This window comes from Aquarana catesbeiana, linkage group LG11, assembly GCF_042186555.1.
Source record: "Aquarana catesbeiana isolate 2022-GZ linkage group LG11, ASM4218655v1, whole genome shotgun sequence".
Lineage (NCBI taxonomy): Eukaryota > Metazoa > Chordata > Amphibia > Anura > Ranidae > Aquarana > Aquarana catesbeiana.
In genome coordinates, this window is record NC_133334.1 from 79,827,273 (window position 1) to 79,899,361 (window position 72,089).

The 72,089-nt window shown below is 41.6% G+C and overlaps 1 protein-coding gene across 1 annotated transcript; it reads left to right on the top strand.

Annotated features, from left to right (window-relative positions):
* The first annotated feature begins 2,930 nt into the window (after window positions 1-2,930).
* On the top strand, window positions 2,931-38,948 carry LOC141112114 (4-galactosyl-N-acetylglucosaminide 3-alpha-L-fucosyltransferase FUT6-like). The gene is made up of 2 exons (XM_073604581.1): window positions 2,931-3,071; window positions 30,358-38,948. Exon 2 carries the CDS (start codon window positions 30,365-30,367, stop codon window positions 31,430-31,432), a length of 1,068 nt encoding a protein of 355 aa, XP_073460682.1. The 5' UTR covers window positions 2,931-3,071; window positions 30,358-30,364; the 3' UTR covers window positions 31,433-38,948.
* Window positions 38,949-72,089: the final 33,141 nt, after the last annotated feature.

The following is a 72,089-nucleotide window of genomic DNA, read 5'->3' on the forward strand; positions in this document are numbered from 1 at the left end:
AATATCCAATTTATTATATCCCTTCTGCACAAAACGAGTCGATAGAACTTCCGACTGTGCAAGAAATTCCTGCTCGTGTGTGCAATTCCGCCTAATGCGTACAAACTGTCCCTTAGGAATGTTGCACAACCATCGTAAATGGTGACAACTCCCGAGGGGAATGTACGCATTGCAGTCCGTGGGTTTAAAATGGTTTTTCAACTCTAACCCATTGTCTTTTATATGGATGTCAAGATCAAGGTACGTGACGTGATCAATCCCCACATTCCAGGAGAGGACAATATTTCTATTGTTCTCATCCAATTTTTTCATGAAAGAATCTAGGTTTGATCGGTCACCATCCCAAATCATAATAATATCATCGATATACCGTTGGTAACAGATGAGTTCAGGGGGTGTGTTCTTATAAATCACTTCTTCCTCCCAGTGTGCCATAAATAAGTTGGCGACACTGGGAGCAAATCGAGCCCCCATTGCCACACCCCTTGTTTGCAGAAAAAAACGTCTATTGTACCAAAAGTAGTTTTTGGCCAAACAAAACCTCAAGCAATCTAGGATATAATTTTTTTGTCTTTTGGTCAGTTCTGCTGAGCCAAACGTCCACTGAACTGAAGCTAACGCATCTTCATGGCTAATGATCGTATATAAGGAACTAACGTCCGCTGTGATCAGTATACATGAAGATGTGAGTGGGAGAGACTCTAAAATATGGATAATATGTTTGGTGTCTTTTACAAAAGAACGGGTTTTCATAACCATGGGCTGAAGAAAGTAGTCAATGTATCGACCCAGTCTAGAAGAGACTGAGTCGATCCCATTGACTATGGGGCGACCGGGGGGATGAGTACTATTTTTATGAATTTTGGGTAAAAAATAAATAATGAGGGTGCGACAGAAAAAAGGATCTAAATACGAGGCTTCTTTCAAGCTGAGAACACCAATATGTTTTCCTCTTGCTATAAAGGTAGTGTAACTCCTCTTTGAATTGGAGCATCGGGTCCTTAGTAAGTAGAACATAAGTATTATGATCAGCCAACATGTTCTCCATTTCATTATTGTAATACGTTTTGCTCAGGACAACCAAGCCCCCGCCCTTGTCGGCTGGGCGTATAACCAGATCTTTTCGTTCTATCAAAGACTCAATACCTCTCTTAATATATAAAGGATCATTGACTTTCCGGATTTTTAATGTATCTAAATCCTTACTAACCATATTCCTAAACACTTCCATATGTTTATTATCTCGGTTAGTAGGGTTAAAAACAGATTTGTTGCGGAGAGTTGAGTGCGTAATCGAAGATTTCTGGATACTCGAAGAATTACGTACCACAGTATTGGAAAGGTGGTATTTTTTAATATTAAGGGTCCTGATGAATTTTTGCAAACTGATGTAGGTTTGGAATTTATTTAAGTTGCGGGTGGGGGCATACTTGAGGCCCTTATCTAAAACCTTAATCTCATCCTCACTCAAGGACGAGCCGCTAAGATTATAGATACCCGCTCCTACTGGGGTTTGACTCTTTTTAGTTCGCCTTCCTCCTCTCCTTCCTCTCTGATTTTTCTTTTCCTTAGTCCACTGTCTGAGTTTGCAAGAGGAGGGGCCACACTCAGCCTCCCCCCCAGGAATTAACTAGCAACAGATGATTGAATGAAGGGGTTTTTATATAAATTACTGACTAGACCAAGGGGACCCTAAGACCGCTGAGGAAGTCCTGCTGGACGATACGCGTGCGGATTGGTTTTTATCCCGGTTTAGACGTCGCTGCAGCCGCCTTATCATTGTCATCTGTAATTTACATGCGCCTTAATGCCTAGCACTGGCCATAGTGCTATATTTGTGAGTACCTGTCTTTTTAATAAAAGGAATCGCTTTTTAAGTTATACAGAGAGCACTATGTATTTTCTTTGTATATTCCATGCATATTTGGAGCCGTATTAAGGAAGATAGTTCCAGCTTTCCAGTCAAGACACCTCCCAGACCACTAAGAAGTGGTGAAAGCTTATGAGACCTTCCTGTTAGTTCATGGGTCCCTTTAACAAGGTGAGCGGTTTGACTGGCAAGAGGGGGAGCACGTTTTCTACGAGCACTTTGGATTTGCATGAAGCACCCTGCATCACCGCTGATATTTGTTGTTTTTTCCATTTATGGACATTTCTAATTATTAATTTGGATTTTAGCGCTGCACTATTTATTTTATTGTAATCCTACATTATCTCTGACTTTGTGCAAGTGTGCAAGTGTAAGAATTGATGCTGGTTTTCAAGCCAAAGGGTAGTCGCACCAAATATTGATTTGAATTCGATTTTTCTTCTGCTCGCATTTTGTAAACTGACAGAAATGAAAAATTAAAATATATATTTGAAAGCATTATTACTTTACAGCATTTCTTCACACCTGCCTAAAACTTTTTCACAGCACTGTATGTGGGGGGCGGTTCAAAATTGTTTTTGGGAGGGTATTTTAGGTGCTTGGTTTGAACTTAAATTTTTTACTCTTTGTCTACCATTTTTTTATTAAACTTTTTTTCATCACATAAGGGGCATGTCCCTTATGTGATGCATTTTTTGGTAACAGGTTTAATGAGACATCAGGGAACAAAGCTAACCTAATGCAGGTTGTATTGGCTTCTTCCCCATTGTACGGAACTTCCAGGTCAGTAACAGGAAAGGGAGATCAGCTCATGGAAAGCTGACAGTCGGCTTGTCAGATTTAAAACACCTTTAAAGTGACTGACTTACAGTAGTTTCTAGATTGTTGGCAGTAAATGGGTTAATACTTTCACTGTCCCAATACAAGATTAGTACTCCTAATCTGAATACTTGTTCTGGGACAGAAAATACTGAAACTATTGGATCACCATGCATTTTGCATTTTCAGAAAGAGGTCAGCAGTAGCCTGGGTGGTTTTCGTAGAACAGGTTTATGTTAAAAGTCTCCTATGCAGTGGAGTCAATAGGAGCCGTGTCTTTATCCAGGTACAACTTCACTCCACCCATCTAATACACTTGTCTGTCTATTCCTTACAGCCAGTGCACATTACCTACACACGTCCTCAGGAGCATACACTAGAGGTAAGACTTTAATTATCACCAGTTTCATTTTATTTGTGGAAAGCATTTTAATTTTAAAAACTCCCAGTTTGAGCATGGACATATATTTGTATTCCATTTAAAACAAAAAAATCAAAACAAAGACAGCAAGCTAGTATCAGTAATTTTAGGATAGGTTCATGCCACAAACTGCATGCCGGGAATCTGCATTGTGTTTGTGATGCGTTTTTAAGTGCATTTTTAAGAGATTACAGTTGACTATTAATTAGAAAAAAGTAAATCCTTCTAATCGTGTTCATGTCTAGATCTATTTTATAGTTAAAAAATGCTTGTGAGCAATGCATAACCATTTAAAAAATGATTATAGATTTAATGTAAAAATTTCTACGCTGTGTGTCAACAAGACTAGAAAAAACAATTCCGGCAGCTGACACATAACTAGTATAGCCAACTTATAACACAGATCATAGAAAAAGTATCAAACTTTTCAAAATACAGATAGATAGCAGTCATAATATAGAGGATCATTTAATAATAGAAAATAGTTCATAAAAGATGTTATATTAAGCAGATCATATAACAGTCTGTAGGGGAGGCCACCATCCCAGTGATCAATATGTAACATGTCCAGACAAATGCACTGTCACCAACAGTAAAATTGCACACACACTTACTGACTGCCGTTACAGCAGCTAAAGAGCTTCAAACACACGGAAACATCTCTGAATATATCGCAGTAAATCTGTATTTTGAACAGTTTGATTTTTCTAAGAAAAAAAAAAGATCAAACTCTAATTGCCCAAACCTATAATGGTAATTCTATTTATGTTTTAATATTTTATGTTTTAAAAGAGAGTATAAAGATATAACACAGTACAAAGTGTCTTTATATAAAAGGATTCATACTATCAAATGTGGTTCTCATAAAGTAACCTAATATAAAGAATTACCAATTGCATTTGTAAACATGTTCCCAGGTCATGCCATTACAACTGAAAATAAATGTTAGAGTTTGCCTACTACTAATGTAAGAAGTAATTAGAATAGAGAGTAAATTATAAACGAGCAAATTATACTAATCAATAGGGAAAAATGCAATGCAATTTTAATACAAATGTTACAACATAGTGTTGGTGTCCAATGGAGTCATGCTAGAATAAACAATGCCTTACAATCCACACCCAACCAGGTAAGACCTTATCTTACAGAGTTGGTGGTGAAAAGACACTGTAAAATTAATTTTTACTGTGGATGGGCAGTTTTACTTAGATATCAATCTATTACCTAATGCTAAAACATGAGTTGCAGATCCAAAAAAAAAAGTTGCACCAATGTTTTAAGCTCCTTTTTCACTAGACAAAAAAAAAAAAAAAAAGCTTATACCATTTATATGTTTAAAGTGTAACCATTTGAAGACCAGGTGTCTGACCTTACCTTACCTTCCAAGTAAAAATTTGTATTTTTTGCTAGAAAATTACTTCCAAACCCCCAAACATTTATATATATATATATATATATATATATATATATATATATATATATATATATATATATATATATATGTGTGTGTGTGTGTGTGTGTGCTATCTCTTGCCTTGATTATAGCAACTCCTTTCTCATTGGCCTGCCTCTCCATAGGCTATCCCCTCTTCAGTCTATCATGCTGCCAGACTTATCCACCTTACCAACGACCCAATCACCCAGCGAATTAAATTAAAAATACTAACCACAACATACAAAGCCACTCACAACTCTGCCCCGAGCTACATCACCAATCTTGTCTCCAAATATCACCCAAACCGTCCTCTCCGCTCCTCTCAAGACCTCCTGCTCTCAAGCTCCCTCGTCTCCTCCTCGCAGGCTCGTCTCCAGGATTTCTCCAGAGCCTCTCCCATCCTCTGGAACTCGCTACATCAACCTGTCCGGCTATCCCCTACTCTTGCTCCCTTCAGGTGATCCCTGAAAACTCATCTCTTCAGGGAAGCCTATCACCAACTAATCTTTACCACTTCCAGCAGCTCATTCCCCACAGTTACAACCTTTTGTACCACCTGCCCCACCCTATTATATTGTAAGCTCTTCTAAGCAGGGCCCTCTTAATCCTCTTGTATTTTACCGTATTATAACTGTATTGTCCCCCTTTTATATTGTAAAGCACTGCGTAAACTGTTGGCGCTATATAAATCCTGTATAATAATAATTATGTATCTATCTATCTATCTATCTATCTATCTATCTATCTATCTATCTATCTATCTATATCCCCATCAAGCAATTATTTAAAGCATGAGCCAATTAATCAACTATCACACATCAGTAACCCATTCTAGAGTAAATTTTTTCCTCCTTTGGAGTGAGGAATGAATGTCATTTGATAGCTGTCTTTCTGAAACACCAAAAACAATTGCATTAGGTGTTACTGATGTGTGATAAATGATTAATTGGTTCCTGCTTTAAAGGAGAAGTACAGCCAAAGCTCGTTTGGCTGTACTTTTCCTGTGGATAACAGGAGTACAGTTCGTTCTGCACTCCTGTGACCCATTTTCTGACGCCACAGAACAGGACCAGACTCGGGCAAGATAACGACCATGAAGTCGTAATTCACCCACATGCCTGTACTTGAACTTGGCTCAGCCTCTCAGCGAGCTGCTGAGAGCCTGAGCCAGCTGCTCCCCTCCCCTCCACAGCTCAGTGCTCCAGTGAGCGAGGGGGGCTGAGCAGAGAGTGGTGACTGACAGTCAGCAGCTCTCTGCTCAGGGAGCTGTGAGAACCGAGCGATGTGTTTGCTCGGTTTTCAGTGCTAGAGGTGAACAGATACAGCATCAAACCGTTGCTGCATCCACATGGACAAGTATGATTCTTTAATAAAAAAAAATACATCTCTTTAAATAATTTGCTTGATGGGGAGATATATATCTGACACATGTATGTTATTCAGATTATGCTCCAGCCTCAAGGAGGGAGTTCTGTACTTTGCCCGAAACTGTTATTTGGAACATAACATGTAACCTTCTCTCTCTCTCTCTCTCTGTATATAGATATCTATATATCGATATATAGATATATATAGGTTTAGCAGATGTCCTAGAGAGTAAAATGGTGTTTTTGCAATTTTTTTATGTCGCAATGGTTTTTCAAACGCAAATTTAAAAAAAATACACTTTAATAAATTTTAATGCACACAAAAACAATATAATGCCCAATTTTTTGCTAAAGTATAAAAGATGGTGTTATGCTGAGTAAATAGATACCTAAAATGTCACGCTTTAAAATTGCGCACGCTCGTGGAATGGCAACAAACTCCATAGGCAATGCTTTAAAAGCCTTTACAGGTCACCAGTTTAGCGTTACAGAGGAGGTCTGGCACTAGAATTATTGGTCTTGCTCTGACATTCGCAGCATTACCTCAGATGTGTGGTGAGATTGCCATTTATACGAGGGTTCTTCAAAAAGTTTCCGCACTTTTTTTTTTAAATACGTTTTGCAGCCATCGTCACCTTAGCATGACAACTCTTATACTAAACTGTAAGGTCAGCCAGCATGCCAGTCAGACTAGTCACATGACACTCTCAGACACAAACAATTACTACTGCTCCTCCCTCACTGTTTCTAATGAAAATATAAAAGTGTGGAAACTTTTTGAAGACCTCTCGTATATATATGTGCAAGACCAACATGTGTATTTGCCTTTGCACACGAGCACGGGGGGACGGGCACTTTAAAAAAAAAAAAAAATATATATATATATTTTTTTTACACTGTTTTTTTTTTTTTTGATTGCTTTTATTGTTGTCACAAGGAATGTAAATATCCCTTGTGACAGCAATAGGCAGGTGATCTCTCTTTATGGAGAGATCTGGGGTCTATTAGATCCCAGATATCTCCTCTGCCCTTAAAAGCATCTGAACTCACCAAGATCGGTGTGATCAGATGCTTTCACTCTTTAAAAATGGTGCTGTTTATATCCGGGGAAACCAGAAGTGACAAAAATGCTTGCTGCTTCCGGTTTCCTATACCACAGAGCTCATCTGGGACATTCTGTTCCTTGACAATCTCTATGGTAAGCCTGTGGAACTGCCAGCTTCATTCCAGGCTCGCCAGTGGGACAGGAGAGGTACCGGTGGGAGGGGGCAACCCCTCCCTCCTCCAGTAAAAGCCATTCAGCAGCTAATTAGCCACTATAGTCGATAGCCTCCTAAAAAAACAGTCCCCTGCTACTTGCACCTAAGTTTTCTCCAAATTATCCCCGGGTTCATATACCAACTCTCCTTGCAGATCCTGGCTTAACTGTCCCACCATTGGGTTTTGAGCAGAGGGCTTAAACTGGCAGTGTGGCAGCCAATAGGAAGCCTTTTTGGTCCTGGCAGTCCTCCCTTCCCCATTGCTAGGGGTGGATTTAACAGCAGAAAATCAGATTCCTAGGCTACACTCTTTCTTGTATAGTCAATTGCAGCAGCGCAGAGAGGAAAAAACACGGGCTGTGCAGCAGAGGTGGAGTGTGCTGCTGAGTAGCTTAAAGGGACATCCAGCAAATTTCAGCACACATGTATTGGGGGCCTGATAGGGTGGCCACCCAATAGTGGTCCCTCTCATTCATGCCCTGAATCCTGGGGTCCACATGTTTTTGAGCATGAAAGATAGAATTTGGCACAAATTACTTACAGCAAAGCACACTAAGGACAATACTTTTAGAATACTTTCACCTTCAGAATGTTACACCCATATTTAGGGTCTATCATGTTCCAGTTAGTGCCCTGCTTATCAACCCGATCCCCTTCCCCATGTAACAGCAGGCAAGGGTTCTTCTCCCTGTACCAACTGTCACATTTTAAAAATGGCATGGCTGTGCGGGCCTCCACTCACACAGCCACATACAGTATCTCACAAAAGTGAGTACACCCCTCACATTTTTGTAAATATTTTATTATCTTTTCATGTGACAACACTGAAGAAATTACACTTTGCTACAATGTAAAGTAGTGAGTGTACAGCTTGTATAACAGTGTAAATTTGCTGTCCCCACAAAATAAGTCAACACACAGCCATTAATGTCTAAACCACTGGGAACAAAAGTGAGTACACCCCTAAGTAAAAATGTCCAAACTAGGCCCAAAGTGTCAATATTTTGTGTGGCCACCATTTTTTTTCCCAGCACTGCCTTAACCCTCGTGGGCATGGAGTTCACCAGAGGTTCACAGGTTGCCACTGGAGTCCTCTTCCACTCCTCCATGAGGACATCACAGAGCTGGTGGATGTTAGAGACCTTGCACTCCTCCACCTTCTGTTTGAGGATGCCCCACAGATGCTCAATAGGGTTTAGGTCTGGAGACATGCTTGACCAGTCCATCACTTTTACCCTCAGCTTCTTTAGCAAGGCAATGGTCATCTTGGAGGTGTGTTTGGGGCCGTTATGTTGGAAAACTGCCCTGCGGCCCAGTCTCCGAAGGGAGGAGTCATGCTCTGCTTTAGTATGTCACAGTACATGTTGGTATTCATGGTTCCCTCAATGAACTGTATCTCCCCAGTGCTGGCAGCACTCATACAGCCCCAGACCATGACACTCCCACCACCTTGTTTGACTGTAGGCAAGACACACTTGTCTTTGTACTATTCACCTGGTTCCCACCACACATGCTTGACACCATCTGAAACAAATACATTTATCTTTGTCTCATCAGACCACAGGACATGGTTCCAGTAATCCATGTCCTTAGTCTGCTTGTCTTCAGCAAACTGTTTGTAGGCTTTCTTGTGCATCATCTTTAGAAGAGGTTTCCTTCTGGGATGACAGCCATGCAGACAAATTTGATGCAGCGCGCTGCGTATGGTCTGAGCACTGACAGGCTGAACCCCCCACCCCTTCAACCTCTGTAGTAATGCTGGCAGCACTCATACGTCTATTTCCCAAAGACAACCTCTGGATATGATGCTGAGCACACGCACTCAACTTCTTTGGTCGACCATGGCGAGGCCTATTCTGAGTGGAACCTGTCCTGTTAAACTGCTGTATGGTCTTGGCCACCGTGCTGCAGCTCCGTTTTAAGGTCTTGGCAATCTTCTTATAGCCGAGGCCATCTTTATGTAGAGCACCAAATTCTTTTTTTCAGATCCCCAGAGAGTTCTTTTCCATGAGGTGCCATGTTGAACTTCCAGTGACCAGTATGAGAGAGTGAGAGCATTAACACCAAATTTAACACACCTGCTTCCCATTCACACCTGAGACCTTGTAATACTAACGAGTCACATGACACCGGGGAGGGAAAATGGCTAATTGGGCCCAATTTGGACATTTTCACTTAGGGGTGTACTCACTTTTGTTGCCAGCGGTTTAGACATTAATGGCTGTGTGTTGAGTTATTTTGAGGTCACAGCAAATTTACACTGCTATACAAGCTGTACATCAACGACTTTACATTGTAGCAAAGTGTCATTTCTTCAGTGTTGTCACATGAAAAGATATAATAAAATATTTACAAAAATGTGAGGGGTGTACTCACTTCTGTGAGGTACTGTAATTCATTCACAGGGATCTGTGAATAGGAAAACTACAAGTCCTGTCTGCTACTGTGGTAGAGGGACTTGTAGTTCTCAATGGACTGTGCTGAGAAAGCACCCACATAGTCCAATCACTTATCTGCCAGCTTTGTAACTGAGAGCCTGTATGAAGGTACCGGCACAAAGCTGGAGGGAGTGTACAGGAGCCTGACGTTGCACATGTGATCTGCTGATCATTGGTGCAATGCATTTTAGGATCCCGTAGGAAAAAATAATAAATTTACTTTTTTTCCCCTGGAAAAATATGTGCCTTTTTCAATTTTTTTTCCTAAAAGGTGAACTTAGCTTTTAAATGCTTTTTTTTCCATAAAACATCTTAATAACAAATACACGTTCTTATTTTTTTTTCCTCTACGAAATTCCTAATCTGCGTTTAATTTTGAAAGTTTCCTCCAGTTACCTGTGTGTGTCTCTCAAAACACGGCATGTACAATTGAAGTACAAAGCAGGAATGCATACGTGGAGGGAACTCCTGCAGGACTCCATAGGTACCAGCAGCACAGGGGGAAACACATAGAATTAGCAGTGTGTCAGCATGGACAGAGGAAACTTCCAAAAGTAAATGCCTAGGATTTTTTTTTAGAGATAAAAAGCAAGCAAATGTAAGTTTTATTATCTGTTTTATGGAAAAAAAATAGGTTTCAATGTCACTTTATCAATCTTATCCCACCACGTACAACTCCCCGGGTTTAGGAGGGTGAAATACCTCCCTTAATGTCTGCACCATTTCCTTCTTTTTTCACCACCTCCTCCTCCTTCTGGGATTCCTTCTCTGACCCACAAGGATGGAAGCATTAGGCAAAGGATCCTGCTTGCACTAGTCCTCTTCTTCTGCTGCTCCTCCAGTGCCTGAGCTATGAGGCTATAGAGTGTGTGTTCCAGGAGCAATATGAGAGGATTATTATTATACAGGATTTATATAGCTCCAAAAGTTTGTGCAGCGCTTTACAATATTGGGGCAAACAGTACAATTACAAAACAATTCCATACAGGAGGAATCAAAGGGCCCAGTTTAATATTTAGGAGGGAGGGTATTTGTATCACTAATCCCTGCCTCATTACAACTCACCATTTTGATCATCTTTTTGAAAGTTGCCAAAATGTTGCATGTTTCTTGAAGCTTCCCAGATCTTGTTTTTGTACCATAATCACACAGGTTCTTTGATGGCACACTGCTGCAAGTGCAGCCTCTGCAGTATGTCCAATGTTGAATTCCAGCACCTGGGGGTGTTGCAGATGAGACAGTTGGCAGGAATCTTATGTTGGCACTGCATTTCTGCAGGTCGGTGTTCTGCAATGTTGGGGCCCTTTAATGTAGGCACACGGAAGTGACGATGACTCAAGGGAGTAAGTTCAGTAGCAGTCAGATGTAGAGTTAGACTTAGTAGATGGGTAGGCTCCTTAGCGCAGCAAGGCAAAAATAAGGCAAGTTCAGATGGCAGTTGGCGGTGTAAATACTAAGGTAATATGCAGCACGAAAGGGGTACGTAAAGAGCAAATCAGGGTCAGTGTTCTGTGATACTGACAGTTTTCGGGCTCTGTCTCTGATGTTGATGGCTGTTGCTTAAAAGTGAAAGTGGCCGCAGGTGTGATAGACCTCTTGTGGCAAAGTGTCAATAGTGAATAATGACTCCTTTCCAGGTTTAGCTTGAAGAAAGGGTTAAAAGTTGTAGCTCTTATGCAGGTCAGAGACCCTCTCACCGGATCCCTCTCCAGCAGTCCTGGTGCATAAGCAAGTATTCTGTATAGTGGGGGGCCCCTTAATTAGCGGTGCAGCAACAGCAGCTGAGGCAAGGGTGACTTGACAGCGATTTTGGTTGGTGGTTGCCCATACTCGCAATTAGTTCTGGCATGGCCCCGTCTGATGCAGTTCAGCCTCGCATGGTTCAGCACAGCTTGACACAGCACAGCTCACACACTCCTTCTTGGTTGATGTGTCTCTCCCCCAACTGCCCAGCTTCTTCCTGGGCTTTTACTTATATATCATACCCCTGCTTATGAGCCTTGTAGTTGCAGCCCCCGGATTGGCTGTAGGTAGAATTCTCCTTCAAGACTACTTCTCCCAGGCTGCCCCTGGCAACTGTATTCTGATTACAGTTAGGCAATAACTAGTTGGCACTGCCATCTTGTGACCAAATGAATTCCTGCAACTCAGTATTTTTTTTTTTGTTTACAAACTTTTTTATTTGGTACAAAGAAATAGTACAAAAAGCTTATTGACATATGCCATAAAATGTACAATCAAAGTAATTTCTACAGAAAGGAATAACAAAATATATTAAGTGGTTCTTGAATGGAGTATATATTTATATATAAATATAGCAATTCCTATTATACATTAAACTCTATATTAATATAATACTCTTCAGTGAACTTCAGTATTTGGTATAAGTATTCGGGGTTAAAGAAGAGATTAGCATGGTTAAACCATGGGTCCCTTTTTGTTGTGTAGAATTGGTTATTTTGGTGTTTTGTAGTGTGTGGAATATTTTTTCCATTAAATTAATATTGTTAATTCTGGTTTTCAAATGTGAAAGAGGAACTGTGGGGGATTTCCAATGGTATGCTATCAACCAGTGTACAGCAACACATATTGTGTGGATCAATCTCATATTATGTATGGAAAGACCAATGATAGGGGAAAATAGGAGACAGTTATAGATAGTGAGGTTTATTTTACTATGTGAAATTTTGGAGGCAAATTTTTCAAGTTGTTTCCATATCTGAGTAACTCTATCACAATCCCAGAAGATATGAGAAAAGGATCCTGCTTAATTGCAACCTCTGAAACATGTATGAGGGGTATCAGGGAAAATAGCATGAATTTTAACTGGAGTATAATACCACCTTGTAAAAAGTTTGATTGCAGTTTCTTTGATCGTGATTGATCTTGTGCATTTGTGTAAGTTAATGATACATTTGCCAATTTTCCATTGTAAATGAGAAATCACATTCTTGTTCCCACTTAAGCATATAGGGAAGTTTGGATTGTTCTGCATTATTGACTAGATTAGAGTAGATTTCAGATATCAGACCTGTTCTCCTAGGTGTTTTTAGACAAATGTTTTCAAAAAATGATGGTGGGAGTGAGTTTACTGTTTGGAAATATGTACTAAAAAAAATGTCTAATTTGGAGAAATTTATTAAACTCTGTATTGGGGATCTGATGTCTAGATTTCAATGAAGAGAATGAAGTTGTTGTTTTCTAAAAAATTAAAGAGGGATATTAGGTTATTATTTGTCCACCATGAAAAGTCTCCTATTTCATTTGAGGTAAGGGGGAATTTTGGGTCACCGATAAAAGATGCAAGTGGAGGTGTGTTAGAGGTTAAGTTATATTTTTTGTTATGTAGTTTCCATAATTGATATGAATGTGAGACTAATTATTTAAGGTTGTCTAGGATGTGAGTTGATACTTTATTACCCCATAATATACTTGAGATAGAATATGGTTGGATGGAGTCTTTTTCAAATCTAACCCATGGGACTTTGGGGTTGGGAATGTGCCATTGTGCTATTTGTGACCATCTGGTGGCTAGGTAATAAAGCCAGATGTCTGGGAGACCTAGACCACCATTTTTCTGTGGATTGTGTAATACTGATCTAGATAGACGTGGATGGGAGTCTGACCAGATAAATGTATTGATTTCTGTTTGGAATTTAGTAATAGTTACTTTATTTTATCTGATTGGGAGAGCTCTAAATAGGTATAAAATTTTTGGTAAGATTGTCATCTTAATCGCTGTAATTCGGCCAAGAAAAGATATTTTAAAAGATTTCCATAATTTGAGCATCAATCTCATTTTTTGTATTAATGGGGTGTAGTTTTTTAAGGAAAGGTCATTAATATTTGGTGTAAGTAATATACCAAGATATGGGAGAGAATCCATTGACCATGAGAAATTGAATGAGGAACGTAAGGAGTCTAATTGGGATGATGGGATGTTAATTGGCATACCTATAGATTTGGTGACATTCACTGTTAGGCCAGATAGTGAGGCGAATGTTTTGAGAGTATGTAGTAAATTTGGTAAAGCAATATTGGGTTGTGTGAGGAATAACACCATATCGTCAGCATACATACTCAATTTATAGGTATTATTGTTAGACTTATAACCTTTTATATCTGGGTTGTGCAGTATTGCTGTAGCTAAGGGTTCAAGCTCTAATGCGAATAAAAAGGGAGATAGGGGACAACCCTGTCTTGTTCCTCTGCCTAGTCTGAAAAAGTCTGAATTACAGCCTGGTAATCTAATCCTAGTGGATGGGTTATGATAAAGTGTGTGAAAGGCATGGAGAAATTCACCTAAGAAGCCGTATCTTTTCAGAACTAAGTCAAGGAAATCCCAGGATACACTATCAAATGCTTTATTGATATCGAGACTAAGAAGTAAAACAGATTTGGAGTTGATATTTGCGTCTTGTATTATGTTAGTGACTAATCTAATGTTGTCTGTAATTTGTCTACCAGGTATGAAACCTGATTGGTAGGGGGAGATTAGTGGGGGAATTATTAATACAAGTCTATTGGATAATAGTCTACAGAATATCTTAAGGTCGTTGTTTATTACAGAAATTGGTCTATAGTTTTGTGGCAATGTGTGGTCTTTGTTTGGTTTTGGGATAAGAGACATATTTGCAAGAAGCACTTCTTCTGGGAACTGTTCTCCTTTAAGAATGTTGTTATATAATTTTGCTAAATTTGGTGTTAATAATTGTTAATATTGTTTATAATAGAATGAGGTGAATCCATCTGGGCCCGGGACTGAGTTTTTTTTAAGGGATTTTATTATATGATGTATTTCCTCCTCTGTGCATGGGGCGTTTAAAGCATCTATTTGTGTTTGGGTTAGCTTTGGAAAAGGGATTTTCTCCAACCAGGACATTGCTGTGGGCGGGATCGATGAGTTAGGGGCTGAAAGTAGGTCAGAGTAGAATTTTTTAAAAACAGATAATATTTCTTGTGGATGAGTGACTAGTTGGTTTGAGTTATTTTTAAGTTTATATACATGGGTGGGTTTTATTGATTGGTTAAGCTTGTGCGCAGACATTGACGAATATACATTACTTGACAGGAAAAATTTTGCTTTTGACCATCTAAGGGACTTTTCTGCTTTATATGTGAGTAATGAGTCTAATTCATTGCGTTTTTGGGATATTAATAAATATATGTTTGTGTCGTGCGTGTTGGTATGAATTTTGTATAGGTTGTGAAGATCTTTAGTAAGGGTATTAATTTTTTTCCCATTCTAGTTTATTACATCTTGCTGCTCTTTTGATGAGAAGGCCTCTCAAAACAGCCTTATGTGCTAACCATAATGAAGTTGGAGAGATCTCTGGGGTAGAATTTAGATTGAAATAGTCTTTTATTTCTAAAGCGATCTCCTGGTTGTGTATGGGGTCTGTTAGAATTGATTCGTTAATTCTCCACGAATATGGAGTAGAAGTGAGGCCTATAAATTGAGTATTAAACGTTGTGATTTGATGGTCTAACCAAGCACACGGGTGTATTGAGGCATCGTGGGAATTGGCAAGGATTATTGGAGTGCAAAAAATGTAATCAATACGTGAGTATGAATCGTGCGGGTGTGACTAAAAGGTATACTCACGAGCACCTAAATTCAATGATCTCCACGTATCAATTAGTTGAAAACTATTTTTGTGTGTTTTGGTTGTTTTTGAGAATGTTTTGGAGTTTTGATTTTGTTTGCTGCGGTCTAAGTTAGGTTGGTAGGCCGAGTTAAAATCACCACCTAAAATAATATGTGGTGAGTGGTATTGTTGTAGTATATTAAAGAAATTTGTGAAAAAAGTAGTTTGTGAATCATTTGGTGCATATACATTAGCAATCGTTAGTTCTCTACCGGATAACAATCCTTTTCTGATGATGTACCTACTATCTTGATCCTTGTAAACCTGTTGAACCTCCAATGGAAAAGAGTGGTGGATAAAAATTGCCTCACCTTTGGTTTGGAGGTGGATGTGGTATAAAAGGATTGATTAAAAGCTTTATGGAAATATGTGGGGTGTCCATCTTTCATGAAATGTGTTTCTTGTAACAATAATACTTTGGCATTTCGTTTTTTATATTGTAAGAATGCTTTTTTCCTCTTGTGTGGTGAATTAAATCCTTGGACATTGTGAGATAAGATTGTTATAGCCATGTGGTTAGACACAATTTTGGGGGCTCATCAGGAAGTAAGATTTGATAAAATAAGGGAAATATGGTGTATAATTGACTGACCAATTGTATTAGAGATAGACACGGTAAAACAGGCGTACAAGGATTTAATCCAGTGTATAAACTTTGCAATCAAGAATTTAAACTCAGTCTTTGAGTATATGAGACAAAATTTTTGCTTCTAACAAGAGATAACATTAATAAGAACATAAAAAGATATATGAATAATCTTTTAGGAAAAATAGAAAACATTTCTCTAGTGAGAAAATATGTAGAGACTGAGAGGGGGTCAATCATGTCGGCATAGGCGGGACGCCACCTCCAATGTCATAGGGATGTATATCTGTGCAGCTTATATCTAGTATACTAGAGATTAAAGACGGTGTCAGTGTATCTATTATTTATTACTGTGGAAAAGGAAGCTGAAGAGAAAGAAAAAAAAAAAAAAGGAAGCTAGAAATAGATCTAAATATCTAGTGATGTTGAAGAAGAAACACATACAGATCAAACTTTAGATCTATTGTACGGTTATTTACTAACACGTTGTGAATAATATGCATTACTACCACCATACCAGAGAATGAAACGTGTAATTGTAGTATTAACTGATATGCTCAACTGGTATATTGATCCACTAATGGGCAGGCCAAATTGTTGATTAGCCTAAGAAATTCAAACCATGTTGCTGCATGGGCGTACGTCTCTAGAGGATTTTGCAAAACATACCTAAAAGAGAGCAACAAGTGTCTATGGTCTGATTCTTTTACTTGGTATGCCTTACCAATATATGACACAAGATGGCACTGTTATGATATGGTATGATATATAAAAAATTGCATTGAGACTAATAAAAGTCTGTGTAGGGAAAGATATTTAAGGCTTGTAGTGCTATGTTGTGACAGTAGATGTCAGTGTAGTACCATTATTCAGATGAGCTTAGAAAGTCCATCTGAATATACTTGCCTCACTGTGAAATCATATATTGTATTAATACAGTATTACCATTAGTTATTCATAGATGTATTGTGTATCTGTATGTAATTACAAGGCCTCAATATTTAGTAAGGGTGAGTAGGCACATATCAGTTAGGTAATAAACTGTATATAACAATAAAATAAAAAATAAAAAAATAAAAATAATTAAAAAAAAAAAAATTTAGGAGAAAAGGGAAGGAAACATATATATATATATATATATATATATATATATATATAAAAATTCACACAATAAATGTATCAGTACTTGCATAACTGCGTAAAAATGGATACCGATACACAAATGACTTATAATAAGCAGTGTATTGGGAGAAGAAAAATTAAAAGTAAAAAAATAATAATTGTCTTCCTGTTAAAGCTTTATGAGAGAGAGAAAAAAAAAAAAAAAGGGGGAGTAAAAAGTTTTTGTAGATTTTCTTAGCTCCATTGAGCGGGATTGTGTCTGTATCTGCGTCTGTCTCCACGTGAAGCCGCGGTGTTCCAAATAGGAGCTGGGCGGTTTGTAGAGGGAGTACGTGGGAGGTTGCTGGGATCTAGAAGACCTAATTTTGTCAGGATATCTTGACCTTCGGTGATGTTGGCGGCTATGTAGGTGGTACCGTTATGAGGAATTATTAGCTTAAAGGGGAAACCCCAACAGTAGCGGATCCTTGCTGTGGAGAGAACTGAGGTGATTTCTTTCATTTTTCTGCATCTATCAAGCGTTGCCTGCGAGATGTCCAGATAAATCTGTAACTGAACTCCATCTAACGTGATGTTTCTGATGCCCCGTGCAGCACGCATTATTTCTTCTTTAATTAGGAAGTCTTTCATACAAAGTACAATATCACGGGGGGGGGGTTTATCAGGTGGAGGTTTAGCTCTAAGTGCACGATGTATGCGGTCACACTTGAAAGATCCGGGGTCTTGCTCTGGTAACAGAGACTGGAATAATTTTGTGGAGTATGCGATTAAATCTGTGACAGATTCTGGGGCTCCTCTTATTCTAAGATTACTCCTTCTGTTTCTATTGTCCAAATCCTCCACGTGCGCTTGCAACTGGGTAAAAGCTGATGCAAGAGATTCATGTTCTCTAGAGAGATCATTATAAGCAATTGATAGTTCATCATGCTTATTTTCTAGCAGGTCAGTACGTGTACCTATTGCTGCAATTTCTTGGGATAAGGTACAAGTGAATTTTTGTACCTCTGTTTGGAATTTAGTGAGCAGTTTAGTGTATAAAGCTTCTAAACTGTTGTCCAAATCTGATTTAGATAAGGGTGTGTACTCACTGCTTTTTGAAGATACTGTGTCCGTCTGTTGTAGGTCTTTAGCAGGAGGATGGGCGGCAGATGAAGTGGGCAGGGTGCCAGCGACATTTTTAGCCATGCTTTTCTCCTGTGATCTGAGCAGATAGTGAGTTAGAGACTTCTGGTGGCTCCTCCGTCTCTTCTTCTGCGAATTCGGCATGCACAGATGATAGTCCGTGGGGGTATCTTACTTTCAGGCCGTTTTTGTGTGATTATGACCCTGTTTAGGTGGCTTTAAGTCCTGAAGGCGCCGGAGCTCTGATTAGAAGCGGCCGCTCCGTCCCATGCTGCGCATGTGCCCTGCAACTCAGTATTGTGCATTTGTGTAAGTTAATGATACATTTGCCAATTTTCCATTGTAAATGAGAAATCACATTCTTGTTCCCACTTAAGCATATAGGGAAGTTTGGATTGTTCTGCATTATTGACTAGATTAGAGTAGATTTCAGATATCAGACCTGTTCTCCTAGGTGTTTTTAGACAAATTTTTTCAAAAAATGATGGTGGGAGTGAGTTTACTGTTTGGAAATATGTACTAAAAAAATGTCTAATTTGGAGAAATGTATTAAACTCTGTATTGGGGATCTGATGTCTAGATTTCAATGAAGAGAATGAAGTTGTTGTTTTCTAAAAAATTAAAGAGGGATATTAGGTTATTATTTGTCCACCATGAAAAGTCTCCTATTTCATTTGAGGTAAGGGGGAATTTTGGGTCACCGATAAAAGATGCAAGTGGAGGTGTGTTAGAGGTTAAGTTATATTTTTTGTTATGTAGTTTCCATAATTGATATGAATGTGAGACTAATTGATTAAGGTTGTCTAGGATGTGAGTTGATACTTTATTACCCCATAATATACTTGAGATAGAATATGGTTGGATGGAGTCTTTTTCAAATCTAACCCATGGGACTTTGGGGTTGGGAATGTGCCATTGTGCTATTTGTGACCATCTGGTGGCTAGGTAATAAAGCCAGAAGTCTGGGAGACCTAGACCACCATTTTTCTGTGGATTGTGTAATACTGATCTAGATAGACGTGGATGGGAGTCTGACCAGATAAATGTATTGATTTCTGTTTGGAATTTAGTAATAGTTACTTTATTTTATCTGATTGGGAGAGCTCTAAATAGGTATAAAATTTTTGGTAAGATTGTCATCTTAATCGCTGTAATTCGGCCAAGAAAAGATATTTTAAAAGATTTCCATAATTTGAGCATCAATCTCATTTTTTGTATTAATGGGGTGTAGTTTTTTAAGGAAAGGTCATTAATATTTGGTGTAAGTAATATACCAAGATATGGGAGAGAATCCATTGACCATGAGAAATTGAATGAGGAACGTAAGGAGTCTAATTGGGATGATGGGATGTTAATTGGCATACCTATAGATTTGGTGACATTCACTGTTAGGCCAGATAGTGAGGCGAATGTTTTGAGAGTATGTAGTAAATTTGGTAAAGTAATATTGGGTTGTGTGAGGAATAATACCATATCGTCAGCATACATACTCAATTTATAGGTATTATTGTTAGACTTATAACCTTTTATATCTGGGTTGTGCAGTATTGCTGTAGCTAAGGGTTCAAGCTCTAATGCGAATAAAAAGGGAGATAGGGGACAACCCTGTCTTGTTCCTCTGCCTAGTCTGAAAAAGTCTGAATTACAGCCTGGTAATCTAATCCTAGTGGATGGGTTATGATAAAGTGTGTGAAAGGCATGGAGAAATTCACCTAAGAAGCCGTATCTTTTCAGAACTAAGTCAAGGAAATCCCAGGATACACTATCAAATGCTTTATTGATATCGAGACTAAGAAGTAAAACAGATTTGGAGTTGATATTTGCGTCTTGTATTATGTTAGTGACTAATCTAATGTTGTCTGTAATTTGTCTACCAGGTATGAAACCTGATTGGTAGGGGGAGATTAGTGGGGGAATTATTAATGCAAGTCTATTGGATAATAGTCTACAGAATATCTTAAGGTCGTTGTTTATTACAGAAATTGGTCTATAGTTTTGTGGCAATGTGTGGTCTTTGTTTGGTTTTGGGATAAGAGACATATTTGCAAGAAGCACTTCTTCTGGGAACTGTTCTCCTTTAAGAATGTTGTTATATAATTTTGCTAAATTTGGTGTTAATAATTGTTGATATTGTTTATAATAGAATGAGGTGAATCCATCTGGGCCCGGGACTGAGTTTTTTTTAAAGGATTTTATTATATGATGTATTTCCTCCTCTGTGCATGGGGCGTTTAAAGCATCTATTTGTGTTTGGGTTAGCTTTGGAAAAGGGATTTTCTCCAACCAGGACATTGCTGTGGGCGGGATCGATGAGTTAGGGGCTGAAAGTAGGTCAGAGTAGAATTTTTTAAAAATAGATAATATTTCTTGTGGATGAGTGACTAGTTGGTTTGAGTTATTTTTAAGTTTATATACATGGGTGGGTTTTATTGATTGGTTAAGCTTGTGCGCAGACATTGACGAATATACATTACTTGACAGGAAAAATTTTGCTTTTGACCATCTAAGGGACTTTTTTGCTTTATATGTGAGTAATGAGTCTAATTCATTACGTTTTTGGGATATTAATAAATATATGTTTGTGTCGTGCGTATTGGTATGAATTTTGTATAGGTAGTGAAGATCTTTAGTAAGGGTATGAATTTTTTTCCCATTCTAGTTTATTACATCTTGCTGCTCTTTTGATGAGAAGGCCTCTCAAAACAGCCTTATGTGCTAACCATAATGAAGTTGGAGAGATCTCTGGGGTAGAATTTAGATTGAAATAGTCTTTTATTTCTAAAGCGATCTCCTGGTTGTGTATGGGGTCTGTTAGAATTGATTCGTTAATTCTCCACGAATATGGAGTAGAAGTGAGGCCTATAAATTGAGTATTAAACGTTGTGATTTGATGGTCTAACCAAGCACACGGGTGTATTGAGGCATCGTGGGAATTGGCAAGGATTATTGGAGTGCAAAAAATGTAATCAATACGTGAGTATGAATCGTGCGGGTGTGACTAAAAGGTATACTCACGAGCACCTAAATTCAATGATCTCCACGTATCAATTAGTTGTAAACTATTTATGTGTGTTATGGTTGTTTTTGAGAATGTTTTGGAGTTTTGATTTTGTTTGCTGCGGTCTAAGTTAGGTTGGTAGGCCGAGTTAAAATCACCACCTAAAATAATATGTGGTGAGTGGTATTGTTGTAGTATATTAAAGAAATTTGTGAAAAAAGTAGTTTGGGAATCATTTGGTGCATATACATTAGCAATCGTTAGTTCTCTACCGGATAACAATCCTTTTCTGATGATGTACCTACTATCTTGATCCTTGTAAACCTGTTGAACCTCCAATGGAAAAGAGTGGTGGATAAAAATTGCCTCACCTTTGGTTTTGGAGGTGGATGTGGTATAAAAGGATTGATTAAAAGCTTTATGGAAATATGTGGGGTGTCCATCTTTCATGAAATGTGTTTCTTGTAACAATAATACTTTGGCATTTCGTTTTTTATATTGTAAGAATGCTTTTTTCCTCTTGTGTGGTGAATTAAATCCTTGGACATTGTGAGATAAGATTGTTATAGCCATGTGGTTAGACACAATTTTGGGGGCTCATCAGGAAGTAAGATTTGATAAAATAAGGGAAATATGGTGTATAATTGACTGACCAATTGTATTAGAGATAGACACGGTAAAACAGGCGTACAAGGATTTAATCCAGTGTATAAACTTTGCAATCAAGAATTTAAACTCAGTCTTTGAGTATATGAGACAAAATTTTTGCTTCTAACAAGAGATAACATTAATAAGAACATAAAAAGATATATGAATAATCTTTTAGGAAAAATAGAAAACATTTCTCTAGTGAGAAAATATGTAGAGACTGAGAGGGGGTCAATCATGTCGGCATAGGCGGGACGCCACCTCCAATGTCATAGGGATGTATATCTGTGCAGCTTATATCTAGTATACTAGAGATTAAAGACGGTGTCAGTGTATCTATTATTTATTACTGTGGAAAAGGAAGCTGAAGAGAAAGAAAAAAAAAAAAGGAAGCTAGAAATAGATCTAAATATCTAGTGATGTTGAAGAAGAAACACATACAGATCAAACTTTAGATCTATTGTACGGTTATTTACTAACACGTTGTGAATAATATGCATTACTACCACCATACCAGAGAATGAAACGTGTAATTGTAGTATTAACTGATATGCTCAACTGGTATATTGATCCACTAATGGGCAGGCCAAATTGTTGATTAGCCTAAGAAATTCAAACCATGTTGCTGCATGGGCGTACGTCTAGAGAGGATTTTGCAAAACATACCTAAAAGAGAGCAACAAGTGTCTATGGTCTGATTCTTTTACTTGGTATGCCTTACCAATATATGACACAAGATGGCACTGTTATGATATGGTATGATATATAAAAAATTGCATTGAGACTAATAAAAGTCTGTGTAGAGAAAGATATTTAAGGCTTGTAGTGCTATGTTGTGACAGTAGATGTCAGTGTAGTACCATTATTCAGATGAGCTTAGAACAGAATTTCTCAACTCCAGTCCTCAAGGCGCCCCAACAGGTCATGTTTGCAGGCTTTCCGATATTTTGCACAGGTGATTTGATCAGTTTCACTGCCTTAGTAATTACCACAGTTGTTTCATTTGAGGGAAATCCTGAAAACATGACCTGTTGGGGCGCCTTGAGGACTGGAGTTGAGAAACACTGCTCTAGAGAGATCATTATAAGCAATTGATAGTTCATCATGCTTATTTTCTAGCAGGTCAGTACGTGTACCTATTGCTGCAATTTCTTGGGATAAGGTACAAGTGAATTTTTGTATCTCTGTTTGGAATTTAGTGAGCAGTTTAGTGTATAAAGCTTCTAAACTGTTGTCCAAATCTGATTTAGATAAGGGTGTGTACTCACTGCTTTTTGAAGATACTGTGTCCGTCTGTTGTAGGTCTTTAGCAGGAGGATGGGCGGCAGATGAAGTGGGCAGGGTGCCAGCGACATTTTTAGCCATGCTTTTCTCCTGTGATCTGAGCAGATAGTGAGTTAGAGACTTCTGGTGGCTCCTCCGTCTCTTCTTCTGCGAATTCGGCATGCACAGATGATAGTCCGTGGGGGTATCTTACTTTCAGGCCGTTTTTGTGTGATTATGACCCTGTTTAGGTGGCTTTAAGCCCTGAAGGCGCCGGAGCTCTGATTAGAAGCGGCCGCTCCGTCCCATGCTGCGCATGTGCCCTGCAACTCAGTATTGTGCATTTGTGTAAGTTAATGATACATTTGCCAATTTTCCATTGTAAATGAGAAATCACATTCTTGTTCCCACTTAAGCATATAGGGAAGTTTGGATTGTTCTGCATTATTGACTAGATTAGAGTAGATTTCAGATATCAGACCTGTTCTCCTAGGTGTTTTTAGACAAATTTTTTCAAAAAATGATGGTGGGAGTGAGTTTACTGTTTGGAAATATGTACTAAAAAAATGTCTAATTTGGAGAAATGTATTAAACTCTGTATTGGGGATCTGATGTCTAGATTTCAATGAAGAGAATGAAGTTGTTGTTTTCTAAAAAATTAAAGAGGGATATTAGGTTATTATTTGTCCACCATGAAAAGTCTCCTATTTCATTTGAGGTAAGGGGGAATTTTGGGTCACCGATAAAAGATGCAAGTGGATGTGTGTTAGAGGTTAAGTTATATTTTTTGTTATGTAGTTTCCATAATTGATATGAATGTGAGACTAATTGATTAAGGTTGTCTAGGATGTGAGTTGATACTTTATTACCCCATAATATACTTGAGATAGAATATGGTTGGATGGAGTCTTTTTCAAATCTAACCCATGGGACTTTGGGGTTGGGAATGTGCCATTGTGCTATTTGTGACCATCTGGTGGCTAGGTAATAAAGCCAGAAGTCTGGGAGACCTAGACCACCATTTTTCTGTGGATTGTGTAATACTGATCTAGATAGACGTGGATGGGAGTCTGACCAGATAAATGTATTGATTTCTGTTTGGAATTTAGTAATAGTTACTTTATTTTATCTGATTGGGAGAGCTCTAAATAGGTATAACATTTTTGGTAAGATTGTCATCTTAATCACTGTAATTCGGCCAAGAAAAGATATTTTAAAAGATTTCCATAATTTGAGCATCAATCTCATTTTTTGTATTAATGGGGTGTAGTTTTTTAAGGAAAGTTCATTAATATTTGGTGTAAGTAATATACCAAGATATGGGAGAGAATCCATTGACCATGAGAGATTGAATGAGGAACGTAAGGAGTCTAATTGGGATGATGGGATGTTAATTGGCATACCTATAGATTTGGTGACATTCACTGTTAGGCCAGATAGTGAGGCGAATGTTTTGAGAGTATGTAGTAAATTTGGTAAAGCAATATTGGGTTGTGTGAGGAATAATACCATATCGTCAGCATACATACTCAATTTATAGGTATTATTGTTAGACTTATAACCTTTTATATCTGGGTTGTGCAGTATTGCTGTAGCTAAGGGTTCAAGCTCTAATGCAAATAAAAAGGGAGATAGGGGACAACCCTGTCTTGTTCCTCTGCCTAGTCTGAAAAAGTCTGAATTACAGCCTGGTAATCTAATCCTAGTGGATGGGTTATGATAAAGTGTGTGAAAGGCATGGAGAAATTCACCTAAGAAGCCGTATGTTTTCTGAACTAAGTCAAGGAAATCCCAGGATACACTATCAAATGCTTTATTGATATCGAGACTAAGAAGTAAAACAGATTTGGAGTTGATATTTGCGTCTTGTATTATGTTAGTGACTAATCTAATGTTGTCTGTAATTTGTCTACCAGGTATGAAACCTGATTGGTAGGGGGAGATTAGTGGGGGAATTATTAATGCAAGTCTATTGGATAATAGTCTACAGAATATCTTAAGGTCGTTGTTTATTACAGAAATTGGTCTATAGTTTTGTGGCAATGTGTGGTCTTTGTTTGGTTTTGGGATAAGAGACATATTTGCAAGAAGCACTTCTTCTGGGAACTGTTCTCCTTTAAGAATGTTGTTATATAATTTTGCTAAATTTGGTGTTAATAATTGTTGATATTGTTTATAATAGAATGAGGTGAATCCATCTGGGCCCGGGACTGAGTTTTTTTTAAGGGATTTTATTATATGATATATTTCCTCCTCTGTGCATGGGGCGTTTAAAGCATCTATTTGTGTTTGGGTTAGCTTTGGAAAAGGGATTTTCTCCAACCAGGACATTGCTGTGGGCGGGATCGATGAGTTAGGGGCTGAAAGTAGGTCAGAGTAGAATTTTTTAAAAATAGATAATATTTCTTGTGGATGAGTGACTAGTTGGTTTGAGTTATTTTTAAGTTTATATACATGGATGGGTTTTATTGATTGGTTAAGCTTGTGCGCAGACATTGACGAATATACATTACTTGACAGGAAAAATTTTGCTTTTGACCATCTAAGGGACTTTTCTGCTTTATATGTGAGTAATGAGTCTAATTCATTGCGTTTTTGGGATGTTAATAAATATATGTTTGTGTCGTGCGTGTTGGTATGAATTTTGTATAGGTTGTGAAGATCTTTAGTAAGGGTATTAATTTTTTTCCCATTCTAGTTTATTACATCTTGCTGCTCTTTTGATGAGAAGGCCTCTCAAAACAGCCTTATGTGCTAACCATAATGAAGTTGGAGAGATCTTTGGGGTAGAATTTAGATTGAAATAGTCTTTTATTTCTAAAGCGATCTCCTGGTTGTGTATGGGGTCTGTTAGAATTGATTCGTTAATTCTCCACGAATATGGAGTAGAAGTGAGGCCTATAAATTGAGTATTAAACGTTGTGATTTGATGGTCTAACCAAGCACACGGGTGTATTGAGGCATCGTGGGAATTGGCAAGGATTAGAGTGCAAAAAATGTAATCAATACGTGAGTATGAATCGTGCGGGTGTGACTAAAAGGTATACTCACGAGCACCTAAATTCAATGATCTCCACGTATGAATTAGTTGTAAACTATTTATGTGTGTTATGGTTGTTTTTGAGAATGTTTTGGAGTTTTGATTTTGTTTGCTGCGGTCTAAGTTAGGTTGGTAGGCCGAGTTAAAATCACCACCTAAAATAATATGTGGTGAGTGGTATTGTTGTAGTATATTAAAGAAATTTGTGAAAAAAGTAGTTTGTGAATCATTTGGTGCATATACATTAGCAATCGTTAGTTCTCTACCGGATAACAATCCTTTTCTGATGATGTACCTACTATCTTGATCCTTGTAAACCTGTTGAACCTCCAATGGAAAAGAGTGGTGGATAAAAATTGCCTCACCTTTGGTTTTGGAGGTGGATGTGGTATAAAAGGATTGATCAAAAGCTTTATGGAAATATGTGGGGTGTCCATCTTTCATGAAATGTGTTTCTTGTAACAATAATACTTTGGCATTTCGTTTTTTATATTGTAAGAATGCTTTTTTCCTCTTGTGTGGTGAATTAAATCCTTGGACATTGTGAGATAAGATTGTTATAGCCATGTGGTTAGACACAATTTTGGGGGCTCATCAGGAAGTAAGATTTGATAAAATAAGGGAAATATGGTGTATAATTGACCAATTGTATTAGAGATAGACACGGTAAAACAGGCGTACAAGGATTTAATCCAGTGTATAAACTTTGCAATCAAGAATTTAAACTCAGTCTTTGAGTATATGAGACAAAATTTTTGCTTCTAACAAGAGATAACATTAATAAGAACATAAAAAGATATATGAATAATCTTTTAGGAAAAATAGAAAACATTTCTCTAGTGAGAAAATATGTAGAGACTGAGAGGGGGTCAATCATGTCAGCATAGGCGGGACGCCACCTCCAATGTCATAGGGATGTATATCTGTGCAGCTTATATCTAGTATACTAGAGATTAAAGACGGTGTCAGTGTATCTATTATTTATTACTGTGGAAAAGGAAGCTGAAGAGAAAGAAAAAAAAAAAAAAAAAGGAAGCTAGAAATAGATCTAAATATCTAGTGATGTTGAAGAAGAAACACATACAGATCAAACTTTAGATCTATTGTACGGTTATTTACTAACACGTTGTGAATAATATGCATTACTACCACCATACCAGAGAATGAAACGTGTAATTGTGGTATTAACTGATATGCTCAACTGGTATATTGATCCACTAATGGGCAGGCCAAATTGTTGATTAGCCTAAGAAATTCAAACCATGTTGCTGCATGGGCGTACGTCTAGAGAGGATTTTGCAAAACATACCTAAAAGAGAGCAACAAGTGTCTATGGTCTGATTCTTTTACTTGGTATGCCTTACCAATATATGACACAAGATGGCACTGTTATGATATGGTATAATATATAAAAAATTGCATTGAGACTAATAAACGTCTGTGTAGGGAAAGATATTTAAGGCTTGTAGTGCTATGTTGTGACAGTAGATGTCAGTGTAGTACCATTCTTCAGATGAGCTTAGAAAGTCCATCTGAATATACTTGCCTCACTATGTCAAATATCTAAATCATATATTGTATTAATACAGTATTACCATTAGTTATTCATAGATGTATTGTGTATCTGTATGTAATTACAAGGCCTCGATATTTAGTAAGGGTGAGTAGGCACATATCAGTTAGGTAATAAACTGTATATAACAATAAAATAAAAAATTAAAAATAATTAAAAAAAAAAAAATTTAGGAGAAAAGGGAAGGAAACATATATATATATATATATATATATATATATATATATATATATATATATATATATATATAAAAAAGTAAAATTAAATAAGATTAAATAATATAAAATTTGCAAAAATTCACACAATAAATGTATCAGTACTTGCATAACTGCGTAAAAATGGATACCGATACACAAATGACTTATAATAAGCAGTGTATTGGGAGAAGAAAAATTAAAAGTAAAAAAATAATAATTGTCTTCCTGTTAAAGCTTTATGAGAGAGAGAAAAAAAAAAAGGGGGGAGTAAAAAGTTTTTGTAGATTTTCTTAGCTCCATTGAGCGGGATTGTGTCTGTATCTGCGTCTGTCTCCACGTGAAGCCGCGGTGTTCCAAATAGGAGCTGGGCAGTTTGTAGAGGGAGTACGTGGGAGGTTGCTGGGATCTAGAAGACCTAATTTTGTCAGGATATCTTGACCTTCGGTGATGTTGGCGGCTATGTAGGTGGTACCGTTATGAGGAATTATTAGCTTAAAGGGGAAACCCCAACGGTAGCGGATCCTTGCTGTGGAGAGAACTGAGGTGATTTCTTTCATTTTTTTGCATCTATCAAGCGTTGCCTGCGAGATGTCCAGATAAATCTGTAACTGAACTCCATCTAACGTGATGTTTCTGATGCCCCGTGCAGCACGCATTATTTCTTCTTTAATTAGGAAGTCTTTCATACAAAGTACAATATCACGGGGGGGGGGTTTATCAGGCGGAGGTTTAGCTCTAAGTGCACGATGTATGCGGTCACATTTGAAAGATCCGGGGTCTTGCTCTGGTAACAGAGACTGGAATAATTTTGTGGAGTATGCGATTAAATCTGTGACAGATTCTGGGGCTCCTCTTATTCTAAGATTACTCCTTCTGTTTCTATTGTCCAAATCCTCCACGTGCGCTTGCAACTGGGTAAAAGCTGATGCAAGAGATTCATGTTCTCTAGAGAGATCATTATAAGCAATTGATAGTTCATCATACTTATTTTCTAGCAGGTCAGTACGTGTACCTATTGCTGCAATTTCTTGGGATAAGGTACAAGTGGATTTTTGTATCTCTGTTTGGAATTTAGTGAGCAGTTTAGTGTATAAAGCTTCTAAACTGTTGTCCAAATCTGATTTAGATAAGGGTGTGTACTCACTGCTTTTTGAAGATACTGTGTCCGTCTGTTGTAGGTCTTTAGCAGGAGGATGGGCGGCAGATGAAGTGGGCAGGGTGCCAGCGACATTTTTAGCCATGCTTTTCTCCTGTGATCTGAGCAGATAGTGAGTTAGAGACTTCTGGTGGCTCCTCCGTCTCTTCTTCTGCGAATTCGGCATGCACAGATGATAGTCCGTGGGGGTATCTTACTTTCAGGCCGTTTTTGTGTGATTATGACCCCGTTTAGGTGGCTTTAAGCCCTGAAGGCGCCGGAGCTCTGATTAGAAGCGGCAGCTCCGTCCCATGCCGCGCATGTGCCCTGCAACTCAGTATTAATGCCCAATGCTACACTTACAAAAACTGTATAAAGTGAGATAGTATGATGGCATATACAGTATACTAAGAAGTAGGTTTAGGTTGTTTTTTAAGAACAGTCAGGGAAATGGTTTCCTGTTTGATTACAGCTTCATAAAGTCCAATACTATAAACTTTTGCACCATAAACTTTACACAAAATCAACATAAATTGAGCAGCTTGTAACATTAGATTATTGGGGACCAGCATAATGATTCTTTCCAGATTTACTGAGCTCTAAATTGTACAATGTCAATGTACAGTGCCTTGACAAAGTATTCATACACCTTGAAATTTTCCACATTTTATCATGTTACAACCAAAAACGTAAATGTATTTTTTTGGGATTTTATGTGATAGACCAACACAAAGTGGCACATAATTGTCAAGGGGAAGGAAAACGATAAATGGTTTTCATTTTTTTTTTTTACAAATAAATATCTGAAAAGTGTGGTGTGCATTTGTATTTAGCCCCCTTTACTCTGATACCCCTAACTAAAATCTAGTGAAACCAATTGTCTTCAGAAGTCAAAATGTGGAAAATTTCAAGGGGTATGAATCCTTTTTTAAGGCACTGTACAATGCCAAAAGCTTTACTTTTGTAAATGTCCAAACCAACTCAAAATGTTTCAGAATGGCATTGGTAGGTTACCTCAACCACTAACTCTTGGAGTCTCTCATGGCAATGTTTCCCTATAATTGTCTGATCCTGCCCTTCCCACAAGACCCCAAACAATAAAGTAGTTCTCCGTTATGTCTGCATTGCATAGATTTTCTTTATTGTAAATTAACCATTGGTGGGAGATCAGCATTATCTCATGGCTTTTGTAATGGCAACTGTAGTTGAGCATATCTGGAAAACCTGGTGGGCATATAAAGACAGTGAAGTTCCAGAATGCAAATCAACTTGTCAGCTAAAAATAAAAACAAAATCTAAAATCAGTGTCAGTTTAGCTGACACTTGGCTATAATCTGACTTTTTCCTTTTTGAATGTGTTTGGTTCTCAGATTTGTTTATATTGAACTGGTTTGTCTTTGTCAATTTTTTTTTCAGGTATATAATGAAGCCAGCACAACAGTCGTCATCACGTTCTCATTATTTTACTATATTTCTCATCCAAACTTTAGTTGCCTTTATGTTATTCAGTTATAATCATATTAGTAATAAACATGTCAGAAATGAGGTTTCCATCATGACCACCAACTGCACAGATTCTGCAGCTCCCTCCAAGCCTGAATTGAATTTCACTGTCTTGTTATGGACGTGGCCATTTGGTTACCAGTTCCCTTTAGAAGAGTGTCCAAAACCCTTTGGTACTAAGTGCCTGCTCACAGCCAACCGTAGCTTATATAACACAGCAAATGCAGTCGTTTTTCATCACAGGGATGTATGTGGATCCAGACAGCAGATGCCACAGATGCCAAGGCCCGAAGGACAATATTGGGTTTGGTTTACTTTGGAATCTCCAAGTCATAATCCAAACCTGCACTTCATGGACAAACTCATCAACCTCACTATGTCCTACCGCAGTGACTCTGATATCTTTACTCCTTATGGATGGTTAGAACGGAATGAAGCTGCTGCTAATTATACAATCCCAAAAAAGTCTCATCTGGTGGCTTGGCTTGTCAGTAACTGGAATCCTAATTCGAGACGGGTCAAGTTTTATAACGACTTAAAGAATTATATACTAATAGATGTTTATGGTCGACAACATCTCCCTTTAGCCAGGGAGGACACAAATTCAGTAATCGCTAAATATAAGTTCTACTTATCCTTTGAGAACTCAATACATACAGACTATATAACAGAAAAACTGTGGAGTAATGCATTTAGGTCAGGAAGTGTCCCCGTGGTTCTTGGCCCACCCCGAGAAAACTATGAGAGATTTATTCCACCTGATTCATTCATTCATGTGGATGACTTCTCCAGTGCAAAAGAGCTGGCTTCCTACCTGCTTGAACTGGACAAAAATGATCAGAAATACCAGGAATACTTCAAATGGAGATCAAAACTGAAGCCAGTGGAACATGTTTCTTGGATTGTGCATTACTGCAAAGCATGTGTAGAACTCCAAACTGCCCCTTCGTATAGAACCATATCAAGTCTTGGTAAATGGTTCACATGACAAATGGAATATATCATTTCTGGAGAAAAAAAATTCTTGACTGAAAAAGGGACCCACAAATTAACTCCAATAAATGTAATAAGGAAACAAAAATAGTAAAGTATAAAGCACAAAGAACAGTGGCTTATAGCAACAAGTCACAAATCATCGTCTAGCTGATTTAAATATTTGCAAACAATAAGGAAACCATAAACTGGTTGCGCAGGTGACAGGGGGTTAATAGAGTACTACATAGATATACATAAAATATATATTCTTTATTCATAAAGTGCTATAAACATATAAGACCATTCGATTTGATCCATATCGCATCTCTAAGAACATACAGTATCTCACAAAAGTGAGTACACCCCTTACATTTTTGTACATATTTTATTATATCTTTTCATGTGACAACACTGAAGAAATGACACTTTGCTACAATGTAAAGTAGTGAGTGTACAGCTTGTATAACAGTGTAAATTTGCTGTCCCCTCAAAATAACACAACACACAGCCATTAATGACTATACCGCTGGCAACAAAAGTAAGTACACCCCTAAGTGAAAATGTCCAAATTTGGCCCAATTAGCCATTTTCCCTCCCCGGTGTCATGTGACTCATTAGTGTTACAAGGTCTCAGGTGTGAATGGGGAGCAGGTGTGTTACATTTGGTGTTATCGTTCTCACGCTCTCATCATTGTCACTGGAAGTTCAACATGGCACCCCATGGCAAAGAACTCTCTGAGCCTGAAAGACCCTGAAACATAGCTGCAGCACGGTGGCCAAGACCATACAGCGGTGTTGCCTTATAAGTTTATGTGGAATCTCCAGTAGCAACTGGGAATATTTGAATATAAATATATATATATATATATATATATATATTTATATATTAGTTTTGGATAAGAAATAAGTCGTGTGTATGTGACAGGGTTTCAGTAAAGGGTTAATTTAGCTAGATGTAAATATGCGACAGGATTTGCCTGAAAAGAGCTAATGCATTTAACAGCTACTTGTAGTATGTGAGAAGGAAGCACTGTGGAGACAATCGGCTGTTTACCTATATTTAATATTCAAAGAGCCAGGAAGAGATACCATCTGAAGTGTAGTTGTTACAGGGCCAAATTCATTAGCTCGATAAAGGCCTTTGTGTTCCTCCGTGCTAATCAACCATTTGTCCATTTCAAAGGGGTGTTTGAGAGGATGAGAATATTTCTTTCATTTGTTCAGGAAAGGAGGTTTTGCCCTGGCTCATGCCATGCATAAGTTAAGTGCCCCTTTCAAGAGAAGGTGATGACCTTCACCTTAATTCCTCTTCAAACAACTTATCACTAGCTCGTTACCCCAACAAGAGGAAGTTGCCCAAATTAGGAGATACGCCTGGTGGGAGTAGAGGGCTAACAGAATACCCCAATCAGAGTGGCCCTATTCAATTCAATGAGAGATGGGCCTATAAGAAGGAATCCCAAAAAGAGTGGGGGAGAGATGAAAACTGACCTGGGCCCAGGAACATTAATATAGGTAATTATCAGAGCAACTCCCAGCACTTAAAGGTATACCTGCTTGTCATGTTTGTTTACCATTTGTATTGTGATGAATATACTTTGTCTTCTTGTACTATAACCTAATATTTTCTCCCTTAACCTCCCTGGCGGTATGATTATTTCGGATTTTAGGTGCTGAAAGCGGTACAATTATTTTGCATGTAAATTTGGCGTTTTATATTGTAGGTCTGTAATTCTTAACAATAACACACTTAAATCTGTCCAAACAAGAGTCTAGTAGATATCCCGGGTATGATAAAGTTTGAAACACAAAAACATAAATTATAATACAATAAATAAAAATAAATAATTAAAAAAAAAAAAATAATAAAATAAATTTCCCCGCGATTCACTATCGCTCAATTCTGCAAGTGTTCTAATTTACTATCACTGTTTTCTAGCTGGTCTAAAGCCACTTTTGATGTAAAGGGACACTTTTTGGTTGCTATGGACAATCTCCAGTTTCCAGGCAGAAAGAACAGTATATATAACATAAAACTGCATGCAGGGCATAGGACAAAGCACTGGGGACAAAAGGGATGTGAAATAATTTCATACAGTACTGTAATCTGTAAGATTACAGTACTGTATGTGTTATGATTTTACACTTTTTTGAATTTGCCGCCAGGCTCCGCCCCCGTGCGTTGCACCGCTCGCAGGGAACAGAGCCTGGCACGGAGAGGCTTCAGAAGAGGACGGAGCCCGCAGACACAGCGGGGGACATCGCAGGATCCCGGGGACAAGGTAAGTAAAGCCACACCAGGATCCTGCGATGTAATCCCGAGTGTGGCTCGGGGTTACCGCTAATGGTCCTGAATTTTAACCCCAAGCCACACTCGGGAAAACCGCCAGGGAGGCTACGACTATAGATATTGTCTGTGTATTAGGTAGACTTTAAACGCTACTTTAATAAATGTTATTATATTAAAGCTTTCACTTCTGGTCATAAGAACTCTTATTTAACCAACCTCATATCTTATGGTTAATAATTCATAAATAAACATTTAGAACGTTAACAGCGGTTTAACAGGACAGGTTCCACTCAGAACAGGCCTTGCTATGGTCGACCAAAGAAGTTGAGTGCACATGCTCAGCATCATATCCGGAGGTTGTCTTTGGGAAATAGGTGTATGAGTGCTGCCAGCATTACTGCAGAGGTTAGAGGGGTGGAGGGTCAGCCTGATAGTGCTCAGACCATACGGCACACACTGAATCAAATTGGTCTGCTTGGCTGTCGTCCCAGAAGGAAGCCTTTCCTAAAGATGATACACAAGAAAGCCCACAAACAGTTTGCTGAAGACAAGCAGACTAAGGACATGGATTACTGGAACCATGTTCTGTGGTCTGATGAGACCAAGATAAACTTATTTGGTTCAGATAGTGTCAAGCTTGTGTGGTGGCAACCAGGAAAGGAGTACAAAGACAAGTGTGTCTAAGCATGGTGGTGGGAGTGTTATGTTCTGGGGCTGCATGAGTGCTGCCGGAACTGGGGAACTACAGTTCCTTGAGGTAACCATGAATGCCAACATGTACTGTGACATACTGAAGCAGAGCATGATCCCCCTCACTTTGGAGACTGGGCCGCAGGGCAGTATTCCAACATAACGATCCCAAACACACCTCCAAGATGACCACTGCCTTGCTAAAGAAGCTGAGGGTAAAGGTGATGGAGTGGCCAAGCATGTCTCCATAAGTAAACCCTATTGAGCATCTGTGGGGTATCCTCAAACAGAAGGTGGAGGAGCGTAAGTTCTCTAACATCCACCAGCTCAGTGATGTCATCATGGAGAAGTGGAAGAGGACTCCAGTGGCAACCTGTGAAGCTCTGGTGAACTCCATGCCCAAGAGGGTTAAGGCAGTGCTGGAAAATAATGGTGGCCACACAAAATATTGACACTTTAGGCCCAATTTGGACATTTTCACTTAGGGGTGTACTCATTTTTTTTTGCCAGCAGTTTAGACAGTAATGGCTGTGTGTTGAGTTATTTTGAGGGGACAGCTAATTTACACTGTTATACAAGCTGTACACTTACTACTGTACATTGTAACAAAGTGCCAAGCGGACAATACAAACGCTTTAAAGTTGAACTTTAAACAAATGGCCTATTTGTATTTTTATTCATTCAGTTCTGATATTTACAAAGCTCTGCAAGTCAATACAGACATTTTTCTGACCTGACTTTTCCCTAATGCAGTTATGCAATACAGCTTGGTCGCCTCTTCCTGTCTGTAGCTGGACCGTGAAGGAGCAGCGATAGAAGGGTCATCAAAACTTTGTCGGAATGTTCCTTGTCAGCAGATGAACATTGCATTACACCTGACGAGGAAAGGGTGACATGAGGCTGATACCAAGTTAAAGTGTCCCTAATCTTACATCATAAAGAAATATAATGACACTACTCTCAATCTCTATTGCTACCCCACTTATTAGGTAAAAAAATACATAACTGCATTAAAGTGATTGTAAAGGCTAAAAGTTTTTTTTTACCTTAATGCATTCTCTACATCAGGGGTTCTCAAACTATGGTCCTCCAGTTGTTCAGGAACTACAATTCCCATCATTCCCAGTCATGTCTGTGAATGTCAGAGTTTTACAATGCCTCATGGGACTTGTAGTTCCGCAACAGCTGGAGGGCCGTAGTTTGAAGATCCCTGCTCTACATCAAGGTAAAAAACCTTTCAGGTGCAGCCCCCACTAAATACTTACCTAAACCAAATCTCGAACCAGCGCTGTGCCTGAGAGCAGTGGCTCTCTATCTCTCCCTCCTCACTGGACTCAGTGAGAGCAGCAGGAGCCAATGACTCCTGCTGCTGTCAATCAAATCCAGCTATGAGTGACCGGGGATGGGGCCTGAGCCATGCTGTGTGTGTCAATAGATGGAGCAAGCTCACATAAGAACCAGCCCTAGAAAGTAACTTGTTAGTGGGGTATGCAAAGGCAGGAGGAGCCAGGAGCACCAGCGGGGGACCCCAGAAGAGGAAGATCGGGGCTGCTCTGTGCAAAACTATTGCACAGAGCAGAAAAGTATAACATGTTGTTTCTTAAAAAAAGAAAGGAATAACAAGACCTTAACCACCTGCCTATTGGGCCCTTTCACTTCCTTCCTGCTAAGGCCAATTTTCAGCTTTCAGCTGTCACACTTTGAATCACAATTGCGCAGTCATGCAACTCTGTACCCAAACAAAATTTTTATCATTTTGTAGCAAAATCCTGGGGCCCCTGGGGCCTAATGGTGACCTCCAGAGTTAGGGACAGCTGGCATCCTTCTGTGTGGAGTGGGTTGCAACACATGGTGGGTGTAATGCAAGATGAAATGGTAGGTGCCAGACACTTTTAGAATGCAAAGAGATTTATTGTCTATTGAACAGAACTGGGGAGAGAGGGTTAGGGCCAGGACACCTTTAAGTAGATGCAATGATAATTAGCAGACACAGAGACTTCTATAGAAAGACAGCTATACAGGTGAAGGCCTCCAGCTGGACATGACTTCTGTAAAGGTAGGACCACTGTCTCCTATGGCAACGATCTTGTAGTAGTTACTAACGGCAATTATATTCAACTATCTGCAACACGAACAGTTCTCTGCTTACTCCACAATCACTCACTGTGGATCTTCACTCAATGAACTCCCAGTCTCTTTCACGAGACTTCGGATACAATAGCCACTGGATCCCCTGAGCTCTTTCACTGTTAGCACTCATTATCTTCCTCAAGCGTCATCCCCGCTTCCCTGCTGGGTCCCTGGCTTGGCACTTACAGATACTTTTCAAGCGTCACCCCTAATGACACGCTAAGTCCCTGGCTTGGCACTCACTGATCCTCCACAAGCATCACCTCTGCTGTCCCGCTGGGTCCCTGGCTTGGCACTTGCTGATGTTTTCCCACTTCTACACCGTCCCTGCTGATGAGAAGTCTGCTCTGGTACTGTCCTCAGCTTACTCACAGTGATCTTCGGTAACAAGGTGAATGGTCCCTTAGTGGTGACAGCTTCTCCTTCTACCTCCGACCACAGCTGGTTCCCCGTTCGGCTAAACCGCTACTTCTGGTTAGACTACAAGCCTGCAGTCCCAACCCTGCACTGCTGTCCTGCTTCTGGATAGGCCTGCGGATAGCCTAGCAGCCAGATGCCCCATGATAGGCCTCGGAGGTCCGGCCTAGCAGTCCGGGGCAGTATAACTTGTGTCCACCCAGACAGCTGTCCAGGTGGCACAGAACCCTGATCACCTGACTCCACCCAAATTAAAGAAACCCCTGCCAATTGGCTGAGATACCCCATTCAATCATAATCTGTCAGTGCTATGCCCTTGTCTTATCCAATGTCACCAGCTATCATGCCACCTAGTGACAGAAGAGAGAGGTGCAGCAATTTCAGAATTAGGGGGAAATCACTTGATCTCCTAACAATTGACCAAGGCACTATTGCCTGGCAATTAAATTTGATAGCAACCCTGCCTAAACTTCAGGGTGCTACACTTTATTTTTTAAGACAGATAGAGCTTTCTGTTGGTAGTATTTAATCTCCACTGTGTTTTTATTTTTTGATGAAAAAACCAAAAAAGGCCAAAAAATTTGAAGAAAAAAAGTTTTTCTCAATTTCTGTTATAAAAATTGTCTAAATAGGTAATTTTTCTCCTTCGTTGATGTGCGCTGATGAGGCTGAACTGATAGGCTGCACTGGTGGGCACTGATAGGCTGCACTGGTGGGCACTGATAGGCGGCAGTGAGGGACACTGATGAGGTGGCACTCATAGATGGCCCTGATGGGCACTGATAGGTGGCACTGACAGCCATCACTAATGAGCAATGAAAGGCATCACTAATGGGCATTGACAGGCAGCACTTGTGGGTACAGATTGGCAGCACATGTGGGCACTGTGGGGGCTGCACTGATAATCAGGACACTGATGATCAGTTCCCTGATTGTCAATGTAGATGTCCCCTGTGTGGCTTTGTTTCTATGTAAGTCTAGCACATTATATCTTACAGGAGGATTTTTTTTTCTTTTTCAGAAGTTGACTAATGCTGTCATAAAAGCCTTTAAAAGAGAATTGCCAGATCCAAAAAAACAAACTTACATACTCACATAGATGGATGCAGCATCTGTCTAATACTGTAACTGTTTGCCACCAGCTCCACACTGAGAACTGAGTAATCAAAGACCGCTGGTTAGTTCTTGGATCCACTCTTAACACAGAGCCAGGACTGTGAGTAGCCACTCTGTGCTTTGCCCTTCTAGCACACACTGGAGTGCTGGATTGTGCTGGGAGGTGGGAGCAGCTAGCTCAGGCTCCCAGTGGCACGCTGAGAGCCTGAGCCAGCTGTCAGTCAGGCATCTGGCTCAGGCTCTGAGCCCCAATATTGTCAGGATCCCTGCAGAGCCTGGACAGCCTCTGTGATGTCAACCTGTTGGCTAAACCTGAGTCACAGTAGTACAGAACTAATTGCACGCCTGTGACCCACAGGAGAAGTATGACCAAAAGGGCTTTCGCCATACTAGTGTTAATTTCGTCGACTAAAATATTTTTCTTAACTAAAATATTTTCGTCAATTAAAATAATACTATTTTAGTCTACTAAATCTAAAACAATTCAGATGACTAAAATACGACTAAAACTAAAATGCCACTTTAGTCAAAAGACTAAAATATAACTAAAGCTAAAATGGTATTTTAGTCAAAAGACTATGACAAAAATAAAATTGAAATTAGACATCAAAATGAACACTGCACTACCACAAAAGAATATGTAGGACACATCTACTAAGCTGCTGAAAGAAAAAAAAGTTAAGAAAAAGGCTTATATTTTTTACTAATATTTAATGTTCTTAATATATTCGGGTAATATGTGCAATGACATTACAGCCAATAGAGTTTACCGTTTTTGGGGATTTTTATATGTTCGAGTTGTACTTCTGCTGGTCAAAAAGCAATATTTTTGTTTGTTTATGAAACTTGGTTTTATTTATAAAGACGTTATATATCACAATTGCTGAATCTGTGTCTGTACTCTGTAGTGCATGTTCAAACCTTAATACTATAAATAATAACATGTTATTAGTTTTTTTACTTCAGGAGTATATAATGTTTGGCAATTCTAAAGAAACAATGCATTCAAATTGAACTAAACCCATTAGATTTTAGTACACTAAAATTTCCTGGAGATTTTAGTCGACTAAAATACGACTAAAACTAAAACAATTCAGAGGACTAAAATACGACTAAAACTCGAATGGCATTTTGGTCAAAAGACTATAACTAAGATTAAATCAAAATTTGATGTCAAAATTAACACTGTGCCATACTTGTCCTTTTCATAAGGTAAAGAGGGATATGAAAGGTGCAGTAACCCATAGAAAACGTCAGAGCAGAGAAGGAATTTGATTGTATTCTAAATGGCTTTCAATGTTCTGAGAGCTGTAAACTGAGAGAAAGTTAGGGAAAACCTGTACTCACAGTAAATGCCCTATTCTTGTATTTCCATTAACCACTTAAGGACCGAGCCTCTTTTTGACACTTGTTGTTTACAAGTTAAAATCATTTTTTTTTGCTAGAAAATTACTTAGAACCCCCAAACATTATTTATATTTTTTCAGACACCCTATAGAATAAAATGGCGGTTGTTGCAATACTTTGTCACACCGTATTTGCACAGCAGTCTTACAAGCGCAATTTTTTTGGAAAAAATACACTTTTTTAGTTAACCTCTTCAGATCCACGCTATTGCCAAATGACGGCAACAGCGCGGATCTACATTGCCGGGACGACGTCTATTGCGCGCTCTGTGAGACTGAGACTCGCCTGATCACAGATCATAGTAAGGGGTCGGTCCTGACCCCTTATCACATGATCAGCTGTCAGCCAATGACAGCTGATCATGTGATGTAAACAGAGCCGGTAATCGGCTATTTTTCCTCTTCGCGCTGACAGCGTGAGGAGGAAAAAAAACCCGATCACCGGCGGCCGTGATCGGGACATCAGTCTTGATCATCTGCCCCCACAGCAATAGGCAGCAGTGCCGCCTACCAGTGCCCACCAGCGTCACCCATCAGTGCCCACAGTGCCATCCATTAGTGCCACCCATCAGTGCCCACAGTGCCACCCATCAGTGCCCACAGTGCCACCCATCAGTGCCACCCATCAGTGCCACCCATCAGCGCCCACAGTGCCACCCATCAGCGCCCACATCACTGCAACAACAGTGCTGCACATCAGTGCCACCTATCCATGCCCATCAGTGTCACCTACCAGTGCCCATCAGTGTCGCCCATCAGTGCCACCCATCAGTGCCACCCATCAGTGCCCCCCATCAGTGGTACCTATCAGTGCCACCCATCTGTGCCACCCATCAGTGCCACCCATCAGTGCCACCCATCAGCGCCCATCAATGGCCATCAGTGCCGCCTTATCTGTGCCCATCAGTACCGCCTTATCTGTCCCCATCAGTGCTGCCTTAACTGTGCCTATCAGTGCCGCCATAACTGTGCCTATCAGTGCCGCCATAACTGTGCCTATCCGTGCCTATCAGTGCAGCCTATCATTGCCCACCAGTGCCGCCTCATCAGCGCATATCAATGAAGGAGAAAAATTACCTGATTGGAAAATTTTATAACAAACTATGAAACATGATTTTTTTTTTCAAAATTTTCCATTTTTTTTTTGTTTGTTTAGCAAAAGATAAAAATCCTAGCTGTGATTAAATACCACCAAAAGAAAGCTCTATTTGTGGGAAAAAAATGATAAAAAATGTAATTTGGGTACAGCGTTGTATGACCGCGCAATTGTCATTCAAAGTGCGACAGCGCTGAAAGCTGAAAATTGGTCTGGGCAGGAGGGGGGTTTAAGAGCCCAGTAAGCAAGTGGTTAAAAAATAAGGCAACAGTAAAGTTAGCCCAATTTTTTTATATACATTTAAAGATAATGTTACAACGAGTAAATTGATAGCCAACATGTCATGCTTCAAAATTTCGCCCGCTCATGGAATGGTGACAAACTTTGACCCTTAAAAATCTCCATAGGTGACGTTTAAAAATTTCTACAGGTTACCAGTTTTGAGTTGCAGAGGAGGTATTTTGCTAGAATTATTGCTCTTGCTCTAATGATCCCGATGATACCTCACATGTGTGGTTTGAACACCATTTTCATATGCTTCTGCGCGTGAGCTCGGCGGGACGAGGCGCTTTAAAAATTTTTTTTTACTTATTTAATTTACTTTTTATTTTTATTTTTTTTACACTGTCTTTTTAAAAAAAATGGTTCACTTTTATTCCTATTACAAGGAATGTAAACATCCCTTGTAAAAGAAAAAAAGCATGACAGGACCTCTTAAATGTGAGATCTGGTGTCAAAAACACCTCAGATCTCATATTAACACTTAAATGCAATAAAAAAAAAAATCTAATGTCATTTTATGTCAATTTCCCCTTTAAGACCATTGGACGGAAGTGACGTTTGACATCGCTTCCACCATCTAATGTTATGGAGCCAAGTGGGAGCCATTTTTCCCTCACTCAGCTCCAGGCTTGTCGGGGGAGAGGACGCGATCGGCTTTGCCACTACCGACGGCTTCCGGTAAGCGCCAGAGATGACCAGAGCGCCGAGGGAGGGGCCCTCTCCCACCCCCCTTAAAAGTAATCTTTCAGTGAATCCGCTGCAGAGACCAATTTTATCTTGAAGAGAACTGCCCGCCGTTTCTGAAAATACCGGGGTTATGGCAGCTAGCTGCTGCCATAACAACGGTATTTAGCGTCAAAGGAATGACATACAGCTACGTTGATTTGCGGTAAGTGGTTAAATAGCAAGCACCTCCAGAAATGTATAGGGGCTTCTGTTATATTAATGAGAGACCCGGTGAGCCCCTAAATAGGGCACCCTGTTGTGCAAATCTCAAATTTCTAGAAGAAGTTGCCTTGCCCCCTACTACAGTCTGTACCCCTCTATTGGCCCATATTTGTGATGGGTCTCTTTATTGACCAATAATGAGGCACACAAGGGAAGGTTGTAAGCAGGTGCCTACTGAGGTATTACAGTGTTGGTTGTGTTCAGTATTTCTGGAGTTAAGTGTGTTTTCTTCTGTACCAATGGTACTACTTAGTTAATGTTTCCCGGTGGAAATGGTGCTGCCTGAGAAGCTAGGGTTAACGCTGCTAGCCAGACTTCCCCAGGTTTTCTGCAGAGCCCTGCCTCCTGATGAAGAGACATATAAAAAGTGATCAGCTTGTGTGAGAGATGGAGTTACAGCATGGAAACAGAGAGAAGGAGTGCTGCATCATGTGAAACTGTATTGCGGACTTGGCCTCCCTTTTGGGGTACCCAGTCGGGGTACAGAGAGGTGGATATGGACTCTTATGAAAGGACTGTTCTTATCTAGGAGGTATTTGGGCGGCCTAAGTTAGGATAAATTAGAGCTGTGTATGGAAGGATCTTTGAGATACCGTGCCACATTAACGTTGTAATTTGCAAGAAGTTTAAGTAAAAGTTCTTAAGTTAATAAATGCCTGGTTTGAAGTTCCTACAAAGGGGTGCATATAAAAGCATATCAAAAGAACAGGGCTTGTACTAAAAATGGAAATGAAGAGGAGAAAGTTTGCCACCATGAAGGGTTACTTGTGCAGGGGAGTTGGCAGGAGATGCAGCCATATAGCTTTTGTCATGAGTAACCAGTTGAGTGGTGTGGAATGTTATACAGTGCCTTGAAAAAGTGTTCATACTCCTTGAGATTTTCCACATGTTGTCATGTTACAACCAAAAATGTAAATGTATTTTATTGGGATTTTATGTGATAGACCAACACAAAGTGGTACATAATTGTGAAGTGGAAGGAAAATGATAAACGGTTTTCAAAAATTCAAAACAGATTCTCAATTTAAATTAGGTCTGGACTTTGACTGGGCTGTTCTAACACATGAATATGCTTCCATCTAAACCATTCCATTGTAGCTTTAGTTGTATGTTTAGGGTCGTTTTCCTGCTGGAAAGTGAACCTCCACTCCAGTCTCAAGTTTTTTGCAGACTCTAGCAGGTTTTCTTTTAAGATTGCTCTGTATTTGGCTCCATCCATCTTCCCTTCAACTCTAACCAGCTTTCCTGTCCCTGCTGAAGAAAAGGATCCCCACAACATGATGCTGCCACCACCGCGTTTCACGGTGGGGATGGTGTGTTCAGGGTGATGTGCAGTGTTAGTTTTCCGCCACACATAGGGGGTCATTTACTATAGCGCCAGGAAGTACTGGGCACTATTGCAAATAATAGCGCCCATTTTAGCCAAATAAAATTTCAACAGGTGAATGTGCGAATGAAAAAGAGCGCTATTAGCGGTGCACAAACATTAGTAAAATCGAAATCAGTGCTAATTAGCGATTCCACATATATCCAAATGCCAATTCCTACCAAGTTGTTATACAGAAATGCACTGTAACCACGATCCATGCATGTGAAAGAAACATTTTTATGTGAGATGTGCTCTACCTCGTGTGCATCTATTGATGTATATTGCAATTAGTATTCCTAGTTTTTTTTCCTTCTTTTGCTAACGAATGCAGTTATGAATGATTATTACATAGTAATGTCCGCTATTCTGTAAAGTTACATGTGTTAAACATTTAGGTTACCTATTTGTTGTATGTTGTTTTTTATTTTTAATTTAGGTGACTATAAAGTGGTAATTATTTATGTTCATTCTTTAATCATACTACACTATTATGCGGGTCTTGTACTTAGCACAATGGCTTAGTGGTCTGCTCAGATGTCTCCACAACACTCACGGTTCAAGTTCAAGTTTAAATACCAGCCAACCTACCATCAATCAGCTGTGTTTATTTTTTCAGTGCACAAGCGAATTAAAATAAACAAAGAAATGTAAACTGCCGTTAGATAGTGTGTGGTGTTTGGAATTTCACACCATAATATTATTGAATACTTACATACCATTGCATGCATTTGAAGAGTTAATTTAATAGAATCAGCCAAATTAAAATGCATTGGCTAATTGGCATTCACCTATTTTCAGCATATGCTGCTTTAGCTAATTGGCTAATAGTCATTTGCCTTTTTTTCACCAACTCAATCTTTTAGTATCTCTCTGTGGAATTTGAACCCATGAGTTCTTCAAAGCCTGAATTTTACAAGGCAGAAGTGCTGACCACCAGCCTATTGGGCATAGCACATTTATACACAAAAAATACATTTACTAGTGTTTGATGTTTCTTCTCCCCGAGCTGTCTCTCCTGCAGCCACCGTCTTCTCCCGCTGATGTATTCTTCTGCGCAGCCGGTTACCCGCTAATAAAAAAAAACATCTCTTCTTCTGTGGCAGTCTTCTGTGGCCATCCGATAACGTCACCCAGAGAGTCTGCTCCATGGCTATATAAGAGACGCCACACAGCGGATGACAACACAGCGGGGGAAGACCGACACAGAAGAACGGCTTTTTTTTATTAGTGGGTAACCGGCGGTGCGGAAGAACACAGCAGATGGAGAAGATGGCGGCGGCAGGAGAGACGACTCTGGGAGAATACAGCTCGGGGAGAGGATGGAGGAGGGAGAGACAGCATCTGGAGAAGACGGCTCAGGTAGGAAGACAGCTCGGAGCTATTTTAAATAAAGGACTTGTCAAAAACCGGCTATTGATTTTTTTACTGCTTTTTTTTGTTCACTGCTTTTTGCGGTGAACGGGTAGGGGTACGATGTACCCCATACCTATTCACATAGGGGGCAGGATCTGGGAGCCCCCTTGTTAAATTCTGATAAACCCCCTGCCCGCAGACCGACAACCACCGACCAGGGTTGTCGGGAAGAGGCCCTGGCCCTTGTTTGGGGCATGTGGCCTGGTACGGTTCAGAAGGGGAGGGTGTTCGCTTATCCCCCCTATCCTGACCACCAGGTTGCATGCACAGATAAGGGTATGGTATGGATTTTGGGGGCCCCACGTTAATTATATTTTACATTTTGGTGTGGAGTTCCCCTTAAAGTCCATACCAGACCCAAAGCGCCTGAGCTGACATCGCTGAGGTGAGAGACTCTGACACAGCTGACCCCCCACATCAGGCTGCACTGATGGGCACTGGTAAGGCGGCATTGATCGGGCAGTCTCCCACCATTTCTTGTATCATATCTGCAGTCTCTGACCATCTCCTGTAGTATGTTTGCAGTCTCTGACAATTTCTTGTATCATGTCTGCAGTCTCTGATCATCTCTTGTACTATATGCAGTCTCTGACCATCTCTTGTATCATAACTGCAGCCTCTGACCATCTTCTGTAGCATGTTTGCAATCCCTGACCATTTCTTGTATCATGTTGGCAGTCTCTGACCATCTTATGTATCATGTCTGCAGTCTCTGACCATCTCTTTTATTATGTCTGCAGTCTCTGACCATCTTATGTAGTATGTTTGCAGTCTCTGACAATTTCTTGTATCATGTCTGCAGTCTCTGATCATCTCTTGTACTATATATGCAGTCTCTGACCATCTCTTGTACTATGTCTGCAGTCTCTGACCATCTCTTGTACTATGTTTGCAGTCTCTGACCATCTCTTTTATCATAACTGCAGCCTCTGACCATCTTCTGTATCATGTTTGCAGTCTCTGGCCATCTTATGTATCATGTCTGCAGTCTCTGACCATCTAATGTATCATGTCTGCAGTCTCTGACCTTCTTATGTATCATGTCTGCAGACTCTGACAATCTCTTGTATCATGTGTGCAGTCCCTGGCCATCTTTTGAAGTATGTCTGCAGTCTCTGACCATTTCTTGTACTATGTCTGCAGTCTCTGATCATCTCATGTACTATGTCTGCAGTCTCTGACCATCTCTTGCACTATGTCTGCAGTCTCTGACCACCTCTTGCACGATTTATGCAGTCTCTGACCATCTCTTGTACTATGTCTGCAGTCTCTGACCATCTCTTGGACTATGTCTGCAGTCTCTGACCATCTCTTGGACTATGTTTGCAGTCTCTGACCATCTCTTGGACTATGTTTGCAGTCTCTGACCATCTCTTTTATCATAACTGCAGCCTCTGACCATCTTCTGTATCATGTTTGCAGTCTCTGACCATTTCTTGTATCATGTCTGCAGTCTCTGACCATCTTATGTATCATGTCTGCAGTCTCTGACCATCTTTATCATGTCTGCAGTCTCTGACCATTTCTTGTATCATATCTGCAGTCTCTGACCATCTTCTGTAGTATGTCTGCAGTCTATGACCATCTTCTGTAGTATGTCTGCAGTCTATGACCATCTTCTGTAGTATGTCTGCAGTCTATGACCATCTTCTGTAGTATGTCTGCAGTCTCTGACCAGCTCTTGTATCATGTCTGCAGTCTCTGACCATCTCTTCTATCATGTCTGCAGTCTTTGACCATCTTCTTCTGTAGTCCAAAGACATGCTGGTAGGTTAATTGGATCCTGTCTAAATTGTCCCTAGTATGTATGAATGTAAGTTAGGGACCTTAGATTGTAAGCTCCTTGGGGGTAGGGACTGATGTGAATGTACAATATATATGTAAAGAGCTGCGTAAATTGACGGCGCTATATAAGTACCTGAAAAAATAATAATTATGATAATAGTATGTCTGCAGTCTCTGACCATCTCTTGTACTATGTTTGCAGTCTCTTACCACCTCTTTTATCATAAAAGCAGCCTTTGACCATCTTCTGTATCATGTTTGCAGTCTCTGACCATTTCTTGTATCATGTCTGCAGTCTCTGACCATCTCTTCTACTATGTCTCCAGTCTCTGACCATTTCTTGTATCATATTGGCAGTCTCTGACCATCTTCTGTAGTATGTCTGCAGTCTCTGACCATCTCATGTATCATGTCTGCAGTCTATGACCATCTTTTGAAGTATGTCTGCAGTCTCTGACCATCTCTTGTACTATGTCTCCAGCCTCTGACCATTTCTTGTATCATATCGGCAGTCTGACCATTTCTTGTATCATATCGGCAGTCTCTGACCATCTTCTGTAGTATGTCTGCAGTCTCTGACCATCTCTTGTATCATGTCTGCAGTCTATGGCCATCTTCTGTAGTATGTCTGCAGTCTATGACCATCTTCTGTAGTATGTCTGCAGTCTCTGACCAGCTCTTGTATCATGTCTGCAGTCTCTGACCATCTCTTGTATCATGTCTGCAGTCTTTGACCATCTTCTTCTGTAGTCCAAAGACATTCTACTATTTATGCAGTCTCTGACCAGCTCTTGTATCATGTCTGCAGTCTATGACCAACTCTTGTATCATGTCTGCAGTCTCTGACCATCTCTTGTATCATGTCTGCAGTCTCTGACCATCTATTTTATCATGTCTGCAGTCTTTGACCATCTTCTGTAGTATGCCTGCAGTTGCTGGCCATCTCTTGTACTATTTATGCAGTCTCTGACCATCTCTTGTACTATGTTTGCAGTCTCTGAGGATCTCTTGTACTATGTCTGCAGTCTCTGACCATTTCTTGTATCATGTCTGTAGTCTCTGACCATTTCTTGTATCATGTCTGTAGTCTCTGACCTTTTTTTGTATCATGTCTGAAGTTTTTGACCATTTCTTGTATCATAACTGCAGCCTCTGACCATCTTCTGTAGCATGTTTGCAGTCTCTGACCATTTATTGTATCATGTCTGCAGTCTATGACCATCTTATGTATCATGTCTGCAGTCTCTGACCATCTTGTGTATCATGTCTGCAGTCTCTGATCATGTCCGCAGTCTGTGACCATCTCTTGTATCCTGTCTGCAGTCTCTGACCATCTCTTGTACTATGTCTGCAGTCACTGACCATCTCTTGTACTATGTCTGCAGTCTTTGACCATCTTCTTCTGTAGTATGTCTGCAGTCTCTGACCATCTCTTGTACTATGTTTGCAGTCTCCGACCATCTCTTTTATCATAACTGCAGCCTTTGACCATCTTCTGTATCATGCTTGCAGTCTCTGACCATTTCTTGTATCATGTCTGCAGTCTCTGACCATCTTATGTATCATGTCTGCAGTCTTTGACCATCTTATGTATCATGTCTGCAGTCTCTGACCATCTTTTGAAGTATGTCTGCAGTCTCTGACCATTTCTTGTATCATATCGGCAGTCTATGACCATCTTCTATAGTATGTCTGCAGTTGCTGACCATCTCTTGTACTATGTCTGCAGTCTCTGACCATCTCTTGTACTATGTTTGCAGTCTCTGACCATCTCTTGTACTATTTATGCAGTCTCTGACCATCTCTTATACTACATCTGCAGTCTCTGACCATCTCTTGTACTATGTTTGCAGTCTCTTACCACCTCTTTTATCATAAAAGCAGCCTTTGACCATCTTCTGTATCATGTTTGCAGTCTCTGACCATTTCTTGTATCATGTCTGCAGTCTCTGACCATCTCTTCTACTATGTCTCCAGTCTCTGACCATTTCTTGTATCATATTGGCAGTCTCTGACCATCTTCTGTAGTATGTCTGCAGTCTCTGACCATCTCATGTATCATGTCTGCAGTCTATGACCATCTTTTGAAGTATGTCTGCAGTCTCTGACCATCTCTTGTACTATGTCTCCAGCCTCTGACCATTTCTTGTATCATATCGGCAGTCTGACCATTTCTTGTATCATATCGGCAGTCTCTGACCATCTTCTGTAGTATGTCTGCAGTCTCTGACCATCTCTTGTATCATGTCTGCAGTCTATGACCATCTTCTGTAGTATGTCTGCAGTCTATGACCATCTTCTGTAGTATGTCTGCAGTCTCTGACCAGCTCTTGTATCATGTCTGCAGTCTCTGACCATCTCTTGTATCATGTCTGCAGTCTTTGACCATCTTCTTCTGTAGTCCAAAGACATTCTACTATTTATGCAGTCTCTGACCAGCTCTTGTATCATGTCTGCAGTCTATGACCAACTCTTGTATCATGTCTGCAGTCTCTGACCATCTCTTGTATCATGTCTGCAGTCTCTGACCATCTATTTTATCATGTCTGCAGTCTTTGACCATCTTCTGTAGTATGCCTGCAGTTGCTGGCCATCTCTTGTACTATTTATGCAGTCTCTGACCATCTCTTGTACTATGTTTGCAGTCTCTGAGGATCTCTTGTACTATGTCTGCAGTCTCTGACCATTTCTTGTATCATGTCTGTAGTCTCTGACCATTTCTTGTATCATGTCTGTAGTCTCTGACCTTTTTTTGTATCATGTCTGAAGTTTTTGACCATTTCTTGTATCATAACTGCAGCCTCTGACCATCTTCTGTAGCATGTTTGCAGTCTCTGACCATTTATTGTATCATGTCTGCAGTCTATGACCATCTTATGTATCATGTCTGCAGTCTCTGACCATCTTGTGTATCATGTCTGCAGTCTCTGATCATGTCCGCAGTCTGTGACCATCTCTTGTATCCTGTCTGCAGTCTCTGACCATCTCTTGTACTATGTCTGCAGTCACTGACCATCTCTTGTACTATGTCTGCAGTCTTTGACCATCTTCTTCTGTAGTATGTCTGCAGTCTCTGACCATCTCTTGTACTATGTTTGCAGTCTCCGACCATCTCTTTTATCATAACTGCAGCCTTTGACCATCTTCTGTATCATGTTTGCAGTCTCTGACCATTTCTTGTATCATGTCTGCAGTCTCTGACCATCTTATGTATCATGTCTGCAGTCTTTGACCATCTTATGTATCATGTCTGCAGTCTCTGACCATCTTTTGAAGTATGTCTGCAGTCTCTGACCATTTCTTGTATCATATCGGCAGTCTATGACCATCTTCTATAGTATGTCTGCAGTTGCTGACCATCTCTTGTACTATGTCTGCAGTCTCTGACCATCTCTTGTACTATTTATGCAGTCTCTGACCATCTCTTATACTACATCTGCAGTCTCTGACCATCTCTTGTACTATGTCTGCAGTCTCTGACCATCTCTTGTACTATGTCTGCAGTCTCTGACCATCTCTTGTACTATGTCTGCAGTCTCTGACCATCTCTTGTACTATGTCTGCAGTCTCTGACCATCTCTTGTACTATGTCTGCAGTCTCTGACCATCTCTTGTACTATGTCTGCAGTCTCTGACCATCTCTTGTATCATGTCTGAGGTCTCTGGCCATCTTTTGTAGTATGTCTGCAGTCTCTAACCATCTTTTGTAGTATGTCTGCAGTCTCTGACCATCTCTTGTACTATGTTTGCAGTCTCTGACCATCTTCTTCTGTAGAATGTCTGCAGTCTCTGACCAACTCTTGTACTATTTATGCAGTCTCTGACCATCTCTTGTACTATGTTTGCAGTCTCTGACCATCTCTTTTATCATAACTGCAGCCTTTGACCCTCTTCTGTATCATATTTGCAGTCTCTTACCATTTCTTGTATCATGCCTGCAGTCTCTGACCATCTTATATATCATGTCTGCAGTCTTTGACCATCTTATGTATCATGTCTGCAGTCTCTGACCATCTCTTGTATCATGTCTGCAGTCTCTGACCATCTCTTGTATCATGTCTGCAGTCTCTGACCATCTTTTGAAGTATGTCTGCAGTCTCTGACCATTTCTTGTATCATATCGGCAGTCTTTGACCATCTTCTATAGTATGTCTGCAGTTGCTGACCATCTCTTGTACTATGTCTGCAGTCTCTGACCATCTCTTGTACTATGTCTGCAGTCTCTGACCATCTCTTGTACTATGTCTGCAGTCTCTGACCATCTCTTGTACTATGTTTGCAGTCTCTGACCATCTCTTGTACTATGCCTGCAGTCTCTGACCATCTCTTGTATTATGTCTGCAGTCTCTGACCATCTCTAGTATTATGTCTTTAGTCTCTGACCATTTCTTATATCATAACTGCAGCCTCTGACCATCTTCTGTAGCATGTTTGCAGTCCCTGACCATTTCTTGTATCATGTCTGCAGTCTATGACCATCTTATGTATCATATCTGCAGTCTCTGACCATCTTATGTATCATGTCTGCAGTCTCTGATCATGTCCGCAGTCTCTGACCCTCTCTTGTATCCTGTCTGCAGTCTCTGACCATCTCTTGTACTATGTCTGCAGTCTCTGACCATCTCTTGTACTATGTCTGCAGTCTCTGACCATCCCTTGTAACACGTCTGCAGTCTCTGACCATCTCTTGTACTATGTCTGCAGTCTCTGACCATCTATTGTACTATGTCTGCAGTCTCTGACCATCCCTTGTAACACGTCTGCAGTCTCTGACCATCTCTTGTACTATTTATGTAGTCTCTGAATGTCTCGTGTACTATGTCTGCAGTCTCTGACCATCTCTTTTACTATGTCTGCAGTCTCTGACCATCTCTTGTATTATGTCTGCAGTCTCTGACCATCTCTTTTACTATGTCTGCAGTCTCTGACCATCTCTTGTATTATGTCTGCAGTCTTTGACCATTTCTTGTATCATGTCTACAGTCTCTGACCATCTTCTGTAGTATGTCTGCAGTCTCTGACCATCTCTTGAATCATGTCTGCAGTCTTTGACCATCTTCTGTAGTATGTCTGCAGTCTCTGACCATCTCTTGTACTATATCTGCAGTCTCTGATCATCTCTTGTATCGTGTCTGAGGTCTCTCACCATCTTTTGTGGTATGTCTGCAGTCTCTAACCATTTTTTATAGTATGTCTGCAGTCTCTGACCATCTCTAGTATTATGTCTGTAGTCTCTGACCATTTCTTGTATCATGTCTGCAGTCTCTGACCATCTCTTGTATCATGTCTACAGTCTCTGACCATCTCTTGTATCATGTCTGCAGTCTTTGACCATCTTATGTATCATGTCTGCAGTCTCTGACCATCTTCTGTAGTATATCTGCAGTCTCTTACCATCTCTTGTATCATGTCTGCAGTCTCTGACCATCTCTTGTATCATGTCTGCAGTCTCTGACCATCTCTTGTATCATGTCTGCAGCCTCTGACCATCTCTTGTATCATGTCTGCAGCCTCTGACCATCTTTTGTACTATGTCTGCAGTCTCTGACCATCTCTTGTACTATGTCTGCAGTCTCTGACCATCTCTTGTATCGTATCTGAGGTCTCTCACCATCTTTTATAGTATGTCTGCAGTCTCTGACCATCTCTTGTATCATGTCTATAGTCTCTGACCATCTCTTGTATCATGTCTGCAGTCTTTGACTGTCCTCTGTAGTATGTCTGCAGTCTTTGACCATCTCTTGTACTATGTCTGCAGTCTCTGAACATCTCTTGTACTATGTCTGCAGTCTCTGACCATCTCTAGCATTATGTCTGTAATCTCTGACCATTTCTTGTATCATGTCTGCAGTCTCTGACAATTTTTTGTATCACAACTGCAGCCTCTGACCCTCCTCTGTAGCATGTTTGCAGTCCCTGACCATTTCTTGTATCATGTCTACAGTCTCTCTGACCATCTCTTGTATCATGTCTGCAGTCTTTGACCATCTTATGTATCATGTCTGCAGTCTCTGACCATTTCTTGTATCATGTCTGCAGTCTCTGACCATCTTCTGTAGTATGTCTGCAGTCTCTTACCTTCTCTTGTATCATGTCTGAACTCTATGACCATCTCTTGTATCATGTATGCAGTCTCTGACCCTCTCTTGTACTATGTCTGCAGTCTCTGACCATCTCTTGTATCGTGTCTGAGGTCTCTCCATCTTTTATAGTATGTCTGCAGTCTCTGACCATCTCTTGTACTATGTCTGCAGTCTTTGACCATCTTATGTATCATGTCTGCAGTCTCTGACCATTTCTTGTATCATGTCTGAACTCTATGACCATCTCTTGTATCATGTCTGCAGTCTCTGACCATCTCTTGTGTCATGTCTGCAGTCTCTGACCATCTCTTGTGTCATGTCTGCAGTCTCTGACCATCTCTTGTGTCATGTCTGCAGTCTCTGACCATCTCTTGTGTCATGTCTGCAGTCTCTGACCATCTCTTGTACTATGTTTGCAGTCTCTGACCATCTCTTGTACTATGTTTGCAGTCTCTGACCATCTCTTGTACTATGTTTGCAGTCTCTGACCATCTCTTGTACTATGTCTGCAGTCTCTGACCATTTCTTGTATCATAACTGCAGCCTCTGACTATCTTCTGTAGCATGTTTGCAGTCCCTGACCATTTCTTGTACCATGTCTGCATTCTCTGACCATCTTATGTATCATGTCTGCAGTCTCTGACCATCTTATGTATCATGTCTGCAGTCTCTGATCATCTTATGTATCATGTCTGCAGTCTCTGATCATGTCTGCAGTCTCTGACCATCTCTCGTACTATGTCTGCAGTCTCTGACCATCTCTTGTATTATGTCTGTAGTCTCTGACCATTTCTTGTATCATAACTGCAGCCTCTGACCATCTTTTGTAACATGTTTGCAGTCCCTGACCATTTCTTGTATCATGTCTGCAGTCTCTGACCATGTGATGTCCAAAGTAGCACAGGTGTGAAAGGGGCCTCAGCCCGACTTTGTGATCAATTTCAGAGACATCAGTGCACTTTCCTGCACAGATGTCTTGTGAAATCACATAGGTCCCAAATGTCCCTGATTTAGAACAAAGTTCCTTTGTCCATCTTTCCTCTTCATGTGTCTCACATTTTGCTCTACTGTATAGTTGTATATAAAATGCACTTTTTATCTTTCAAGAAGGGTTTCCCAGTGCTAAACCTTTCATCTATTTTCTAAATTGCTTTGTAAATTTCCAAAGCCAATCTAAAGGAATATTATTGGTAAAAAAAACACTTAGAGGTTTAACCAATATATATATATATATATATATATATATATATATATATATATATATTTTTTTTTTTTTTAATAATTCCCCTTTAAGAAGGTGTTTTAGGAGGTGTGTCCTACGCCTACATACTTTTGCTAATAGGTGTCCCTTATACCCATTTCAAAAAGTTGGGAGGTAAGAAATTGCCCCCTGAAGTAGCCCAAAGTAGTGCAGGAACTACTTTTGGGAATCGTTGTGGCATTGCACCAATTCGGACAGTTCCATTGCTGCTAATAGGCACCGATTTGGCCTGTAATTTGACATGTCAATTCAGAGCTATGTGAACATGGGTGAAGTTGCATAGATATGATTGGAAATCATGGGGTACAACATTTCATGTGACTCTGAGGTCCAAAGCTGCATCAAAAGTCACCAGTGTGAAAGTAACCTAATGAGATTAATTGATAACACCTATGAATAAGGCCCCATTTGCACTTGTGAGACCTTAAAATTGCAAAGCTTTGCCATGACTTGAAGCAATGTCTGTGTAATCTTCTGGTGTATGGACCTCAAATCGCATCAAAGTCAAACCAAAATAGTGCAGGGACGAATATGCCCCACTTTCAGGATGCACAAGTGACAATAGGGCCAAATTCAAAGGTGTTATCCTTGAATCTCATTTACACTGCTGCAACCTGAAAGTCACACTATTTTTCTGCCACTTTGCCGCTGCAACTTGGCCCCAACTTCTAGGAATGCCTGAGTAATATTGCGCCCTATGTACCTCAAGTCACATGAAAGTCGCACCAAAATAGTACAGGGACTACTTTGAGGTTGGCGCGACTTAAAGTAGCACAGATATGAATGGTTATCATTGAGAATCATGGGGTACAACTTGTCCTGCAACTCAGAGGTCCAAATTTGATGGAAAAGTCGCCCAACTGTGAAACAAGTCCTATATATTTTTTAATAAAATTAGCTCTCATTTATATTTCCATGGTCCTTACTGATTTACATCAGCAGAAGAAATGCAGGAAGTGATGTGTGCACATGGGCCAGAAGCAAATGTGTGGTGATGCCAAACAAATCAATGAACCCCACCCACACCAAATCTAACTACCACATCCACCCCCACATTGAATAAGCACAAGTACATATCCTACACTTACCCAGCAAATGAGCAGCACCTCCTCTTTGCTAAAGAGAGACCTCGCCACCTCGATGGAGATCCTGATCAGCACAGGAACTTCCAGGTGATTACAATGACTCATTTCCGGGTCAGAAGGTGAAACCACACTCTTTTGATCGCAACCACAATTAGTATTTTTTTATTTTAGTTTATTTGCAGATATGCAAATCTTTATTTCTACATATATTTGAAGGTAAACTTAAAGCGGGATTCCGGCCAGGATAATTTTTTTTTTAAAAGTCAGCAGCTACAAACACTGTAGCTGCTGACTTTAAATAAGTAGACTTACCTGTCCTGGGTGCCCGCAATGTCGGCCGTCCGAGGCCGACCCTTCCCTCGGCTCTCGGTCCCGGCACCGCCATCCTAAGTAAGGGAAACAGGCAGTGGAGCCTTGCGGCTTCACTGCCAGTTTCCTACTGCGAACGCGCGAGCAGTGCTGCGCTCTGTGAACGGCCCTGTGGTTTTCTGGGAACACACACAGTTCCCAGAAGGCAATGGGGCTGCTCACCGAGGAGCAGGACACGCCGCGGAATAGGATGAGGCAGATTAGGAAGACTGCCTAGCAACAAGGTTTAAGGTAAGTTTAAAAATTTTTTTTTTCAAATGTTTTTTTTTTTAATTATTTTACGATTTTTCATGCAATTTTTTATTTTTTTTTTTTTCAAATATAAAGTTTATTACACTCCAAACATAGGCGGGGGACCCACCAATACAAATTGTTACATTTGAGGAACAAACCATGGTACATCTATTATTCGTAGAAGAGCGGTATATAGATTGGTATAATATAGGTATGCAAGTATAACGGTTATATACATATGTAGTAGTTACCATTGGGTTATATTCTATGGCAGTCCTCCGTTCAAAGTGGGAGTTCCTGTTGGTGGTGGACCCCACCAATCTTTTCACTTTCCATTAAGAAGGAAGGGGAGGGGAGAAAAGAAAAAAGAGAAATTGTGTGGAAGGGGGGGTAGAAGGAGAATGAACGAAGTAAGGGGGGGGGGAGAGGAGGTTTAGAGGGGGGGGGGGGGGGAGGACACGGCGGCGGATGGTAACATCCATTAATTCCAGTCAGAGGGCGTCGCCGCCGAAGGGGTCAGGTCAGAAGTTGTTGACCCTCATCCGAAAATATGAACATGTTCCAAATGTCCCATGTCTGCTTAAATAACTCTTGCTTGTGTTGTGCTGTCAGTATCAGGTCCTCCATCTGTTTAATTTCCTCCACTCTCCGGAGCCAAGATTTTATAAGGGGGGGGTAGGACTGCTTCCACAAAATGGGAATGCAACCCTTCGCTGCATTAAGGAGGTGTCGGACAAGTGATTTTTTATAAGTCTTAATGGGGACCGGAGAGAGGTGGAAAAGGAAGAATGCGGGGTCGTCTGGTACTACGTAGTCGGTGAATTTTTGTGTAATTCGCCTAACCTCGCCCCAGAAGGTCTGTACCCTAGGGCAGGTCCAGAAGATATGGAACAAGGTTCCCTCTCCCTCCTCGCAACGCCAGCACAAGCCAGAGGAATTCGGGTAGCATTTTCTAAGTCTAGACGGTGTCATATACCACCTAGTGAGCAGTTTAAAGTTGGATTCCTGTATTTTAGAGCAGAGCGAGGACTTGAGGGAGAGGGAGATGATCCGCGTCCTCTGCGAGGGGGAAAAGGAGCGTTTTAGATCCTCCTCCCACCTGGTTAGGCAAGTCAAGTGAGGTTGCTTCTTTGGTGTGTTTAGTAATATGTACATTTGTGATAAGATGTGGGCCAATGGAGAGTCCTCGGCACAGAGTACCTCAAATGGCGTTAATTCTCGAGCGAAATTGTGTGGTTCTGGGAGTGAGTGGAGGAAGTGGTGTAATTGTAGGGCTTTCCAGAAAGTTAGGCGGTACGGGCCTGCCGGGTTACTTAAATCCTCTAAGGTTGGCCACCTCCCTTCGCAGAGAAAATTAATTGCACAGTCTTTGCCGTTTTCTCTGAGAGGCATAAATTCCGCTGCTTGCATACCCGGCTCGAATTTGGGGTTGCCCAAGATGGGAAAGAGGGGCGAAGTCGTGGAAGTGAGAGTTGCCTGCACCACTGCCTGGTGGCTAATTCTCAGAGTGGTGCCTATAAGGGGGTGGGTTTTTAGAGAACTTGGAAGGTCGCCGACACTCCACAGTGCTCTTCCCAGAGGCACAGTCGACTGTGATTGCTCCAGTTGTATCCACAACTTGGAGGCACCATTTCTCCTCCAATCGAGGATGCGTCCTAGGTGCGAGGCCATATAGTATAGCCGAATATCGGGCATTGCCAGTCCTCCACTATGTTTGGGTAGAATCAGTTGTGAGCGGCGTAGACGCGGTCTTTTGTGTGCCCAAATGAATCTAGTGAAGAGAGTGTGGGTCTGCCTGAAAAAGGAGGGTGGAATGTGGATCGGTAAGGCTTGGATCAGGTATAAGAATTTTGGTAGAATACTCATTTTGAGAAGGTTGCATCTCCCGAACCAGGAGTGAAAGCCTGTGTGCCATCTGTCTAGTAAAGTCCGGGTCTTTGTCAGTAATGGGGGGAAGTTTAGGTCAAACGTCTTTGTCACGTCGGGAGGGATAAGCGTGCCCAAGTATTTAAGAGCTGAGGAGGTCCACTTAAATTTAAAGTTTGATTGAAGCTCCATTAGGATGTTATGGGGGACCGACACTCCCATTGCCTCGGATTTAGAAAAGTTTATTTTTAGGTTCGAGATCTCTCCATACGTTTTGAATTCGCGCATTAGATTGGGGAGTGAGATTCTAGGGTTCGTTAGGGAGAACAGAAGATCATCAGCGTACGCTGAGATTTTGCAGTTCGTATTGCCCAATTGGAGGCCTGCTATGTCTGGGTGTGACCTAATTTTACAGAGGAAGGGTTCGAGGGAGAGGGCAAAGAGTAGGGGGGACAAGGGGCACCCCTGTCTTGTGCCATTTCTGATGGGAAAGGGGTTGGACAGTATACCGTTGGCCTTTACTTGTGCTGATGGAGTCGAGTAAATGCTGCCAATCCATTTCAGCATTCTGTCTCCCAGACCGACATGACGGAGGACCGAAAACATGTAGTTCCAGTGCACCCTGTCGAAGGCCTTCTCCGCGTCTGTACTAACAAGGATGGTGGGGATTTTCTTAGATTTTGCTGTATGGACAAGGTTGAGGACTTTGATAGTATTATCCCTAGCTTCTCTGGATGGGATAAGCCCCACTTGATCCAAATGGATCAGGGAGTTGAGATGAGCTGCTAACCTATTCGCTATGATTTTGGAAAATATTTTAAGGTCGACGTTCAAAAGGGAGATGGGGCGGTAGCTACCACATGAGCATGGGTCTTTCCCCTCCTTGTGGATTAAGGAGATATGAGCTTTGAGGGTTTCAGTCGGGAAAGCGGATTTTACCCCTAGTGTGTTAAAGAATGTCACAAGTCTTGGGCCTAAAGTCGTGAGGAAAGTCTTATAGTACTGGATCGTGTAACCGTCCGGCCCTGGTGCTTTGCCTATTTTCATGGATTTTACTGCGGTTTGTATCTCTTCCAGTGTGATTGGTTCATCTAGCAGTGTCATAGTTTCTACCGGCAATTTTGGGATTTGGGCTGACGATACATATTTATCAATGTCTGCTAAGCTGGTGGGGGGGGTGGGTAGATTGTATAGGTCAGAGTAGAAGGTTTCGAAACCCTTTGCAATTTGTTTCGGGATGGTGGCCTTCGTGCCGTCAGGTAATGTTATCTGTGGGATGTATGAGGCTGCTTTAGTGTCCTTTACCGATCTAGCTAACAGCTTGCCACATTTCTCTCCCGACTCATAAGACAGCTTGCGACAGAACTGCAAGGCAGCCTTTGCTTTATAAAGGAGTAAATCATTAATTTGAGCTCGTATATTTCCCAGCTTCGTCTCCAGGTTCTGGGAGGGCTGCTGTTTATGTTGGGATTCTATAGTAGCTAGATCAGAGAGCAACCCGGCAAGCTGTAGATTTCTCTTCTTTTTAATGGCGGCTCCGTGTTTAATAAGTATGCCTCTCAATACGCATTTGTGGGCCTCCCATAAAATGCCAGGGTCACAACCCTGGGTATCATTTTCCTGAAAGTATGTATCTATGGCATTGGACACGTCTCCCAGCACCTCCGGGATCTGCAACAGGCTCTCATTTAGACGCCAGAAGAGAGACCTAGGTGAGGGTCTCTCAGTAAGGTTGTACGTGAGGTGGATTGGCGCGTGGTCCGACCATGTGATCTGACCAATTGTGGAAGCAACCACCAGATGTAACTGGTCGTGTGGCATCAGGAAGAGGTCTATTCTGGAGTATACCTTATGAGGGGGGGAGAAGAAGGTATAGTCCCTCTCTCCAGAATGCTGGAGTCTCCAGATATCAAGTAACTGGGCATTATGCATGGCTTGTCTAATGCATTTTCGATGTGACTGCGACAGGGAGGAGGTGCCCGAGGACGTGTCCATCGAGGGGTCTAGTGGCGCATTAAAATCCCCCCCCAGGATTAGCTGGCCTTCTCTGTACTCCATAAGCCTCCTAATTGTGCGTCTGATAAAGGTCGCCTGCTGCTCATTGGGGGCGTACAGGGTGGCCAGCGTAAATTGGGCCTCTCCTATCTGTCCCTTCAAGAACAAGAAGCGACCCTCTGGGTCTGCCAGCATCTCCTGGAAACGCCAAGGCAACCTACCGGAGACCAGGATCGAAGCACCTCTCGATTTGGCGCAGCAGTGCGTGGAGTGGTAGACAAATGGGAAGGTTCTATTCTGGAGTGCAGGGGATTTATTCGTTTTAAAATGGGTCTCTTGCACAAATGCAATGTCTGTACGTGACTTTTTAAGATCATGCAGTAGCATGCGCCTTTTTTCCGGGGTGTTGAGCCCCTTGGCGTTGAGGGATGTCACCTTAATGGTATCCCCCGCCATGCCCTCCTAGGAAGTGGGGGAAAAAGATTAGCAAAAGTTGTGGGGAGAAATAATAAGGGGAAAGGGGAAAAGGAGGGGGAATAGAAGGGAAGGGGGAAGAAGTAAAAGGTGTAAGAGCAGCAACTACTCACACTGTTGCCGTCTCACCTAGCAAGTCTAAGTCAGTAAGACAATGCTTACTTATACTGCGTAACACCCTAATAAACTGGGTGTATGCAAAGGCCTACGTGGGGTGTGGGTGGATACTGCCCGTGGGTGAGTTCCCGGGACTCCCTCCCATCCTGGTCTATTGCAGAAGCACTATTAAACAGTCATAAAATATAATGAAACAAGGAAAACAAATACAGAAAAGATGAACATCCCGGCTAGCTCTGGGGCTAAACTCTAAAAGCGATAGAGACGGGTCTCCTTCCCCGCACCGCGGTCACCCTCTGTGGCTTGTCGGTGATCCGCTGGAGGCAGACTTCCCTCGATCAGACTCCAATCTGCGCGTGCCGCGGCAGAATTGGACTGTCCCACTGGAGATTGTGAGCACCGGCGGGGAGAGGAGAGGCATTCCCTCCAGAGTACCCTAGTATAACTTAGCCCAGGTGATCTCTCCCACTCCCCCACAGTGAAGCATCTCCCCCAGCAGTTCAAATATCCCCTTGAGTGTACCCCCCACATTAGAGTATGCTGGGCGTACATTTAAACTGATGAGTTCCCACAAGACCTCCTCCCCCCTTAAACACAGCTATAACCAACAGAAAAAATCAAAACATAACATAGGGAGAGAAAGGCTGATAAGTGTGGGGCAGAGGTTAACTCACGACTGGTTCACTAGCCACGGCTTAGGGTAAACCTCAAGGAAGTTCCGAGCTAGTCCGGTTGAGTCATTCTCTAGTATAACCCTATTTCGGGCACGTTCTTCCAGGGGTAGTAATGTTCTTCAGCTGCAGAAAGTTCCGTGCCCGTGGTACTGGAGGGTTTCATGCACCTCTTAGAGAATGAGGGGATGCAGGGGGCCATCGTGGCTGATGAGTGGGTAAAAGTACCTTCAGGCTGAGGGACGAGACAGGCACAATCAGCCCATTCCGGCCCCTGAGATGGATCTTGAGTTCGTGCCATAGCCTGGGGGATCTGTGGTGTGGGGGGCTAAGGGGAGAAAGCCTAATCAGGGCCTGGTTCCTGCTGGGATGGGGGCTAAGCACAAGGTGGCTGTGAGGGTCTCTCCAGGAGGGATGTCAACAGGGGCAATGTCAAAAAAGGGGGGGGTCGCCTAAGAACAACTGTGAAGCCAAGAGGCAACCTTTCCTGTGGTGCAGGGGAGCGGTGACAAGCAAGGGTTTACTCACGCTTCCCGCTGGCTCCCCTGGGAGAGAGATCGAGGGCGACGTCCACTTCTCTGTGTTCTCTGCGGTCTTGGTGCCTGATGCCTCATTGTAGTAGGCCGACCGGGTGTTCTAGGTAGGTAGTCCAGCCAGTTGGGGATCTCGATCGGATCTGTGCCCAAGAAATCAAACACCGCAGGCAGGGATTCCGGGGAGCGCAGGAGGAAGGACCTTTGTTCTTTAATGAAGGTGACGGACAGCGGGAAGCCCCAGCGGTAAGTGGCGTTGCAGCGTCGGGCTAGATCCAGCAGCGGCTTTAGAATGGCTCGACGGATGAGTGTTGATCTGGAGATGTCAGGAAGTAGTTTCACGTGTGCGCCATCGAATTCCAAATCGCCCGCTTCCCAGGCTCCACGTGCAATGATCTCCTTGTGGGTGTAGTGGTGTAGGCGGCAGATCACGTCTCTTGGTCTGGTCGGGTCCGATGATCTGGGGCCCAAGGCCCTGTGGACGCGGTCGATTTCGACCCGCTCCGGAAGGCGGTCTCCCGCCACCCTACGGAAGATGTCCGTCACTGTGGCTTGGAGATCTGCTTGCCCCGTAGCTTCTGGGAGGCCTCGGAGCCGCAGATTGTTCCTGCGACTCCTGTCCTCCATTTCCTCCATTCTGAGCTGTAACTCTATTGCCGAGGTGTTGTGGTCTGTTTGGCTCGATTCTAGAGAGGTCACTCTCTGTTCCAAGGCCGCTAGGGAGGTTTCGCCTGAAGAGAGCCGCGTGGAGAGAGAGTGGACCTCCTGCTTCACTGCATTCAGCTCTTTCCTGTGTGCCGCTTCGACCCTCCCGACGAGGGCCTCGATGTCCGCTCTGGTCGGCAATGCGCGGAGGAGAGCCTTCAGCTCGGCATCCGCTCCCATCACGAAGGGCTGGCGGGGGGTCTCCTCCCGGTTCGCTTCCGATAGGAAGGGGGAGCTGGAGTGGAGTAGCGGGCTGCAGGATCCCGTCAGGTAGGCCGGGGATGCCATGAGGTCTGGGGTCTGCGAGCCGGAGGCATAGGGGTCCGCCATTTTAAGGTCTGGCGAGCCGGTGAGAGATCTGCCAAAGAGTCTCTGTAAGTCTGCTAGTGCGGGCGTCCCAGGTGCCTGGCTTGGTTTTTTTTTGTTCCTTCTGTATGTACGCTTCTTAGCTGAGAGCATTTTCTGAAAAAAGAGCGAAGATAGCCAAGATGGGGTAGGAGAAGCCGGGAGCTCTGTGAAAATGCGTCCTCACTCGGCCATGTCCAGACCACGCCCCCCGCAATTTTTTATTTTAGGGTGGCCCTCCACTTTAAGTGAGTTTGATAAAAAAATGGTGTCCCTGGGATAGCAGCAGGTGAATTACAAAGACAAAAATGCCCAGTTTAAGCCCTGGTTCACACTGAAAGCGGGAGGAAATCGTTCGGCTGAACTCACACAATTTCATTTCCACACGTCCGTCCCAACTGCGGGGGCGATATCAGAGATATCTGTGCAGGTTTCCGCACTGATATCAATACAAATCGCACCCCAAAGTCACACCAATTAGAGCGGTGCAATTGCCACCGATTTGACATGTCAAATCGCACCAATGTGAACCAGAGCTGACACATACAACACTGCCTATCCACCAGCTGAATTCATTACCTGCAATTCTCCACAGCTGTTATATATAAAGATTCCAACTTTATCACTTACTTGCAGGTGTGTTGAAGCCTAGGTTTACATTGGAGCAATTTGAGAGATCAAATCACATGACAAGTCACAGCCTATTGGCGGCAATGGCACTGTTCCAATCGATGCAACACCGATTTTGCGGCACCGCACCGATTTGCAAAAGTAGTTCCTGCACTACTTTTACTGATTTCAGGGGTGATTTCAATAGAAATCTGTATGAAGCCACACAAATGTCTATCAAGTAGCACCTGAAATCGCACTGGCCTTGCTACTCTGAAATCAGGCTACTTTAAGCGAAGTAGCCCGATGTCAAAGTAACATCAATGTGAACCAGGGCAAAGAGACTAGTTTTTTTGGTGCACAAATACATATAGAAATTATAACAGGTAAAAAGATACTGCACTTCCCCAAAACCACCACCCTCAAAACGAATTAAAAGAAAGAAAAGAGAAGAAAAAACAAACACCACAACAAACAAGCTCAATAATGTACGTTTATTTTGGCAGCAGAAACAAAATTATGTACATTTTCTAGCTTCAAAAAAAAAAAATTCTGTAGGATATAATGGTGCTACATTTAGCAAAACAGTTAGCAATTGGATTTTAAGGACCCTGCTCATAGGAGCTTACAATCTAAAATTTGTCATTACCTTAGAGTGGACACAGCTTTACTTTCAGTGTATAACAGGCAACACACCACATTTTTAACTGCAAGATTATAGAAACATACTTAACAGTCATTCTTACAAAGCATTCCAACATAATATTAAAAAAAGGCATCACGACTCCACCCACTGAGCTCCGGACAACAGACCCACCTACAGAATCTGCAGTTTTTACGGGTCTCATAACAGACAGAGGGGAGACATTTGACAGGTAAAGATACATGTAGGAGGCATGTATATCCTTATAGATAACCCCTATGGCAGTAGTTTAGAAAGGATGACATTGGGTTTACATCCACTTTAAGCAATGAGATCACAGAGTAGAAGGTCAGCACATGCTAGACATGTGCGCCGTCAATACATTTGTTTCGTTTCTTCTTCGTTTATTCCATTCCATATTAGAATTAATTCGTATTTCGTAATTCGTGTCCGCAATTTCGTACGAAATGCGAATTTTCGTTAACTTTTCGTAACAATTACGAATGTTTGTTATGATGAATTTATCATTATGAGGGGCTCCCACCATCCCTGTGCTGTGCTTACTTCCTGGGTTTTTGACTTTTAGGTTTGTTACTTCCTTGTAGACAACCGAAAAGCATCACGCCTTCCTGGCTGCATTTTTCTCCAATCTCCACAAACCCAGAACCACCATTTCCTCCCTTACAAAAACCACCCCCACCACCTCCCTCAGGAAGCTCTTCAACTTTCCCAGCACTTCTTTAGTGAAGACACAGTTCCAAAACATGTGGAACATGTTCTCCACTCCCCCACAGCCCTCCCTTGGACACAACTCCGATCTTACCAAATCCCTACTTTTCATAAAACTCATGGTCGTCAGACACCCCATAAAGGTCATCCAGGATATGTCCCTTTGGCGGTTAGTCACTCCTCTTGTGCTCATACTCTTCCAGATTTGCACACTTTCCTTCTCTCTTAAGTACTGTATCCCATTAGGAAAAATCTCCCCAGCAATCCAAGCTTTAACCACTTGACGACCGCCTCACGCCGATGTACGTCGGCAAAGTGGCACGGACAGGCAAAATCACGTACAGGGTACGTGATTTGCCTTCCGCGGGTGGGGGGTCCGATCGGACCCCCCCCCCGGTGCCCGAGGCGGTCGTCTTTTGTCCAGCGGCGATCGGTGATGAGGGGGAGACCATCCGTTCGTGGCCCCCCCCTCGCGATCGCCGCCGGCCAATGAAAATACTCCTTTGCTGCTGTATGCTAAACAGCAGCAAAGGAAGTGATGTCATCTCCCCTCGGGTCGGTATTTTCCGTTCCGGCCCGAGGAGAGAAGACATCTATGTGAGTGCACCAACACACACACACACAGTAGAACATGCCAGGCACACAAAACACCCCGATCCCCCCCCCGATCGCCCCCCGATCCCCCCCCAATCACCCCCCCCCCCTGTCACAAACTGACACCAGCAGTTTTTTTTTTTTTTCTGATTACTGCATAGTGTCAGTTTGTGACAGTTACAGTGTTGGGACAGTGAGTATTACCCCCCTTTAGGTCTAGGGTACCCCCCTAACCCCCCCTAATAAAGTTTTAACCCCTTGATCACCCCCTGTCACCAGTGTCACTAAGCGATCATTTTTCTGATCGCTGTATTAGTGTCGCTGGTGATGCTAGTTAGTGAGGTAAATATTTAGGTTCGCCGTCAGCGTTTTATAGCGTCAGGGACCCCCATATACTACCTAATAAATGTTTTAACCCCTTGATTGCCCCCTAGTTAACCCTTTCACCACTGATCACCGTATAACCGTTACGGATGACGCTGGTTAGTTCGTTTATTTTTTATAGTGTCAGGGCACCCGCCGTTTATTACCAAATAAAGGTTTAGCCCCCTGATCGCCCGGCGGTGATATGCGTCGCCCCAGGCAGCGTCAGATTAGCGCCAGTACCGCTAACACCCACGCATGCAGCATACGCCTCCCTTAGTGGTATAGTATCTGAACGGATCAATATCTGATCCGATCAGATCTATACTAGCGTCCCCAGCAGTTTAGGGTTCCCAAAAACGCAGTGTTAGCGGAATCAGCCCAGATACCTGCTAGCACCTGCGTTTTGTGCCTCCGCCCAGCCCACCCAAGTGCAGTATCGATCGATCACTGTCACTTACAAAACACTAAACGCATAACTGCAGCGTTCGCAGAGTCAGGCCTGATCCCTGCGATCGCTAACAGTTTTTTTGGTAGCATTTTGGTGAACTGGCAAGCACCAGCCCCAGGCGTCAGGTTAGCGCCAGTACCGCTAACACCCACGCACGCAGCATACGCCTCCCTTAGTGGTATAGTATCTGAACGGATCAATATCTGATCCGATCAGATCTATACTAGCGTCCCCAGCAGTTTAGGGTTCCCAAAAACGCAGTGTTAGCGGAATCAGCCCAGATACCTGCTAGCACCTGCGTTTTGCCCCTCCGCCCGGCCCAGCCCAGCCCACCCAAGTGCAGTATCGATCGATCACTGACACTTACAAAACACTAAACGCATAACTGCAGCGTTCGCAGAGTCAGGCCTGATCCCTGCGATCGCTAACAGTTTTTTTTGTAGCGTTTTGGTGAACTGGCAAGCACCAGCCCCAGGCAGCGTCAGATTAGCGCCAGTACCGCTAACACCCACGCACGCACCGTACACCTCCCTTAGTGGTATAGTATCTGATCGCATCAATATCTGATCCGATCAGATCTATACTAGCGTCACCAGCAGTTTAGGGTTCCCAAAAACGCAGTGTTAGCGGGATCAGCCCAGATACCTGCTAGCACCTGCGTTTTGCCCCTCCGCCCGGCCCGGCCCAGCCCACCCAAGTGCAGTATCGATCGATCACTGACACTTACAAAACACTAAACGCATAACTGCAGCGTTCGCAGAGTCAGGCCTGATCCCTGCGATCGCTAACGTTTTTTGGTAGCGTTTTGGTGAACTGGCAAGCGCCAGCGGCCTAGTACACCCCGGTCGTAGTCAAACCAGCACTGCAGTAACACGTGGTGACGTGGCGAGTCCCATAAGTGCAGTTGAAGCTGGTGAGGTGGCAAGCACAAGTAGTGTCCCGCTGCCACCAAAAAGACAAACACAGGCCCATCGTGCCCATAGTGCCCTTCCTGCTGCATTCGCCAATCCTAATTGGGAACCCACCGCTTCTGCAGCGCCCGTACTTCCCCCATTCACATCCCCAACCAAATGCAGTCGGCTGCATGAGAGGCATTTTTATGTCCTCCCGAGTACCCCTACCCAACGAACCCCCCAAAAAAGATGTTGTGTCTGCAGCAAGCGCGGATATAGGCGTGACACCCGCTATTATTGTCCCTCCTGTCCTGACAATCCTGGTCTTTGCATTGGTGAATGTTTTGAACGCTACCATTCACTAGTTGAGTATTAGCGTAGGGTACAGCATTGCACAGACTAGGCACACTTTCACAGGGTCTCCCAAGATGCCATCGCATTTTGAGAGACCCGAACCTGGAACCGGTTACCGTTATAAAAGTTAGTTACAAAAAAAGTGTAAAAAAAAAAAAAAATATGAAATAAAAAAAAATAGTTGTTGTTTTATTGTTCTCTCTCTCTCTATTCTCTCTCTCTATTGTTCTGCTCTTTTTTACTGTATTCTATTCTGCAATGTTTTATTGTTATTGTTATTGTTATTATGTTTTATCATGTTTGTTTTTCAGGTGTGTAATTATTTACACTTTACTGTGCTTTATTGTTAACCATTGTTAACCATTTTTTTGTCTTCAGGTACGCCATTCACGACTTTGAGTGGTTATACCAGAATGATGCCTGCAGGTTTAGGTATCATCTTGGTATCATTCTTTTCAGCCAGCGGTCGGCTTTCATGTAAAAGCAATCCTAGCGGCTAATTAGCCTCTAGACTGCTTTTACAAGCCGTGGGAGGGAATGCCCCCCCCCCACCGTCTTCCGTGTTTTTCTCTGGCTCTCCTGTCTCAACAGGGAACCTGAGAATGCAGCTGGTGATTCAGCCAGCTGACCATAGAGCTGATCAGAGACCAGAGTGGCTCCAAACATCTCTATGGCCTAAGAAACCGGAAGCTACGAGTATTTCATGACTTAGATTTCGCCGGATGTAAATAGCGCCATTGGGAAATTGGGGAAGCATTTTATCACACCGATCTTGGTGTGGTCAGATGCTTTGAGGGCAGAGGAGAGATCTAGGGTCTAATAGACCACAATTTTTTCAAAAAAGAGTACCTGTCACTACCTATTGCTATCATAGGGGATATTTACATTCCCCGAGATAACAATAAAAATGATTAAAAAAAAAAATATGAAAGGAACAGTTTAAAAGTAAGATTAAAAAAGCAAAAAAATAATAAAGAAAAAAAAAACAAAAAAAAAAAACACCCCTGTCGCCCCCTGCTCTCGCGCTAAGGCGAACGCAAGCGGCGGTCTGTCGTCAAACATAAACAGCAATTGCACCATGCATGTGAGGTATCACCGCGAAGGCCAGATCGAGTGCAGTAATTTTTCCAGTAGACCTCCTCTGTAAATCTAAAGTGGTAACCTGTAAAGGCTTTTGAAGGCTTTTAAACATGTATTTATTTTGTTGCCACTGCACGTTTGTGAGCAATTTTAAAGCATGTCATGTTTGGTATCCATGTACTCGGCCTAAGATCATCTTTTTTATTTCATCAAACATTTGGGCAATATAGCGTGTTTTAGTGCATTAAAATTAAAAAAAGTGTGTTTTTTCCCCAAAAAATGCGTTTGAAAAATCGCTGCGCAATTACTGTGTGAAAAAAAAAAATGAAACACCCACCATTTTAATCTGTAGGGCATTTGCTTTAAAAAAATATATAATGTTTGGGGGTTCAAAGTAATTTTTTTGCAAAAAAAAAAAACTTTTTCATGTAAACAATAAGTGTCAGAAAGGGCTTTGTCTTCAAGTGGTTAGAAGAGTGGGTGATGTGTGACATAAGCTTCTAAATGTTGTGCATAAAATGCCAGGACAGTTCAAAACCCCCCCAAATGACCCCATTTTGGAAAGTAGACACCCCAAGCTATTTGCTGAGAGGCATGTCGAGTCCATGGAATATTTTATATTGCGACACAAGTTGCGGGAAAGAGACAAATTTTTTTTTTTTTTTTTTTTTTTTGCACAAAGTTGTCACTAAATGATATATTGCTCAAACATGCCATGGAAATATGTGAAATTACACCCCAAAATACATTCTGCTGCTTCTCCTGAGTACGGGGATACCACATGTGTGAGACTTTTTGGGAGCCTAGCCGCGTACGGGACCCCGAAAACCAAGCACCGCCTTCAGGCTTTCTAAGGGCGTGAATTTTTGATTTCACTCTTCACTGCCTATCACAGTTTCGGAGGCCATGGAATGCCCAGGTGGCACAAAACCCCCCCAAATGACCCCATTTTGGAAAGTAGACACCCCAAGCTATTTGCTGAGAGGTATAGTGAGTATTTTGCAGACCTCACTTTTTGTCACAAAGTTTTGAAAATTGAAAAAAGAAAAAAAAAAAATGTTTTTTCTTGTCTTTCTTCATTTTCAAAAACAAATGAGAGCTGCAAAATACTCACCATGCCTTTCAGCAAATAGCTTGGGGTGTCTACTTTCCAAAATGGGGTCATTTGGGGGGGTTTTGTGCCACCTGGGCATTCCATGGCCTCCGAAACTGTGATAGGCAGTAAAGAGTGAAATCAAAAATTTTCACCCTTAGAAATCCTGAAGGCAGTGATTGGTTTTCGGGGTCCAGTACGCGGCTAGGCTCCCAAAAAGTCCCACACATGTGGTATCCCCATACTCAGGAGAAGCAGCTAAATGTATTTTGGGGTGCAATTCCACATATGCCCATGGCCTGTGTGAGCAATATATCATTTAGTGACAACTTTATGAAAAAAAAAAAAAAAAAAAAAAAAAAAGTGTCACTTTCCCGCAACTTGTGTCAAAATATAAAATATTCCATGGACTCAATATGCCTCTCAGCAAATAGCTTGGGGTGTCTACTTTCCAAAATGGGGTCATTTTGGGGGGTTTTGTGCCACCTGGGCATTCCATGGCCTCCGAAACTGTGATAGGCAGTGAAGAGTGAAAGCAAAAATTTACACCCTTAGAAATCCTGAAGGCGGTGATTGGTTTTCGGGGCCCCGTACGCGGCTAGGCTCCCAAAAAGTCCCACACATGTGGTATCCCCATACTCAGGAGAAGCAGCTAAATGTATTTTGGGGTGCAATTCCACATAGGCCCATGGCCTGTGTGAGCAATATATCATTTAGTGACGACTTTTTGTAAATATTTTTTTTTTTTTTTTTTTTTGTCATTTTTCAATCACTTGGGACAAAAAAAATAAATATTCAATGGGTTCAACATGCCTCTCAGCAATTTCCTTGGGGTGTCTACTTTCCAAAATGGGGTCATTTGGGGGGGTTTTGTACTGCCCTGCCATTTTAGCACCTCAAGAAATGACATAGGCAGTCATAAACTAAAAGCTGTGTAAATTCCAGAAAATGTACCCTAGTTTGTAGACGCTATAACTTTTGCGCAAACCAATAAATATACGCTTATTGACATTTTTTTTACCAAAGACATGTGGCCGAATACATTTTGGCCTAAATGTATGACTAAAATTTAGTTTATTGGATTTTTTTTATAACAAAAAGTAGAAAATATCATTTTTTTTCAAAATTTTCGGTCTTTTTCCGTTTATAGCGCAAAAAATAAAAACCGCAGAGGTGATCAAATACCATCAAAAGAAAGCTCTATTTGTGGGAAGAAAAGGACGCAAATTTCGTTTGGGTACAGCATTGCATGACCGCGCAATTAGCAGTTAAAGCGACGCAGTGCCAAATTGGAAAAAGACCTCTGGTCCTTAGGCAGCATAATGGTCCGGGGCTCAAGTGGTTAAGTTTCTTTTTATCACCAACCTCCCTCCCCAGACCCCCCCAACCTCCATCCTTCCCAGATCTTGGTTAGGACCAAAAAATACTGAGGAACGACCCATGCGTGTGACTTTTCCAGGGCCCGCCTATAGAGTCCCCATCTTGTAAACAATCTTCCTCCAAGGTACTGCATCATCTCCTTCCTGATTCTGTTACCTCTTAGGGTCCTTATCAACGTCACCCATTAATGCAGCATCAAAAAGTCCCCGATCATTGGAAGTCCAAAGCCACCTTTGGCCCTTGGTTTAGTAATCTTCTCCCTTGCACACTTCTCCATCCTCCCTCCCCAAAAGAACAAGAACAGTAGCCTCGTCATCTTCCTCACCCAATCATCAGGAGGCGGGAATATAACAGAGACATACAACATAATCGGAAGGATCACTGACTTGATGATCAGAACTTTCCCGGTGCAGGACAATTCACGCATCCGCCACAAAAACTACTTTTCCTCCACTCGCTCAGTCACCTTCTGAAAACTGCAACTTCCCCTCAACTCCCTGTCAAAACACACACCCAGCACCTGCATCCTCTCCACCTTCTGACTGAGTCCCTCATTCACCTCCACCTCACGGCCCACACTACACACCTGACACTTACTCCAATTCACACTCATCCCAGACACACTGCAGAACAGACTCACTTGCAATCTTCCACGCCGCACATAAGCCATTCCACCAGCCACCAACACAACATCATCCATGTACTCCAACACTTTCACACTCCTTCCACCACTGCCAGGTAAAAACACCCTTGAATGCCTTGTCCTTCACTGCACTCAGTAATGGCTCCATCACGCAGATGAACATCAAAGGCGATAGGGGGCACCCCTGCCTAACACCAGACATCACAGGGATACTCCCCCCTAGGGTACCGTTGACCAAAACCTGACTTGAGACACCTTTGTATAGTCCTCTGATAACCTTCACCAGCTGGTCCGGAAACCCTAGGACCTCCAGAATCTGAAACAGAAACTGATGGGAGACTTTGTCGTACGCCTTTTCAAGGTCAATCGACTCTAGAAGGCACGGCAAGTTGTTAGATTGCGCGTAGTTTACGACATCCCTCAGTAACGATAGATTGTCGGAAATTCATCGACCAGGAACTGCACACACCTGCTGCTCCCCAATCACTTCGCCAATCACAAGCTTGACGCGATCGGCAATCAATCTTGCCACAATCTTGTAGTCAACGTTCAACAGTGTAATTGGCCGCCAATTCCGAATGTCTCTCTTGTCGCTCTTTTTATAGATGAAGGTAATCACCCCCTCCCTTAAGGACTTTGGCATCTCCCCCACTTCAAACACCAGCCTCACCAACTCACACACCTCATTCTTCATCACCTCCCACGCTTTACAAAGGAACTCAACAGTCAACCCATCTTTCCCAGGTGTCTTATTCCGGTTTATCCCATCAATCACTCACCTCACTTCCTCCTCAGACACAACCACACACATACCAAACCTATCCTCCTCAGACACTTTCTCGCAATACTCTCGCATCTCCTCAGCACTTACTCCACGTCCACCTGCAAACAAATCTGTATAAAACTCACTCACTGCCTCCATCACCTTCTCACCATTCACTTCCTGTCCCTGCACCATCACAGATTTCATCACATTGCGTCCTCTCAAGAGTTTCTTGAAGAAGAACCGCGAACATGTCTCCCCTTCCTCCATGTCCTTCACTTTAGCTTGGAAGATTAGCTTCTTCCCTCTCATCACCCAAGCATTCTTTATCTCCTCCCGAAGCTTTCCGATCTCCTCTTCTAACTCCCAGGCCCCCAGCCTTAATTTAAGCAGGA

Excerpts from the sequence above, each read along its gene's own strand:
- LOC141112114 (XM_073604581.1), top strand. The coding sequence starts at position 30,365 with ATGAAGCCAGCACAACAGTCGTCATCACGTTCTCATTATTTTACTATA.